Source organism: Sus scrofa, chromosome 1 (genome assembly GCF_000003025.6).
Source record: "Sus scrofa isolate TJ Tabasco breed Duroc chromosome 1, Sscrofa11.1, whole genome shotgun sequence".
NCBI lineage: Eukaryota > Metazoa > Chordata > Mammalia > Artiodactyla > Suidae > Sus > Sus scrofa.
Window position 1 is genome coordinate 99970188 of NC_010443.5, and position 72089 is coordinate 100042276.

At 42.5% G+C, this 72089-nt stretch overlaps 1 protein-coding gene across 4 annotated transcripts; it reads left to right on the plus strand.

The window, feature by feature from the left end:
• SKA1 (spindle and kinetochore associated complex subunit 1) lies at nt 6167-23305 on the plus strand. Of its 4 annotated transcripts, none has more exons than XM_001926548.7 (7): nt 6167-6483; nt 7412-7510; nt 11647-11771; nt 14805-14902; nt 18178-18315; nt 21907-22076; nt 22988-23305. In XM_001926548.7, exons 2-7 carry the CDS (start codon nt 7423-7425, stop codon nt 23134-23136), a joined length of 768 nt encoding a protein of 255 aa, XP_001926583.4. In that variant the 5' UTR covers nt 6167-6483; nt 7412-7422; the 3' UTR covers nt 23137-23305. The 4 variants fall into 4 exon arrangements, with proteins under 4 accessions (XP_001926583.4, XP_005654482.1, XP_003480376.1 ...); XM_005654425.3 differs by having other exon boundaries at nt 6167-6356; XM_003480328.4 differs by having other exon boundaries at nt 6167-6326.

Consider the following 72089-nt stretch of genomic DNA (forward strand, 5'->3'; position numbering starts at 1 on the left):
CTCCCTGTGTCTCTTTATTTCATCTTCCCTTTATATGTGTCTCTGTGTCCAAATCTCTCCCTTTAATCAAGACACCAGTCATAATGGATTTGTGCTCACTCAGTGACCTCAGTTAATTCTATTACATCTGTAGGACCCTGTCTCCAAATTTACATGCTGAGGTAGTGGGGTTAAGACTTCAACACATGAATTGAGGGGTAGGGTGAACAATTCAACCCATGCACTTCTTGGTGTTATGTTTCAGTAGGAGACCAGTCAGCCTCAGATTGGTACCTGCAAATCCCCACCTCCTTGTTTCTTCCCATCTCCCTTTTCTTCCCTCTCAATGTTTTTTTAAAAATAATTAAATGAATTTTATTATATTTATAGTTGTACAATCATCATCACAACCCCATTTTAGAACATTTCCATCCCAAACCTCCAGTTCTCCCCTCCCACTGAATCCCCTTTGGTAACCATAAGAGTTTCAAAGTCTGTTTCTATTCTGAAAATAATTTCATTTTTATCCTTTTGTTTAAGATTCCATATATAAGTGATATCAAATGATGTTTGTCTCTCTGTCTAACTTCACTTAGTGTAATAATTTCTAGGTCCATCCATGTTTCTACAAATGTCATTAGTTAATTCTTTTTTATGGCTGAGTAGTATTCCATTGCAAAAATGTACCACATCTTCTTTATCCACTCCTCTGTTGATGGACATTTAGGTTACTTCCATGTCTTGGCTATTGCATATAGTGCTGTAATGAACATTGGGGTACCCATATTTTTTTGAGTCATGGTTTTCTTCAGATAGATGCCCAGGAGTGGGATTGCTGGATAATGTGGTAGTTCTGTTTTTAGTTTTCTGCCTCTCAATGATTTTTTAACCCTGAGGCACGTTAGGATTATCCAAGGAATTTTTTAAAATTCTAATCATGAACCCTACCCATAAACCAATTGAATCAGAATTGCCAAAGAAAATTTGCAAGGAAACCCAACCTAAAAGAAAGGATCAAGGAAGGCTTCAGATAGACGAGGGTTTACTTGCTGAATTTTGAAGAAAATGAATGGAAATGATAGAGATAGAAAATAAAGAGGATCATAGACAGAAGAACATCATGAGCAAAGAGAGAAGTGACAACAACGTGGGATGTGCTGGCAAAGTGTGCGTGTGTCTTGGCAGAGACCACACACAAGGGCAAGGAGGCATCCCCACCAGCAAGAGGTGCTAGAGCTGAAGCTGAGGAGGCAGGCAGGGGCCAGGTTGAGGGTGTACCTGTGCATCAACTTTATCATTTCAGAAAGGGAACTTTGAGACCTACTGTGATCATTGCGCTCACCCCAACTATCCTGTCCCAGGTTCCCTGATTTGGCTGCCCTTGTGTCAGTTGAATCACCATTTTGATTCTACTTTTGCAAACAATGGCAAGTGTGAGTCGAGTGATAGGAAGAAGAATGGTGTTACCAAATCCGAAGCTGCCATGGATGACGGTGAGTCAGGCTAGAGTAGAAGGGGCAGGGTAACAGCTGGACAAGAGTTCTGGAGCATAATGGATGGTGGGGAGATCTGGACCCAGACAAATAATGGGGTGGATAGTGCAGAAATGCACCGTGTGGAAAGGGGAGGGAAGGCGAACAGCTGGGCCCAGGCATCGAGGTGAAGGACATGGTTTGGCAGCCTGGTATGAGGACCCATGCTGTCTACAAGGGAAGAGGCCAGGGGGAAAGTCTAGGCTAATGAAGGCCCTAGAGGCAGCTTCTATGGGGTGTGGTAACTGGAACTAAGCCACTCAATACAGTGACATCAAAATGTGCATGATTCCTGAGCTGTGGATGGCAGAGGGTTGAGCTTTGCTGCTCTGGGTATCAGCGTGCCACAAGCACATGTGGGCTGGCATGACTGTGCTGTGCCCCGTGAGTACTGCTGGGGAGCCCTCCTCTGCAGCCCAGACTCCAGAGCAACCTCAGCGTCTCTCACACATCAACAGCAACTGTGCTGTTCTTGGGTTTGCTCCCTCTCCCTCAATAGTATTACGATGCATGGTGAGAGATTCCTGACGTAATTTGACCACTGTCTAGATGATCTGGGAAGTTTATCTAGAGATTTCAGGGACACAGTAAATCCTAGGAATGTTCAGGTGATTAAATCTTTGATGTAGAGATTGAAAATCTTGCAGTCGATTTAAGCATCTCTGATATGCATGAGTTATTATTAATTTAGCTTAATATAAGGCTTACACAAGATTTCCAAATACTTGTTGTATAAAATGTACTTCAGGATGTTCAGTTGCATCTATGCAGAGAGAAGTTTTCCAAAACATGGAAATTACTTCGTCATAGGCATTGGACACATAATGACCATTAAGAAAATGAAATTGTAACTTAATTTTCCTAGTTATTGCTAAGTTTTTCATGAACACATTGATAGAAATGATGCCCAAACTGTCTTTTCTGGCTTTCCTGTGATCTGTTACTAGATACTCCATTGGCAGGCTCTTCCACAATTAATTGATTCCAGAAAATTTGGCAAGTTTTCGTCTTTTCTGTTTTAAGATATCGACAATTGACCACTTTGTAAATATCAATATAACACCAATCTTTTTTTTTTTTTTTTTTTTTGTCTTTTTTTTGTCTTTTTTCTAGGGCCACTCCCTCGGCACATGGAGGTTCCCAGGCTAGGGGTCTAATTGGAGCTGTAGCCACCGGCCTACACCACAGCCACAGCAACTTGGGATCCGAGCCAAGTCTGTGACCTACACCACAGCTCACGGCAACACCGGATCATCGGCCCACTGAGCAAGGCCAGGGATCAAACCCGCAACCTCATGGTTCCTAGTCAGATTTGTTAACCACTGTGCCATGACGGGAACTCCGTAACACCAATCTTTTAAGTGTTTTAAATGCTTTGAGAAAAGTATCTATCAAATAAAAGATACAGCTTGTTAACTTATTACAGTACTTGATTTCAAATATTTATGTATAAACATTGACAGCTGTTTTAAGAAATATTTTACCAAATTCACAAAATATGTCAATACATGAATGCCATAATTTGTGCGTCCTGGCTGCTTTTCACTTGCTCCTCAGGAATCCACTCTCCATTGAGCCAGATTTATACTTTTCAAGGGCTCCTGGGCCTTCTGGCTTCAAAATGGATGTGGCCAATGGGAGTAGGAAGATGTAGGTTTGAGGAGAATGGAGGTATTTATTCTCTCGGCTTCCTTCCTGCTCTGACCCTAACCAGAGGCCACAGCTCCTGCCAGGTGGCCCCTCCCACAGAGCTGCATCCCTAGGCTCCCATGACCATAAGTTTTTGAGCTTAGAGATAATAACTGCACCCTGAGGTCATGAACCCTGAGGAAACTCACCATCACGTGTTCCCTTCACAATCAGCCTACACACTGCAGGTAGCCCTTTTATTAAATTCCCCAATTATCCAGTTTGAGTTTTCCTTCTGATTCTTGCTGGAATCTTGAATGATACAGTATGGTTATTCTTTTCCTTGGTGTGAACTAAGCATATGGCAAAAAAAAAAAAAAAAAAAAAGTGCTAAAACACCATGTCTAATTGGAAAAACTGGAGATATTGTGTCTTACAAATCTGCTCTATTAATACCTCTCTTCTTTTTCATTCCTGTCCTGGTCTCTCCCCCTCACTAGGCAGCCAGTTCTCTTATCTTACCTCCTTTTTCTTTTTTCCCACATCACAGCATGTGGAATTTCCCAGGCCAGGGATGGAATCCTAGCCATAGCTGCGATCTATGCTGCAACTGTGGCAACTCTGGATCCTTAAAACCCACTGTGAAAGGCTGGAGACTGAATGTACACCTCTGAAGAGACAACCATAGGGGAAAGGCTGCCTGAGGATGGAAGCAACACAGAAAACACATAACTGAGAGATGGAGATGGCTTTCTTAACAGTGTGTTTGAGTACCTGGGTTCAGCTATAACCAAACACACACACACACACACACACACACACACACACACACACACAATTATACAGTTTTATAAGCCAAATAGTCTTTTTTTTTTTCTTGCTTAAATCAGTTTGGATTGAATTTCTGTCATTGCAACTCAAGGAGTCCTGCCAAGTAAACCAGTTCCAGAAAGAAGTAGCAGTGTGATCCAATTGCTCAATTCATATTTTTTCTCCATTTCCCCACCTCTCCTCTTGTATTCAGTGCCTTTATACTTTCTTCTCCCTACTTATTTTCTCCTGGGAGATAAGCTGATAATGTTTGTCCTGGATGCTGCAGGGTGAATTTCTGTTACATTGTTTTTCATAGAATATTGACATTTTAAGCCTGACATTTAGTCCTACAATGAAAGGCTTTGTGTTGAGATTGAAAGAGATTTAAAAAATGTATCAACCAAATAACAATGTGTAAATCTTGTTTGGATTCTAATTCAAACAAACCAACAGTTTTTAAAATAAACAACTTTAAAAAAGTTTCTATCTTTAGGAGGTAGATATGGGAAGGTTTTTGGATGAAAAGATAAAATGTTTGAGGGTATTCCCTGGTGGCCTAGTGGTTAAGGATCTGGGGTTGCCGCTGCTGTGGCTCAGGTCACTGCAGTGGCACAGATTGGATCCCTGGCCCGGGAACTTCCCCATGCCTTGGGTGAGGCCAAAAAACAAAGAACAACAAAACAAAAAAGAACAGAAAAGAAAAAAGTATGCTGTTTGAGATTTGCTTCAAGATACTCCAGTATGCAAGGGGTGTGATGAGAGGAGGAATAGATGAAACAACATTGTGATAAATTAACAATGGTTAAAGCTGGATGATGAGTTGAGGAGGGGGTTCTTTGGACAATTCTAACACCAAATGTTTGAAATTTTCCATAATAAAAGAGGTTTGTTTGTTTTTGGCAGCCCTGCAACTTATGGAGTTTCCAGGGTTAGGGCCACAACTGCTGCAACTCCAGATCCTTAACCTCCTGTGCCTGGTGCCCTTCAAGGTGCAGGTCCGAAACTAGCGCTTCCAGCGATCCGTTGCGCCACAGGAGAACTCTCATAATAAGAAACGTAAAAACAAGGAGAAATGGCCAAGGGAGCTATTCACCTATGCTCTCTCATTCTCCCTTTCCAAAAGAACTCCTATGTTGTTGAGGATGCAATGTAACTGTCCAGATCCAAAAAAAGTTTAATCATTTTTTTTTCTAGTCTCACTTGCAAATGTGAGTGACCAGTAGAAAGCGGAAAGAAGCCGTTGGGTGTGGTTTCCAAGAAAATTCTTTAAAGTTGCTGTTTCAGGTAGTAAGTGAGCCTGTTTGTTACCATTGCCTCTTAAAGAACTGAGAAAGGGAGTTCCCATCGTGGCGCAGTGGTTAACGAATCCGACTAGGAAGCATGAGGTTGCTGTTCGATCCCTGCCCTTGCTCAGTGGGTTAACCATCCGGCGTTTCCGTGAGCTGTGGTGTAGGTCGCAGACGTGGCTCTGGCGTAGGCTGGCAGCTACAGCTCCGATTAGACCCCTAGCCTGGGAACCTCCATCTGCCTCAGGAGTGGCCCAAGAAAAGACAAAAAACAAAACAAAACAAAAAAAACTGAGAAAGGAACTGGCAATTATCTTGCACCACAAGCAACCATAACGCCAGAATGCGTGATGTCAGGGACCGTGGCGCCTAAAGAAGGAAGGATCCTGGATCCTTGATGATGGTGGAACTGCCACACCAGGCCTGGGATGATTTCCCCTTTTTTTCAACAGGGAGAACTAAACTTTTTTCTCGTTTTAAATTTGCATTCGCCCTTACGGAAGCTGTAAACTCCACGAAGGCAGAGAGTCTCTCTGCCTTATAGCTCACAAACTTGGCTGCTTTTTGGAATTAGCTGGGGTTTTTGTTTGTTTGTTTTTAATATTAAGGTTTGGACCCCACTAACAGAGTGAATTCACTGATTTGGGGTACGGCTTAGGCACTGGAATTTGTAAAAACTGCCCCGGTGATTCTAACTTGCAGCCAATTTGGAGACCCGCTGTTTCAGCTCGCGATTTGATTCCCACAACGACTGACTCCTGGCTGGAGCAAGGTCAGGAGTGGGTGATCAACTGAGATCACCTGCTACCGCACGGAGTAGGAAGGGCAGGCGTCCTAGCTCTGTTTCTCGCCAAAGCGGACTCAGCTGAGCTTTTGCCCGCTTCGCCCCCGCCGCCGCCCAGCTTTGGCCCAGGATAAACACGGAAATGCTTGGCGCGCCTCAGCTCGCTGTCCGAGAGCCCTGAAGTGCGCTTGCGCGACTCCGGGTCCCGGCGGGTAGTTTGAATTTCGCTCCGGGAGTTGAGTCTCGCGATTCTGGACTTCCGGCCGAGACTGGAGTGGTCTACACGCTTCGCGACCGCTGTAGGTGGGCTCTTCGCTGCGGGACCCGCGCTAGGTTGGAGCCTAGAGTTGAAGATCTTGCCCTCGGAAAGCGGGCGGAAGGCATTGTTCGGACGGAGGGGGGGGCGCGCGGGGCCGGACCGGGTTGGGCGGAGGAGCAGAGCTTCACTTTACCTCGCTGGGTGAGCTGGGGGGGATGCTGCAGACTTGTCAGCTATCCTCGGAGTGAGCGGATAGATAGTACCTGATTTCTTTCCTTCCCCTCCCTCGTCTCTTTACCCTAAATAGTAAAGTTCCCACCCCCACAGCATAGCAGAAATGTTTACTTGGACCTGTTTCTTTGAACTTAGAATTCTTTAAGATTTTTATGTATTTTGAGTTTTTACAGAAAACATTAAAAAAAATAAATTACCAATACTTTATATATACATAGTGCATTTGTTCCTCTAAATCCTTAAGGAAATGATGCACGCTTATCGCCTGGACCCCGATTTGTAGGACATTAACTACAGAAGGTTCTAGGACAAGTCAATACTGGACTTTGGTTAGAAACTGAATTTTATAGAATTGAAAGAAATTGCTGTTGGACTTCCCGTGTGGCTCACAACAAAGAAATTGCTGTTGAGTTTTTGTACTTTCTCCCCCCAACCCCCCTTTTTTGGCCGCTCCAGTGTCATATGGAATTTCCTGGGCCAGGGATCCACTCAGCCGCAGCTGGATCCTTAACTCACTGCACCACATCAGGAATTCCTATATTCTTTCCGAGAAGTATCTTACTGGATATTTACCATTCTTGGAGTTTCTCTCTCTCTCTCTCTCTTTTTTTTTTTGGTCTTTTTAGGGCCGTACCCACAGCATATGGAGGTTCCCATGCTAGGGGTCTAATGGGAGCTACAGCTGCCGGGCTTCACCACAGCCCAAGCAACGCGGGATCTTCAACCCACTGAGCAGTGCCAGGGATCATACCTGAACCTCATGGTTCCTAGTCGGATTCGTTTCTACTGCGCCACAAAGGGAACTCCCATTCTTGGATTTTTTTGAAAGTGAACTGAAATTTGTCTGGCTTTTTTTTTTTTTTTTTTTTTTAATAAATATGTTTTTTTTCTTCAGCGGCTTAAAGGATGGCCTTGTCAGATCTGGAACAACTGTGCTCACATATTAATGAAAAAATTGGCAATATTAAAAAAACTCTGTCGTTAAGAAATTGTGGTAAGTAAAACAGATTCCACTGGCTTTGTACATAATAAATGCATTTTGATTATTGTGCCACTTTGAGTGATATACCTGATATGTTAGGTGATTTTAAGTTTCTAATAATGATTTTTAAAACACTCCAGCATTGGTATTGTGAATATTACAGTGGATACTAAAATGCAGGTTCCATTGAACAGTGAATTTTCTATTAATTACATTTATTTACTTAATGCTTTTCTGAGACACACACAAGGCAGAATAGTAAGATTTGAAGGTTCTGTAGCATTTTTCTAGTTCTGGAGGCAAATAGAGCTACTAAAAGGCAAAGAAAATCAAAAGTAGGAAAGACCCACAGAGGTAGAATTAGCCCATAGCCCATCTTACAGCCTGCTTTGGAGGAAACTTAGCAATTTATATCCCTAAGAAATAACTAAATGAAAATGAAATCAGTTTTTTACACATCCAGAAATCTGGAGGTTGTAACCATATCCCAAAATATTTTGAAGAGCTGAAAGTGGATAAGGTCATGGAAGTGCAGAAAAATAGAGGATCCACAAGTTGACGTCATGGCTCGGCAGAGGCAAATCTGACTAGGATCCATGAGGACGCAGGTTCGATCCCTGGCCTTGCTCAGTGGGTTAAGAATCCAGTGTTGCCAAGGGCTATGGTGTAGATAGCAGACATGGCTCAGATCTGGTACTGCTGTGGCTGTGGCATAGGTCGGTGGCTGCAGCTCTGATTTGACCCCTATCCTGGAACCTCCATATGCTGCGGGTACAGCCCTAAAAAGACGAAAAAAAAAAAAAAATAGAGAATACTTGTAAAATCTAGAAAAATAGCATTTACAAAAATGCTATAACCCTACCTAGGAGAGCTAAAGATTTATTGATTCGGTAGTTCCCATTGTGGCTCAGTGGTAATGAGCCTGAATATATCCATGAGAATGCAGGTTCAATCCCTGGCCTTGCTAAGTGGGTTAAGGATCTCATGTTGCTGTGAGCTGTGGTATAGGCTGGCCGCTGCAGCTCTAATTCAACCCCTGGTTGGGGAATTTCTGTATGTGGAGGGTGCGACCCTAAAAAAAAAAAAAGATTTATTGATCAGTGGAATTCCATCTGCTGGGAAGATGCTGTTGAACTTTTATTGTAGTTTGTATTAAGAATTGATAATATTAAAAAATTCCAATATGAAATTATAATGTTGGTATGTCCTTTCAAATTTTAGATGTCCTCCTGAGACTTTGATATTTTCCTTCTCTTGTTGTGAACCACTAATAAAGAGCATCATCTGTTTTACAGTTTGGGGCTGAGGGAGTCAATAAAAAGCCCAAAGGGTGGTGGGTTCATCTTTTCAAGGCACCTGGTGTGTAAATGAGGAAACGGAGGCTTAGAAGTCAGGTGACTTGTCCAGGTTCCCCCAGCTGATGGGTAGTTGGTTGGGACTGTGGTTTTTGTATTCGGATTCCCAGTGTAGAACTTGGCTACTGCTATGCCACTTTGACTGAATAACCTAAATAGGACATTTAGATTTTTAATAAGTAGTCTTGTTTAGATTCTCTTACTGAAGACAAGATTACTGTTCGATAGATATAATTTAGAGATCTATGAAACTATCAAACCCTGAATCCAAATCACCCCATCAAAGCATGAGGCCTGGCAAAGGAATCTAACCTATTAGATTACTGAATACTGGGTAGCCATCATTTGTACTTGGGGAGAATACTTTGTTTCCAAAGCCTGTTTAGGAAAGTGAAGTAATTTGTTTGCCACTTTCACTGCTGTCACATGCTAGATTACTACTATCAAAAGTAGTGAATTAGGAGTTACTGTCATGGCTCAGTGGTTAATGAAACCAACTAGTATCCATGAGGATGTGGGTTTGATCCCTAGCCTTGTTCAGTGGGTTAAGGATCCGGCATTGCCGTGAGCTGTGATCCAAGTTGCAGATGAGGCTCGGATCCTTAGTTGTTGGGGCTGTGGCATAGGCTGGCAGCTACAGCTCTCGATTAGACCCCTAGCCTGGGAACCTCCATGTGCCACAGGTGTGGCCCTAAATAGACAAACGGGAAAAAAAAAAAAAAGGAGTGAATTAGGAGTTCCTGTTGTGGCTCAGTGGTAATGAACCTGACTAGTATCCATGAGGATTTGAGGATGCAGGTTTGATCCCTGGCGTGGCTTAGTGGGCTAAAGATCCAGTGTTGCCGAGGGCTGTGATGTAGGTAGCAGACATGGCTTGGATCTGGCACTGCTGTGGCGTAGGCTGGTGGCTGCAGCTCTGATTCGACCCCTAGCCTGGGAACTCCCATATGCCGTGGGTGCGGCCCTGAAAAAAGATAAAACAAAAGTTTAAAAATAGTGAATTACAGACCTTGAAATATTTATGGTTTCAAAATTAGACAGTTTAGGGGATGCACTAGGGGTATGGGATGGAAACACTATAAAATTTGATTGTAATAAGCTTTGTATGACTATGAATTTAATAAAATTCATTGAGTAATAAAAATTAAAAATGAGATAATAAAATTAAAGTGAATTTAAAAATAGGTAATTAAAAAAAGTGGTGAATTTGCTTAGTTGATTATTCTACTACAAGTCAGCAAACAAAGCTGTAAAACTTTTTTTTTTTTTTTTGGTCTATTTGAGCTGTACCTGTGACATATGGAAGTTCCTAGGCTAGGGGTGGAATTGGAGCTGCAGCTGCTGGCCCACACCACAGCCATGGCAATGCAGGATCCAAGCCGTGTTTTCGATGTACTCCAGAGCTCATGGCAATGCTGGATCCTTAACCAGCTGAGTGAGGCCAGGAATCGAACCTGTGTCCTCATGGATGCTAGTCAGATTCCTTTCTGCTGAGCCACTATGGGAACTTCATGGCTCTAAAATTTAAGTGACTAAATTTTTTGAGATACCAGTATATCTGACTAGTTGTTTCACCCCTGAAATTAGTCTCATTAGAGACAACAGCACTCTCGTTTACTTATTAATTTCTTTTAGTTGTTGGGAACCTACTGTTAGATGCAATTAGCATTGCTTTATTAGATTATGTTGATAAATAACACTTTGCCTTTACTGAATACTTGACTGAGGTTCTCAGTGCTCACCCATCTAGTACTTTGCTGCTTATCTTCTCAGTAACCCTCTGAGGGCAGGTACTGGTGTCTCTGGCTTCAGCCCTGGAGCCTTTAGCTGTTTCACTCTGCTGCATCCATAATCTACAGATGTGGTTAATCTACAGATGTGGTCAGATTATGTTTTCACTTATGTGTATTTTATGACTTGGTTGCTAGTAGTGAAGATGGAAAAAGTTGATTATGGGGATAGTTTTTCTTGGGTGCTTTTTGATTTACCTTTAAAAAAAATTTTTTTTAATACTACTTTTATTTCTAGGGAGGAGGGGACTCTGGTTTTCCCATCCTTGTGGCTGTGAAGCTAGAAAGAGGGGCTGGGAGGTGGAGTTGGGAGTATGGCGCTTGCTACTCTCCCCAACCTCCTATGTACACTTGAGGGCTGGTCCAAAGCATAAGCTTATCTCCCTGGCCAGTGATTAGCATTATTTCAGATTTACACATTGACTGAAGGTACAGCCCATGAAGAGGGGTCCTAACCTCCTCTGGGATTCTCACTTCCAGCATCCTGTGCTTTGAAGTCTCAAAGCCTTGGCTCTTAGCCCACTAAAACCAAATATACTAGGTTACTGAGACTAATAGCCTCCTCCCTCCAGCATTCGTCTGTATCCCTCAGATTATGGCTGCTGCAGTATCAGGTCACACACACTGGCTGGTCTGTGGTTCTCTCTTCATGTTCGACCCCTTGGAGATTTACCTTATTGTCTTAAGAGATCAACTATGTATGGAAAAAGGTGTTTATTTTTTCTAGCATTTCTAGTGTTTTGTTACAGAGGAAGAATTTGCCAGAAATGAAAGATTCCAGAGAGACTTTGTTCTTATCTCTCCTTTCTTTTTCTTTCATACTACTTAGAGTTGAGTTCCTAAGATTATCCATGGGGACAGGTCCTAGGGGCTGAAACAGCAGTTCTTTCTCCACCCTCAGTGTTTCTTTAAGGTAAAGCTCTGTTCCAAGAATTCAGTGGGGTACATATGTGTTTTTTGCTTTTTCACTACACTATATTTTCCATTTTATTTTTGTTAACAGGTCAAGAACCTACCTTGAAGACTATATTAAATAAAATAGGAGATGAGATCATTGTAGTAAATGAACTTCTAAATAAATTGGAATTGGAAATTGAGTATCAAGAACAAACCAACAGTTCACTCCAGGTAATGATTTTCTAGTGAAGAAACAAAATTAAAAGGCAGTTGATAGGAGTTCCCCTGTTGTGGTGCAGTGGAAACGAATCCGACTAGAAACCATGAGGTTGTGTTCCATCCCTGGCCTCGCTCAGTGGGATAAGGATCCGGTGTTGCCATGAGCTGTGGTGTAGGCCTGCAGCTACAGCTCTGATTAGATCCCTAGCCTGGGAACCTCCATATGCTGCAGGTGGGTAAAAAGTCCAAAAAAAAAAGGCAGTCCTTAGAAACTCCCTAATCACCAGGGAATTTTTTTTTTTTTTTTTTTTTTTTTTTGTCTTTTTGCCATTTTCTTGGGTTCCCAGGCTAGGGGTCAAATCAGAGCTGCAGCCACCAGCCTACACCAGAGCCACAGCAATGCAGGATCCAAGCCGCCTCTGCAACCTACACCACAGCTCACGGCAACGCCGGATCGTTAACCCACTGAGCAAGGGCAGGAACTGAACCTGCAACCTCATGGTTCCTAGTCAGATTCGTTAACCACTGCGCCATGACGGGAACTCCTCACCAGGGAATTCTCAAGGATGCTTTAAGTTTATGATGTTCCTAGCTTCATAAGTTATTATTAATGGTATAGAGTGCAATTTGCATTTTATTTTCCCAGTATAAAGGGCTCCAGAGTTCCACAGGTATTTCTGTCTTCATGCTGGTAGCCAATGGACTTGACCTTTTCTAAAAAGGGAGATTTTCTAAGTAATTCTTGGTATGTTTAATTTAAATAAGTGATCTCCTGGGAATGTGGTGTTGGAGGAGTGCCCACCCCAGGGTGAGGAAATGTGGATTCCCACCCTGGCTGCCCGGAGCACCCTCTGCCACCCTGAGAAGGTCATTTTTCCTCTTGAGGTCTCGGAGTCCTCATTTGGAATAAGGGTCCTAGTGAAGCATTTATTGGGTCCCTTCTAGTCTGCATTTCTCTATTTCTATAAAATGTAATGAGAGCCTCCTTGCCTGCCTGCTTGCATCTCTCACAAGCATCCTATCTTAATAAATCAATTTCTTATCTATCAAAAAAATGTAATATAAGGACTCTCAAGTAAAGAAAAACTTGAACCTCATTCACACACACATTTTGTTCTAAAAAAAAAACATTTTACTCTAGTAAAAGTGCTTGTGTACTTCCTGATGGGAGAATACTCAGTCTGTACCATAACTACCTCATGACATTGATATGTTCAATGGGATTGAACAAAGTTACCTCTATGATCCCTTTCAGCCTTGTAATCCTTGATATTGGTAAGAATTTTTCAGCTGTAGGAACTGGCATGATTATGTCTAATTGCTATTAAATGAAATTAGTATCTCTGAACATCCTTCAGCTTTTTTTTTTTTTTTTTTTTTTTTTTTTTAAGGTTTGCACCTGCTGCATAGGGAAGTTCCTGGGCCAGGGGATGAATCGAAGCCGCAGCTGCTGGCCTACACCACAGCCACTGCAATGCCAGATTTGAGCTGCATCTTCGACCTACACCATTGCTCACAGCAACGCCGGATCCTTAACCCCTTGAGTGAGGCCAGAGAAGGAACACAAATCCTCACGGACACTATATTCTGTTCCTAACCCAATGAGCCACAATGGGAACTCCTCATTTCCTCCCTCCCTCCCTGTATTTCTTTCTTGCTGCCATGCCCATGGTGCATGAACTTTCCCAGGCCAGAAACTGAACTTGAGCCACAGAAGTGACCTGAGCCACTGCACTGACAATGCTGGATCCTTAACCCACTATGCCGCAAGGGAACTCCCATTCAACTCTTTAAAAGAAAGGTGTTATACAAATTCAAAACAGAAACCAATAGTGGTTTCACTTTAATGCTGCCCTAGAACGCCCAGGATTAGGTGTGGGTTTACAGAATGTTCAACTCAGGATTAAAGGCTATTTGAAATTTTTGTTTATATTATGATTGGAAATCAGGGAGTTCCTGTTGTGGCCCAGCAGGTTACAAACCCATCTAATATCTGTGAGGATTGGGATTCAATCCCTGGCCTCAGCGGGTTAAGGATCCAGCACTGCCATGAGCTGTGGTGTAGTTTTCAGACGGCTCGGATCCTGTGCTGTGGCTGTGGCATAGGCCAGCACTATAGCTCTGATTTGACCCCTAGCCTGAGAACATCCATATGCTTCAGGTGCTGCCCTGAAAAGAAAAAAGAAAAAAAAAAAAAAAGATGACAGAGATCTAAAGGTACAGAGTATTTTTCTTATTAAATTTGCATGCATTCATAGCCTCAGGTTCTAGGAGAAGTTTAAATAAAGACAACACAAAACGAAAGCAGTTATGATCAAGTAGACATTTTCATTAAGCTAGAATATATGAAAGCCGTTTCAGACAGCATCTCATCCTTGCGCTCCAGGAAAGCATTATCACTCTGGTGCTGGAGAGTGTTTGCTAAGTCAACAAAAGCACTTTACCAGAATGACAGTCATAAATCTTTCATAGACTTTGTAGTTGCTTCCCAATGTTGAAGTATTTTAGAAAGACATAAATGTCAACCCTGCCTGTTATAATGTGATTCTAACAGTTGTTCTCTGAAAAAAATCCAGTAGAGAAAAACAATATATTGCCATCCACAATCAGCTCTGGAAACCAAATATCTCTTTTTTTAATATTGCTGCATTTGCTGCTTTTCAGCCCTTCTACTTTCTGAATACTCAGAATCATTGTGATGGTTCAGTCTCTCATGCTTCTTCTAACATAACACATACAGGCAGGACAGATGATTATTTGTAAGCTTATTTTTATTTTTATTTTTAGGGCTGTACCCACGGCATATGGAGATTCCCAGGCTAGGGGTCCAATCAGAGCTGTAGCTGCCAGCCTATACCATAGCCACAGCAACGTGGGATCCGAGCTACATCTGCAGCCTACACCACAGCTCATGGTAACTCTGGATCCTTCACCCACTGAACAAGGCCAGAGATCAAACCTGCATCCTCGTGGATACTAGTCAGGTTTGTTAATGGCTGGACCACGACAGGAACTCCTTTTTTTTTTTTTTATTTTTAATTTTAGGAACTCTGTGAATCTCTCGAAGAAGATTATAAAGATGTGGAACATCTCAAAGAAAATATTCCTCCCCATTTGCCTCAAGTAACAGTAACCCAGAACGTGTAAGTATGTTTATAATCATTCTTGCTTTCGCATTTATAAAACTGCGAACACTTCAGATGTTTATGCTTTTTCATATACTTGCAATTTTAGTGACAAAAAAATAAAAACCCTGGGTAGTCACTTATGCAAGAAATAATTTTTCCCCCATCTTTACCAGTTTTCTTATCCTGCTGTCTGTGGAGAAAATGCCTCCCCCTCCCCCTTTCTCAGAGGTGAGTCTCCTCTAAGCTCTTTTTCTGCTTTTTCTCATTTCCTTTTTTTTAGAGCAGAGTTTGTCAACCTCGGTTCTATTGACATTCTAGGTCAGATCATTCTTTTTTGTGAAAACAGGATGTTATAGTAGCTTTCCTTATCTCCCCTGACTAAATATCAGTAGCACCCCTGTACCCCCTTCCACTCCACTCCTGCACCCAGGTGTGACCAGGAAAAATGGTCTCAGACATTGCCATTTGAGGGACAAAATTTCCCCTGACCCTTGAGAACCACTGCCTTAGGGAAAAAATAAACTTAATGAGCTTCTGATCTTAAAAACAACCAAAGAAATTTAAAACTAATCTCTGAGATTCCCTGATGGGTCCAGCACCGTCACTGCTGTGATACAGGTTCCATCCCTGGCCTCAGAACTTCCACATGCCACCTGTTAAGCAAAACAAACAAACAAACACTTAGCTCTGTTTTCACTCTCATACTGTTGTCCTATTTCTGTACACTGGCAGTGTATGTTCATACCTGCCCTTTTTCTCCAAGCTCTGAAAACCTAGTTTTTGGCTGTTATTACTACCATATTTATAATTGCTTGAAGACCACAGAGAGGTAAAAAAATTTCTCTTCAGCCCTGATTCTTTTCAGATTTTACTTTGCTGCCCATCTTGTTGTTTTTGAAATTCTGTTATCTGCACTTCCACTGCTTTCTTAGTTGTCGTCTTTCATCCTTGGCTAGGCTGCCTCCTTTTCTCTGCCCTCCAAGTATCTCCTAAAGCTCTGTTTCACTCTTGCTGACTTAACACCACTATTAATGCTCTCAAATGTCCAATTCTAGTCTTGACATAGCATCTAGTTCTGCTGTTTCATTGCTTACTGGGAATCTTATGAGTGAGCTGTTCTCTCTCCACCTTGGTGTGTCCAAGACAAAACTGTCTCCTTGTCACCCACCTGTCACCTAGACAGGAACTCGGCATCTTCAACCTGTCTCACTTCTCGTAGCCTCAGCTGTCCTGCCACTGTGGGGTTTCGGCCCTGCCCTCCCTCTCATTGTCCGGCTCCATGAGATCCTCCATCATCTTTTGTCTTTATGATTTGGGGGCTCCCGTGTTTTATCTTTCCAGTATTTCTCTACTCCCATCTCTCCAGTTCTCTACCATCACAATTGTATTTCTAAAAAGGGGCTCCAAGTGTATGAAAACATTCTATGGCTAACTTAACTTTTTTGGCTTTTAAAATGCATCATATGTGCAGAAGAGTAATTAAAGAAAGTATTATTAGTATAGGAGTTCCTGCTGTGGCACATTGGGTTAAGGGCCTGGTGTTGCCACAGCTGTGGTGCAGGTTACAGCTGCTGTTTGGATCCTGGCCTGGAAACTTCCATATGCATGGGTGTGGCCCCCCCCAAAAATATTAGTGCAAATCAAAGAAGAAAAATAAACATCAGTGCATCCACCAGTCAGATTAAGAAGTAGGACATCACCAGTACTTATGGCATTTCTCTTGTAGACCCTCCATCAAAGGGATAATTATCGTGTCATTTATGGTAATCACAGCTGTGCATATGTGTTCGTCTAAGCAGTAATACTGTCTAGATTCAAAAAACTGAAAAGGGAGTTCCGTTGTGGCGCAGCAGAAACGAATCTGACTAGGAATGATGAGGTTGCAGGTTCGATCCCTGGCCTTACTCAGTGGGTTAAGAATCTGGCATTGCTCAGAGCTCTGGTGTAGGTCACAGACATGGCTCAGATCCCAAGTTGCTGTGGCTGTGGTGTAGGCCATCGGCTACAGCTCTGATTCGACCCCTAGCCTGGGAACCTCCATATGCCAAGGGTGTGGCCCTAAAAATACAAAAAAATAAATAAATAAATAAAAAAGAAAAAAGAAAAACTGAAAGGAAGGCAGTGCTTTGCTGAGTAGGAAAAGAGCCACATTGCTGCTGCTGATTGAAGGTCTCCAGGAGGAGATAAACTCAACATGAGTCCTTGGCATGTCAGGGTACTTTGGAATTTGGGCAGAGTCATACATGAATGCTAGGATCAGAGGTCATTGTAGTAGGATATCTGCCAGGGCTGTTGGGCTGGACTTTGGACACCCAGCAGGTATGTCCCAAGGAGTAGGAGGAATTTTCTTCTAAACTCACTATGGCCTAGCTTCACTTTCAGGGCCAGGTCACAGCAGGGCCTGAAGACAAGCAAGTACAGGTAAGAATCAGCCAGGCTCACCATGGAGTCTCATATTAGTATTCATACAAGGCTGATGGTATCATAACATTGAGTTTCTTCATCTTGACCAGCCACCACCTGGCCTTCTCCTCATCCCACCGACTCAGTAAGGCCTCGTCCTGTGTCTGGTACTCAGCTGTCATCTTGGGATCTCACTTCCCTGACTTTATTGGGATTCCCTTCGCTTGGTCCTGGGTTGAATCTGTTCTTTCCTGTGTCCCATTTCATTTTTGGAACAGTTGAGCCGGTATCACTTGACTTGCTGCTGGCAGCAGGGGTCTGTTTGCCTCCTTGGCAGTTTGTAGACTCCATTTGCTAATGGGTAGGGGCTCTATATTAGGCTTTTCACGAACTCCAGAAATTGGGTCAGATTGATCCAAGGGTGACCCATGCACCTTGCTGGCAACTAAAATGAGTCTTCATCAGGTGGGGACTGACAGTAGCAACCAAGGGGATAAATTACAAAAATAGAAGTATAAGATGATCAGTGTTTCCATGTCCAGAAATAGGGAAGTCAGGAAGAGAATCTGTTAAGAAGTGAAGTTCAAATTTTCCCACTGACTCTTCAAAGTCAATATGTGTAAACTGATGAAGTTGTTTGGCACGTGTACTCCTCGCACCATATTTTTGGTGTGTAAACAGAACTTTATTACTGAATATTTAGGGACTTAATTTTTCTCTCTCGAGATCTTCATGAGTTTTAGGGGTAGGAATCGAAAATAATGTTGGCTATAAAATTATAACAAGATGAATCAGGTTTGATACTGATCATTTTCAGCTGCAAAGCTTTCTGGTATGCTGCACAATTCTGATGTTTACCTGTATATCTGTGAATCTCGGTTCTATAGTGTTAATGGATCAGATCTTGACCCTGAAGAACCAGCCAAGGTTGAGGAATCTGCACCCCCAAAGAAGCCCCCCAAAGAACAAAGAAATATTAAAGAAATGCTATTTATAACTTCTGACGAGTTTAATGGCATTCCTGCGTAAGTATTTAAATTTTAACATTCAGTTATTTATTTATTTATGGTCTTTTTATGGCTGCACCCAAGGCACATGAAAATTAGCAGGCTAGGAGGAGTCAAATCGGAGCTAAAGCTGCTGGCCTACACCACAGCCATAGCAACACCGGGTCCTTAACCCACAGAGTGAGGCCAGGGATCAAATCCGCATCCTCACGGATACTAGTCGGGTTCGTTAACTGCTGAACTACAGCAGGAACTCCACAGTCAGCTTTTTAATAGTAAACGAACATGATTGCTTAAAGTATAAACCTTGATGATGTTAATTATATTATGCTATGTTCCAACACTGATGTTTTCTAAAATAATTTTACATCGTACTGTGAAAATGCAGGAAACCTTTTGTTGAAGATGCTTAAAATTATGTTTTTTATTTAGTTGTAAAGCCTTTTCATAGAGAGATCTAGAGATAGGTCAGTTTTTTGGCGAGTCTTCTCAGGGTCGTTTTGTGATACAGATTTATCCAATTACATTTTAGAAGTAGCCTCGGTTTTGCTATAGTTTTAAGGAAAGTGTTGCATCGTTTTGAGATTAGAACAGAGAGTGTCGTGTTTGGCTTCCAGTTATCCATTAACTTATGCCACATACTTGTTTGGGTCTGTGCTCTATTCCAGGCCCTGGGTCACTGAGGAGAAGAGTACAGGGATGAATATGCCATGGTGCCTCCCCAAGAGAGGACTTCTTTGTTCTTTTCGGATGACATTAAGGGGGAACCAATTGTGGAAATCCATGTTTTTGTTTTTGTTTTTCCCCAGCCATACCTGCGGCCTATGGAATTTCCCAGGCCAGGACTCAAACTGAGCCACAGCTTCGACCTTTGCCATGGCTATGGCAATGCGGGATCCTTAACCCACTACACTGGGCCAGGGAATCGAACCTGAGATGCTGGATCTGTAACCTGCTGTGCCACAGCAGGAACTCCTGTAAATCCATGTTTTTAAACTCATAATTCCAGGGCTTTACTTAATTTCTTGGCTTTATATTGTTAATTTGTATACTTTCTTATTATATAAATAATGCACATTGTTACAAAATGTTTGTTTTCAGAAGAAAACTCACCTGTAATTCCACTGCTAAGGCAAGAGAGAGTATTTCCTTCCATATTTTATTTAATTTCACCTATTTAACAGGTTGTTTCTGATTCTTAATACAATAATGCAGTTATTCTACAAATACAATTGCTTTTGTTTTTTTTTTTTTTTTTTTTGCTTTTAGGGCCACACCTGTAGCATATGGAGGTTCCCAGGCTAGGAGTCTAATCAGAGCTACAGCTGCTTGCTGGCCTACATCACAGCCACAGCAACACCACATCAGAGCTGATCCATGCACAGCTCACAGCAACACTGGATCCTTAACCCCCTGAGCAAGGTCAGGGATCAAACTGCAATCTCATGGTTCCTGGTTGGATTCATTTCCACTGTGCCATGATGGGAATTCCTACAATTGCTTGTTTTTTGGTCATGAGCATTATCCCATCATTAGCTATCATTAACTTGGGTTTTGGTAGTTGTATAATATTTTATCATATGGCTACACTATAAGTTATTTAAGCATGACTTTATTAAATATTTGGGTTGGTTGCATTGTTATGAAAAATGGTACGATGAAATTTCTTTTAGACAACTCTATTTTATAATTTCTTTATTCCTTGAACTGGAGTCTTAGGAGGAGACTCCCTGGGGCAAAGGGCATGATTATTTTACTTGCTTAGGAGTTGTCCATTAGGATTTTGTTGTTGTGTTTTTTTTTTTTTTTTAACTAATACACTTTGTTTGAACACTTTCAAAATTTACAGAAACATTGAACAGATAGTACAGTGTTTTCCTACCTGCAAACAATTTCCCCTATTATTAACATCTTGCATTAGTGTGGTATATTTGCTAGCATTGATAAACCAGTCTAGACACAATTAACTAAATGAATTTAGAAAAGGGAATAATAAAAACAAATAGGTTTTGGTGAATATGAACATTTTGCTTTATATATATATATTTATTTTTATTTTTATTTATTTTTTTGCTTTTTAGGGCTGTACCTGTGACATATGGAAGTTCCCAGGCAAGGGGTCAAATCAGAGCTGCAGCTGCCAGCCTACATCACAGCCACAGCAATGCCAGATCTTTAACCTACTGATCAAGGGCAGGGATCAAACCCATATCCTCATGGATACTAGTCAGGTTCGTAACCTGCCAAGCCACAGCAGGAACTCCCTACTTTATACTATGGAAGTTTCAGTTAGAAAACTGCCCCTTTGAGGAGTTACCTTGGTGGTGTAGCGGGTTAAGGATCCGGCATTGTCATTGCTGTGGCTTGGATTGCTGCTGTGGCATGGGTTTGATCCCTGGCTCTGGAACTTCTGTGTGCTATGGGTGTGGCCAAGAAAAGAAAAGAAAACCGCCTCCTTGAATAGAGGTAATGAATCTGTGATGTATTGAAGGGAAAAATTGAAGCAGATCATTTAAAATTTTGTTTTTGGTATGTGACCCTATCTCCTATTAGATTCTGAGACTCCAGGGACTGGCAGGGTGGGCAGGAAGGGAAGAGTGGGCTGTAAAGTGAAAGAGACAGTGCTCAAAGGGCATTTGAGCTCCAAATGAAGAGCAAGGCAGTCCATCGTCGTCCTCTTTTGGGCAGCTCTGCAGCTTGACTTCCTTTACAACCCCTGCACCATCTGTTCTTTTTTGTCTCAATCAGCATTATCATCTTTGTTGTCATATTTGTCATCCTTCATCTTCCCTCCCTCCTTTTCTTCTTCTTTCTGAATAGATACATTTTTGCAGAAAACTAGAATGGTGTGAGTTGTATAATTTATTAATACTAAATAAATACTACTGTAAATACTACTATTATATATATAATATTACTACTATTTACTAATTTCTTTCTCTTGCTCATAAACATGTTAAAATGTTTTTCCATATTAATCAGTCCTTTTGAGTCAGAGTTTGAGAGCCTATTTTATTTTATTTTTTTCTTGGCCATGACCATGGTATGCAGAAGTTCCCAGGCCAGGGATCACACCTGAGCCACAATAGTGACAACACCAAATCCTTAACCACTAGGTCACCAGGGAACTCTAAGCCAATTTTAGATTGTAACGTTAATTCTGTAGGTGGGAGACAGGTATTTATGCATCCAGATATAACTAAGGGAAAAAAACACTCATCTGCTATGGTCTGTTTAATTTCTCAGCAGTTGAGATGTGTCTGGTTGATAAAATTTTTATAAAGAGTACTAATAACATTGCTACTGTATGAAGTCATCCTATCAAAATGTTTTCTTTTCTTTCTTTCTTTTTTTTTTTTTTTTTGGTTCCCCTGCAGCATATGGAGTTTCCTGGCCAGGGATCAGATCCAAGCTGCAGTTTGTGACCTGTGCCACAACTTCGGCAACGCTGGATCCTTAACCAACTGTGCCAACCAGGGATCTAACTTGCATCCCGGGACATAGGTTTGATCCTGCTGTGCCACAGCAGGAACTCCTGTCAATGTTTTTCAAAGAAAATGATTTTGTATAATGATTCTTTTAAAAAACTAATTACTTTCTTTTTTACAGGTACATGAAATCCCGGTTAACCTATTGTCAAATTAATGATGTTATTAAAGAAATCAACAAGGCAGTAGTTGGTAAATATAAGATCCTCCATCAACCAAAAAAGTCTATGAATTCTGTGGCTAGAAACCTCTATCACAGATTTATCGATGAAGAAACAAAGGAAACCAAAGGTAAAATGAGAGTTGATGTGTACATATGTGTACACGTCAGCTGGTTGCAGTGTAACTAAATTATGAGAAATGAAATTAATTCTAGGAAATTCTAATTCTAGAGAGTTCTCAGCCAGGGGTGATTTCCCCACCAGGGAACATTTGGCCAACTCTGGAGATATTTTTGGTTGTTAACAGTTGGGGCGGGGTGCTACCTGCATCTAGTGACTAGAGACCAGGGATGCTGTTAAATTACCCTTCAGTGCACATGACAACTTCTCGAAAAAGAATTAACTAGCCCCAAATGCCAAGGCTGAGAAACACTGCATCAGCGTCTATCATGGAACTAACTATAAGCAGTATTTTCAGAATTAGAGTAGTAATGATAACAGTTGGCCATACTTATATAGCACTGACTTGGTGCCAGATAATATACTAAAGGCTTTAGTCCTCCTGGCATCCTTATGAATTGTGCACTATTATGACCCCTGTTTCGCAGACTAGGTGAAGAGGGCGTAAGTTACTTGCCTAAGGTTATTCAGTTCAGTGATAAAGCTCCTGTGGGTATCATTCTGTTAACCGCTATACCACGTTGCCTCTTGAAAAGAGAATTGTCCCAAAGGTACCACCAGATAACCAGTGATATAATAATCAGGGATGTATTTTTGGAATGCTACAGTAAACATATGCAACTTCAGCTGAAAGAATATTACTATTAAAAAAATTTTTTATCATAGTTGATTTACAGTGTTCTGTCAATTTCTGCTATACAGCAAAGTGACCTGGTCATAAATATATTCTGCCGGCTGTCACTTTGGTTGGATGATATTAGTAAAAATGATGAATGCCATCCATATTTACAATGTCATGAATTAAAGGCTCATCTTGAAAGTTGTCCTGATAAAAACTAGCACTAATATCTTTATTTTCAGGCCATTATTTTATAGTGGAGGCTGACATAAAGGAGTTCACAGCTTTGAAAGTTGACAAGAGGTTTCATGTGATACTGAATATTTTACGACACTGCCGGAGGCTCTCAGAGGTCCGAGGGGGAGGACTTACCCGATACGTTATAACATGAGGCTCTTGTGAGCTTTTGAACCAGCCAACAGTAGGGTATAGAGGTTATTCCTAGAATTGTCTTATATGTAATTTCTTTATATAATTTCTTTAGCTTTTTCATTTTCTTTTTTGTTTCTTGTAAGAAAATAAAACTTAAAAAAAATAAAGTATGTATATTTTAAAATCCACTTCCTTGCAGTAAATATTTATATTTACTAAAATAACCTTATAGCCAAAACTCGGAAATAACCTAAATGACAATCAACAGATGAATGGATTAAGAAGATGTGATACATATACACAATGGAATACAACACAGCCATAAAAAAGAACGAAATAATGCAACCTGCAGCAACATGGATGGAACTAAATTATCGCACTAATCCAACTTTGCCTATAGATGGAAATATGATTAATAGAATTTAGACACTAATGAACTTTACTTTCAAAGAACCTGGATATCTGTATCTTCTCATCTTGAACCCTTCTTTTTTCTTATCATTATGGCTGCATCTGCAGCATATGGAAGTTCCCAGGGAAGTGATCTAATCAGAGCTGCAGCTGTTGGCCTAGAGCAACAGCAACTCAGGATCTGAGCTGAGTCTGTGACACCACCACTGGCGGCAATGCTGGATCCTTAACCCACTGAGTGAGGCCAGGGATCGAACCCACGTCCTCATGAATATTAGGTTCATTTCCACTGAGCCACAACAGGAACTCCCACGCAAACTTTTTATAATGGCCATTCTGACCAGTATGGGATGGTACATCATTGTAGTTTTGATTTGCGGTGGGAAAAAGTAACTTTAAGGGATCTGACTGCCACTACTGGTGGCAGATTGTATTTTCCAAAGATGGATGGATGGGAGAATTCCATATTCCATCCCATCTGCTCTTTCAGTGTGATGTCAACACTTTTCCATTAAGAGGCAGGATCTTTGTTTTCTGTCTTTGAATCTCGGTGTATCTTTGTAACTACTTCAGCCAATAGAATGGAGAGGAAATGCCACTGACTGATTTACAAGCTGGCTATTAAAGAGGATATGAATTCCATCTGGTCTCTTCCTTCAGATGCTTGCCTTTGGAACCCTGTAACCCAGGTGCCATGGAGAGGTCACATTAACTGCCACCAACTACCAGTCATATGAGCAAATTATTCCAGTACCCAAACTTCAATTGCTCTTGCTGAAGTCCCAGACATCAAGGAGCAAAGACAGGCTGCCCCTGCTGTGCTCTGAGTTCAGGACCTGCAGACATCATTAAAAATAAATGAATATTGTAGTTTAAAGACACTATGTTTTTGCGTAATTCACCATACAACAAGAGATAATGAAAACACTACTCAAACATAGTATCCCCAATAGTGGAACATCTTGACATTACATGCCTCCTAATGTGACACCATAAGAAATAGCACTGCCTGTGAAATACTGTCAAAAAAATTAAATCTGAATCTGTTGAAGACTTCAGCTCTATCATCTAGTTTGTAGGAACAAGCTGAATGTCATCGTTAAGAAACAACCAGACCAATCCAGATATAACTTGGTCTCTTAAAAAACTAGTAACAGAAAAAAGTAAAGGGGTCCTGTTCTAGATTAAGAGACAAAGCATAGTCAAATATAAACCATGGACTTTGATTCCATCTGAAAAAAGATTTAGGGACAATTGTGGAAATTTTAATATAGGTTGTATATTAGAGGTTGTGAAAGAGTTAGTACCAATTTTCTTATGTATGATAATAGTCCTGTGGTTATGTAGGAGAATATCCTCATTTTCTGGAGATTTATTTTGAGGTATGTAGGGATAAAGTAATGTGCTTTAAAATGGCCAAGCAATATGACCAGATACATACATGCATAGAGTATATAGGGCAAAGGGTTAATAAATGTTCCATCTAGCTGATGATTAGAACACCATTCATTGTATTCTTTCTAATTTTATGAGTGTTATTTTTCCTAATAAAAATTTAGAATGTGCACCACGCATATTGATTAGATATTTGCATTTCGTGAAAATAGATCAGAACTTGTGGGCTGGTGACGTGAAGCTGGGAAGGAAGGAAGGGTTGTTAGCCATCATTTATGGGCTTGTCTGTCACTTGGCACTTGTGAAATTCAGGCTGCTGCATCCATGCTTCCCAGCACTGCTCACTGAGCCTGGGCTGGGGTTTGAACTTGATACATTGGATGAAATTTCTTGAATTATGCTCGATGCAAATATCATTATGTTTACACACAAAGCAAGGTATTAGGGCATCTAATTTTTACATGGAGAAATGATACACAGTGTATTACGCTTGATATCTGAAAAATGTGTCACTTGTAAAGAACCATGTTATCAAATAAGCTTGGGCAGAATGTATGCCCTGCAGGTGATGTCCAGATGTTCATTTCTAATGCAGGATTAACTTAATGATGAGCTGATTTGCCTGCCTTTTCTTTTAAACAACTATTTCAATTTCAGACTAATATTTTAAATCTAGGATCAATGCAGCAACTCACAAAACTCAGGTAATTAAAATTCCCTTCCTTCTAATGGGTCAACATGACAAATGTGGGTATTCTAATTACACAAGTTTTCTTGCTAGTGATTGTGAGCTATGCCTCTGCTGCATACGAAAGATTGAAACTCTCATCCTTACTTGTGTCTCAGAAATCAATTTCTTGAGAACACTCTCTTCAACTTTAAAAAATAATTCGAGTTCCCACTATGGCACAGTGGGTTAAGAATCTGATTGCAATGGCTTCATTGGATGCTGAGGCAAGGATTTTGATACCTGGCCCCACACAGTGGGTTAAAGGATTTGCCACTGCTGCAGCTGCGGTGTAGGTTGCAGCTGTGGCTCAGATTCAGTCCCTGGCCTGGGAACTTCCATAGACTCTGGGTGTGGCCATAAATAAATAATTCAGCCACATGGTACATCAAAAAGAAAATTAAAGCATCAGAAACCAGATTCTAGTTCTACCTCTGCTATTTACTCTCTTGGTTCTACCTTCAAAAATTTGATCACTTCTCATAAGCTACTGCCCTGGTCCCAAACCACTCCTGGATTAATTCAAAGCTTCCTAACTGGTCTCTGGGTTTTTTCTTGCCCTCCCCACTTCCATTTTCCACATGAACCAAAGGTAGAGTTGGTCACTCCGCTACTCAGAAACCTTCCATAGTTCCCTGTTTCTTACTGAGTGAAGGCTAAATCCTTACAAAAGCCTGCGAGGTCCTTGGTGGGTCCTTCATCAGCTCAGTGGTACCATCTCCCACTCCTCCATCTCCCAGCTCTGCTCTACACACTTGGGCTGCCACTCTCTCCGGAACAGGTCCAGCATAAGTCCCCTAGACCTTTGCACTGGCTGTTTCCTCTGCCCAGATAGTTCTTCCTTCACCCATGTGACCTTCCCCCTTACCTCCTTTATATCTGCCCAAATGTCGTTTGATCCCTTAGACCCTCTTGGACCACCTTACATTTAAATTTACGGCTCCCGCTGCAACACTTTCTCTCCTTCTTTGCTTTATTTTCATTCCTAGCACATATGTCCCTCTGATGATTTATTTATTTTACTATTTATTTGTCTTTCTCCCCACTGCAATGTAAACTTCCGAAACTAGGTGTTTTATACCTTTTATTTACAATGGTGTCTCCAGCCACTCCTAACTGGGCTTTCCAGCAGAGGGCGCTAAATAAACATCTACTGAATGCACATTAACTGACAAATTTGAGACAGTAGGCAAGTGACTTCACTTTTCCAGCCGCTGGTTTTCTTCTGTATGTATTGAGATGGTTGAACGAAACTTTCTCTCAGGACCTTCTGATTTTAATATTCTATAATTTGAATATCCCCAGTTACTTCTGGAAAATATTCTTATGTTGAAATTAAAGGATATTCTCTCTGGCAGGATTATAACAAATTATTAAAAAAAAAAAAAAACCCTCTGCTGATAATTACCTGGAACTCTCATCTTTTAACCAAAGAATCTGTAAAGTATTAAGCATCAAGAAATACTGATATCTGGGAGTTCCCTGGTGGCCTAGTGGTTAAGGATCCGGCATTGTCACTGCTGTGGCTCAGGTTCCATTCCTGGCCCAGGAACACATGCATATTGCGGGCATGGCCAAAAAATAAATAAAATGAAAGTTGAAATTTACCAAAAAAAATACTGAAATTCTAAGTTATTAAGTAATAAAAATAAGCTTCCATTGACTAAAGGCATTTATGAAAATATTTTTTTCAGCCAAAATCTTTAGTTTTCTAATTAATTTTGCTTACTAGAAATAGTTTTAAGATTTCACAATTTGTAAATGTTATGCTTAATCATAAAACAAACGATGGTGCTATACTGAATAGGGCTATGTTTTGTTTCATAATATTAAATTATTTCTTTTACAAAACATTTCATCTCCTAATAAACCATTGCCATTATTCCATAAATATATCTACTAACACAAGTGGCCTAAAAGAGGGTTACTCAAGATATTGAGGACTCTTCCTGGATGTATTTCAAACAGTGTTACTCAGACTGGTGCCAAGACTACATACATGATTAAAAAGTAGAAATAATTTAATATCATTTGAATTTTGTTCAAGTTAAATTGACTCAAGACAAGTCTCTAAGGAACAGGTAAGAGAAGAAGAAATTATGGTGTTTGGCAAGTTATACCTCAAATTCTTTATTCTGAGAAATTTATAAGAAATTATGGTGTTTGGCAAGTTATACCTCAAATTCTTTATTCTGAGTGCTCTTTTGCCCTGTCATATTGAAAAGTAGTAAATTAGGCAGCTAGGAGGCTACATAGTTTATTTTTTTAAATTGAGATTAAATTTACTTAGAGGGAAATGCACAGATCTTAAAGTTACAGGTCAATGAATATGCATATAACTATGTAACCCTCATCCCTGTCTTTTTTTTTTTTTTTTTTTTTAGGGCTGTACCTGTGGTATATGGAAGTTCCTGGGCTAGGGGTCAAATTGGAGCTGCAGCTGCTGGCCTTCGCCGTGGCCATGGCAACACCAGATCTGTGACCTACACCACAGCTCACGGCAAGGCTGGATCCTTAACCCACTGAACAAGGCCAGAGATCAAACCCACATCCTCACGGATACTAGTCAGTTCTTAACCCACTGAGCCACAGTGGGAACTCCCTGGTCTTTTTCTTAAATTTTTTAAGATAATTATAAGTTCACGCGCAATTGTAAAAAATGTTACAGAGGGAGCCCTGTACCCTTTACTCTTTACCTGAATACTAACATCTTGCACAATCATAGTGCAGTATCATAGCCAGGATGCTGACATTGACACAGTTGAGATATGAAGGATATCCATCACCCCAAGGATCCCTCACATTGTCCCTTTATAGTCACACCTACTCCCTGCCCACCATCACCACTCCCCTTAGCCCCCTGACAACAACTCATCCATTCTCCATTTCCATAATTTTTTCTTTTTTTTTTTTTTTGTCTTTTTTTTTTGGCTATTTCTTTGGGCCGCTCCTGCAGCATATGGAGGTTCCCAGGCTAGGGGTTGAATCAGAGCTGTAGCCACTGGCCTACGCCAGAGCCACAGCAACACGGGATCCTAGCCGCGTCTGCAACCTACACCACAGCTCACGGCAACGCTGGATCGTTAACCCACTAAGCAAGGGCAGGGACCGAACCCGCAACCTCATGGTTCCTAGTCGGATTCATTAACCACTGCGCCACGACGGGAACTCCATTTCCATAATTTTTTCATTTCAAGAATGTTGTATAAATGGAATGACACAGTATGATACCATTTGAGAATGGCTATTTTCATGCAGCATAATTCTCTGGAAATTCAGTCCCAGGTGGTTGTTCCTTTTTTATTGCTGAGTAGTGTGGCCTGGTGTGTAGCTGTACCATAGTTAATCATTCAACCTGCTGAAGTACAGCTGAGTTGTTTCCAGTTTGTGGCTCTCATGAATTCATCTGCTATCAACATTCAAGTACAGGTTTTTGTGGGAACATAAGTCTTCATTTATCTGGGAGTGCAATTCCCAGGAGTTCAATTGCTAGATCCTGAGATAGCTATATGATTAGTTTTTTTGTTTTGTTTTAACTGACAAATTGTTTCCCAAAGCGGCTGTACTCTTTCAAATTTCCCTCTGAGCACTGCTTTTCCTGCATCCCACAAATATTGCTAAACTGTAGTTTCATTTTGCTTCCTTCAAAATAATTCAAAACTTATCAAAATTTCTCTTGAGACTCCTTTTTTACCCATGTGTTATTTAGAAATGTCATTTAATCTCCAAATATTTTGTGATTTTCCAACTATCTTTCTGTTATTGATTTTTACTTTAATTCCACATTGATCTGAGGACATACTTTGTATTATTTCTATTTTATAAGTTTGTTAAGTGTTATTCATGGCCAGGGGATGTGGTCTATCCTGGCGTTTATTCCATGTGAGCTTGAGAAGAATGTATAGTCTGCCTTTGTTGGATGAAGCATTCTTTTTTTTTTTTTGATAGAGTATACTATAAAAGTCAGTTAGATCAGTTGATTGATGGTGCTGTTCAACTCAACTATGTCCTTACTGATTTCTTGCCTGCTGCATCCATTGATTATTGAGAGAGGGGTATTGAAGTCTTTAACTATGACAGTGGCTTTGTCTATTTCTCCTTGCAGTTCCTTTTTTTTTTTGCCTCATGTATTTTACTGCTGTTATTGGGTGTATACACATTAAGGATTGTTATATCTTTGGATTTCCTGTTGTGGCTCAGTGGAAATGAATTCGACTCGTATCCATGAGGATGCGGGTTCGATCCCTGGCCTCGCTCAGTGGATTAAGGATTTGGTGTTGCCATGAGCTGTGATGGAGGTCATAGACGTGGCTCGGATCCTGTGTTGCTGTGGCTGTGGTGTAGGCTGGAAGCTGTAGCTCTGATTCAACCCCTAGCCTGGGAACTTCCATATGCCACAGGTGCGGCCCTAAAAAAACAAAACAACAACAAAAAATTTTATATCTTCTTGGAGAACTGACCCCTTAATCATTAACACCCTTCTTTATCACCAGTAATTTTCCTTATTCTGAAGTTGGATTTGTCTGTAATTAATATAACTTCTCTACCTTTGTTTTGATTATTATTAACAAGGCACATCTCTCTAGTCCTTTACTTTTAATTTATCTGTGTCTTTATAATAAAGTGGGTCTCCTGTAGACAACATATAGTTGAGTCTTGATTTTCTTTTTTTTTTTTTTTTTTTTTTGTCTTTTTGCTATTTCTTGGGCCGCTCCCGCGGCATATGGAGGTTCCCAGGCTAGGGGTTGAATCGGAGCTGTAGCCACTGGCCTACGCCAGAGCCACAGCAACGCCAGACCCGAGCCGCGTCTGCAACCTACACCACAGCTCACGGCAACGCCGGATCTTTAACCCACTGAGCAAGAGCAGGGACCAAACCCCAACCTCATGGTTCCTAGTCGGATTCGTTAACCACTGCGCCACGACGGGAACTCCCTTGATTTTCTTTAATTCATTCTGTCAGTCTCTATCTTTTAATTGGTATATTTAGATAATTCACATTTAAAGTGGTTATTGGCATATTTGGACTAACATCTGCCATACTTGTTACTATTTTCTATTTGTTACGTTTGTCCTTCATTTCTTTTTTAAAAATCTTTCCTTTTTTTCCTAGTTTATCTGATTCTGAGTGTTTTATGATTCCACTTTTCTTCTTGGCTTGTAAATGATACTTCCTTTTGTCTTTTTACGGCTGCACCCACAGCATATGAAGGTTCCCAGGCCAGGGATTGAATCAAAGCCACAGCCACAGCAACACCAGATCCAAGCAGTGTCTGCAACCTACACCACAGCTCACAGAAACGCCAGATCCTTAACCCACTGAGCAAGGCCAGGGATCAAACCTGCAACCTCATGGCTCCTAGTCGGATTCGTTAACCACTGAACCACAATGGGAACTCCTCCCTTTTTTTTTTTTTTTTTAATCCCCATGTACCATACATATTTCACTCCAGTCTCTTCTTGTTTGCTTGGTTTCTGAGAAGTCCAGTGTAATTCTTATCCTTGTCCCTCTGTAAGTAAGGTTTTTTTTTTTTTTTTTTTTTTTTTCCCTGCCTCCTTCCAAGAATTTCTCATTTTCTTTGGTTTTCTCTGTGTGTGTGTGTTTTTTCTCTCTCTTTTTTACAGCCACACCTGCGGCATGTGGGAGCTCCTAGCCTATGTCACAGCCACAGCAACATAGGATCCAAGCCGCATCTGTGACCACCCAGCTTGCAGCAACACCAGATCCCCAAACCCACAGAGCCAGGCCAGGGATCAAACCTGCATCCTCGCAGGGACAATGTTGGGTTCTTAACCTGCTGAGTCAAAACAAGAACTCTGATTTTCTGCTATTTGAATGTAATATGCCTGGGTGTCGATTTTGGAATATTTTACCCTGCTCAATGGTCTCTGAGATTCTTGGATCCTGTGGTTTGGTATCTGTTGTTAATTTTGGAAAATCCTGATGCATTATTCCTTCAAATAGTTCTTCTCCTTTCTTTCTTCCCCATCTGGTATCCCACCATGTGTATGTTCCCCATCTGTTTACTCATCGGTCCTGGGACCCAGGTTGCTTTCTCCTAAGGCCCTTCTTTCCATGGAGAGCCAGCAATGTTTAGTAAACCCGTCTCACTCAGGAGGATTCAATATCCAACTTTGTTTCCCCTTCATGGGCAGCAGCTGATAGCTTTACTCAGCTTTTGCATCCTTTCAGCTGTTGCTTTGCACGTGCTTCTCACAGACTCTCCTTCCCTCAGCACATGGCAAGGGTTTGAGTGAAATGTATGAGTAGACTTTCCCTGCTGCGGCTCCTCCATTTCCAAGATTTCACCCTGCTCTTCCTAGCCACTCTGGCATTCCTACCATCCTTCCTCTAATACCGCAAACCAAGGTAAGTTTGCAGCTTTCTTTCTTTTTTCTTTTTTTAGGGCTGCATCCTTGGCATGTGGAGGTTCCCAGGCTAGGGGTCAAATTGGAGCTACAGCTGCCGGCCTACACCACAGCCATGCTGGATCCGAGCTGCGTCAGCAACCTACACCACAGCTCATGGCAACACCGGATCCTTAACCCACTGAGTGAGGCCAGGGATCGAACCTGCGTCCTTATGGATACTAGTCATGTTCATTTCTGCTGAACCACGATGGGAATTCCGGTTGCATCAGAATAATACCTTTAGGGAGAAACCTCTCTGAATGTGGGAATTACCTAGTGTAATTCACATTTTCTTCAAGAAGCATATTCCTTCCAGTTCTGTCTGCTTTTGGTCATTTTCTAGAGCCTTCAAATAGTTTTTTTTTTTTTTGCAAATACTTTGAATAGAGTTTACTATTGTTATCTGTAGGAGAATTAGTTCATTTTATTTTTCCATTACCAGAACTGGAACCTAGGAAGCTATCTCTAGACTTTTTTTGATGAGAACAGCAAGGTAACCCCATTACCCCTTATTTCCCTGGAGCACTAGTGATAAAAAATGTCATGCACCTGCTCTGTGCTCTGAAGAGTTCATAAATATTTTCCTACTGGGAGGAAAGAGAAATGAGAGCCACAATTTTCTGTTTAGACATTTGTATAGATCTAGGAATTTCTTTCAGCAGGACACACGTATACATAGACTTAATCCTGGCTGTTTGTTCGGCTTGGAAGAACAGTAAGAGAATTGTGCTTCTCTTTATACTTTTATTATCAAAGCGAATAATTGAGAAAAGCACTCTTCATCTCTCTCTTCTCTGGTCTGACCCGTTAATAGAGGCAGCTGTCAGCATTAATAAGCTTGAAGTAATGATTCACTTCTGGTAATCCTTTCCAAGTTAGAGATGATGATAGATCCTACTGTCATTTGTTCCTGAAATGGGAACACCCAAGCCTGGGGGTTGTGTGTGGGCAAGGCATGGAGGTGGGTGGTTCTCTTCTATTCCGAGGGTCTGCTGGGAGTTGGGGTTGGATTTAGAGAGGCGTGTTCCCAAATACCTTTGCCCTTTGTGAGTGTGAACCTGACTTCAGTCTTGGGGGAGGCGTGAGGTGGATATTGACTCTTTCTGCTGCCTTGAGCTGCTCTGAGTTGGAAGAGACTCTGTGCCATGTGACCTGTCATAGTCCCTGGTTCTGGAGCCCAGAGTGCCCTGTCGAGATCAGAAAACAGCAGTGTTCTGACCCCACAGGGTGGGAATTCATGTGTGTGAGATGTGATTTTCTGCTTGTGTATACCACTGGGGCAGAGACACAATGATAAAAGCAATCCTGCTTTTAAAATATTTGTGGAGTTCCTGCTGTGGCATGCAGGGTTAAGGAGCTCCTGCTGTGGCATGCAGGGTTGTGGGTTAAGGATCCAGCACTGCTGCAGCTGTGCTTTGATTCGAGCCCTTGGCCCAGGAACTTCCATATGTCACAGGTAGGGCCGAAAAAAAGTTTATTTGCAATATTAAGAGATTGGGCCCTAAGAACCTTGGAGGGGTATAATGTTTCTTTTTATAAAAGGTTAAATCTCATGTTATTTTGACAGAGCCTCCTCTAGGAGGCTATAATCTTAGATGGTGAAATGTCTATTCCTTGCCATAAGGGATTGTGTGGGATTATTTGATAAGGATGGAAAGAGACTACCCAGTTTCTTTTCCTTTCTTTTGTCTTTTTATGGCCGCACCCACAGCATATGGAGGTTCCCAGTCTAGAGGTCTAATCAGAGCTACAGCTGCCGGCCTACACCACAGCCACAGCAACATCAGATCTGAGCCGTGTCTGCAACCTACACCACAGCTCACGGCAACGCCTGATCCTTAACCCACTGAGCGAGGCCAGGGATCGAACCGGCAACCTCGTGGTTCCTAGTCAGACTCATTGCCACTTGGCCACGACGGAAACACCCCAGTTTCTTAGTTACTATTTCCTTATCTGACTGAACCTCCTAGTTTGGCCACCTCTGAATGACCTTTTCTATCTCCCCTTTGGCTCATCCTGCATCTGTTCCTAAATTCAACCTTATTCTTGTTCTGGCTACATGTGGTCTGAGACATGCTCCCTCACACCCTTTCAGCCCGCTTGGCTTCCGTGGAAGATCCTGGGGGACCTTTAACACCATGGTCCTCCATCTTTTTTCCACTCTGGGAAACAAGATAGGTCTCTTTCTCCAGTTGACCAAAGTTTATTGAATATCCACTTTGACTTAGCTGTGTTAGAACTGGGGATCAATGGATCAGTAAAATAAAATTAAAAAAAAAATAAGAGGTTTTGCTTCCAGGAAGTTTATATTCTAGAAGGGATTACAGCCAAGTAAAAAATACTAGTGCAATGCATGCTTTGGTGTGCGTGTACAGGATATTGTAGGGACATACAGAAACACCTAACATAAATAAGGGATCGATGAAGGGTTCTGGGGAAGTGATATCTAGGCCAAGGCCTGAGGGTGCTTAGATGAGGGCTCCAAGCAGAAGCATCAGTCTCTAACATCCCCATGATGACTCACGCCCAGGAAAGATCCGGGATTATGCCCAACCTCCAGCTACGTCTCTACCCACCCTTGACTCTCCTGCTTACAAGAATATGTAGGAGTTCCTGTGGAAACTGACAGCATTAATGGCCTGAACCTAGGCCAAACCAAGACTGGGATTTGAACCCACAGTTTTAAATTAGAATCCTGGTGTCTGGACTTACTGAGGTTCAGGTTCTTTATGCCTCCGTGCAGAAGGAATTCAGTGAGAGACAAAGTGATAAGCAAGAAATAGATTTATTAAGATAAGACGCCTGCGAGAAGTGCAAGGGGGCAGGCAAAGGAGGCTCTGCCTGAGGATCAGGTGGGCTACAGTTTTATCATCCAAGGAGAGTGGGGGTGGGAAAAAACTCCCCTCTTCCTTTCCTAGGTTTAGCCCTTCCTTGGTATCCAGCATTCAAATCAGCAGAAGGGCGGTCTTTAAACTCCTTCCCTGGGGCTGAACCTGAATGCAGGCCTCATCCCATCCCCCACCCAACCACCTGAGACAATTCTTGCACCTCCACTAGTCAAGCAAACCTGCCTTGTTCTGATGGCTTTATTGAGCAATTATTAACTTACGGTGATCTCCCAAAGTCCCCTAGGTTTCCCTCCCTATCTATGGTCCCTTATTGGGATTTCTACAGCTACCTGTGTCTACTCCATCACTATCACTGCCATGGCACAGTGGGTTAAGCATCTGACTACAACAGCTTAGTCATTGCCGGGGTTTGTGTTCAATCCCTGGCCCCACTGCACCTGCAGCGTAGGTCACAGCTGAGGCTCAGATTCAACCCTTGGCCTGGGATCTCCATGTGCCACATACTGTGGGTTGGGCCAAAAAATAAAAGAGTATATAGACTGTAAAGTGAGCAGTAAAGTCATTGTGAGGATAAATATGAATCCACTCTTTTTTTTTAAAAAAAGTCGTAAGTTATTTCCAAATTGTCTACCAACCAAGAGTCTAGGTATGAGCCATAGTTAAGAAATGAATACCAGACATGGTTTAATGTACCAGATGTGGTGCCTTACACATAGCATTTAAAAAAAAAAAGTCATTAGAAAATGCTCTCCCTCCCAAAGGTAACCAGCGTTAAAAGTGGGGTTACATTCTTCTAGTCTGTTTTCTTTCCAGCTGCATATTGTTACAGGTATAAAAGAGGCTCGCGCAATATATGTATAACCGATTATTTTAACTTAATAGCTCATAAAAATTTTCCCATGCTATAGATACTATTCTATAACAACATTTAAATAGCTGCATGCTTTCTCATATGATGTATTTATTTAATTAGTTCGTTATTGTTTGGCATTTGGGGACATCCAGATTTTTTATAAACAGCATTACAGTATCTCAAAAAAGTCTTCAAGCTACATAGATAATTCTTTCTAGCTTTAGAACTTCTCTAAAGTGGGTTCTTCCTTAAGCTGAATTTGAGGTTGGAGTAAGTGATACAAAAAGAAGAGTTTTTTTCCTGGTTATTTGAGAAAAATTGGTTATGAAAGCAGCAAGAGTAGGAAGAGGCATTACGGTTTTCTTTTTTATACATCTAGATAAGGTTTTCAATATATGTTTCCATGATATTTGTTGATATTATTTTTTATTTTGATATTTGTTGATATTATTTTATCATTTGTTGATATTATTTACCAAGTTTCTATAGAACTTTGAAAAATAAAATAAAAAGCCATGGATATTAGGTTTAGCCATATAGTTAAAATCAGAATGTTTTCTTAAAATCTTTACTATCAAAAACAGAAGAAGGTAATTAAAGGAAACTTTTCATAATTGGTAGTTGAATTCGGTAGAAAATTAATACTTCATATAATTCAGGGGGAGGGGAAACTTGAATTCCTTTCAAGTTCAAGTTAGTTATTTAAAGCTACAATAAACTTATTACTGCTTTCCTTATCATGCTGTCAATGATAACTCGAGTTTGTAGATGGAGACTTCTCTGTTGAGTCATAGGGATTTATGAATCCTTTAAAATGTTAAAGAAGCTGAAGTATCATTATCTTGTTAATGTCCATCTGATTTTGAATTTCTCTTGTCTCTATTTCCCTAAGAATCAATATGGTTTATGCCACCTTGAGATCCTCAGTATTTAGATGAAAGAAAATTTCTTGCAACACAGGTATTTGATCATCTAGAAACATTCACCAAGAAGCCATATAAACATACTTAATCTGGAAGGAGGTGCTAAACCTTTTGTAATTCCATCCAGGTCCAGAGTTTTTCTTGCTGGAGTTAATAGGACTGTTTGGCAGTCATAGCTGGCTTAGAACAGGTTGGTTCCGGGCCAGCCTCTGCTTTCCTCTCTGACTTAACTTTCCAGACTTGCCTCTCTCTCTCTCTGCCATCTCATCTCACCTCCAGATATGGTGAGCCTCCTCTGTATGCCATTCAGACTTAGCATGGAGGCTGCCTCCCCATCCCCTGAAGGCTGGGCTGGTTATCAGCGATTTGTGTTCCCACAGGACATCTTCCCACTTACCTCACTGTTGTCACTGCCCCAGGGAGCAGGTGGCCAAGGATCCAACCTGGGTTACCAGTGGGAAGCAGGACCACACGGGCTGAGGCTCTAGGTCCCTAGCACGTGCTCCATTGTCCAATCAGACTTTGAGTACAAAACACAAGAAAATCAAATATAAAAATCATTAAGAACTTCAGAATGGTGATGGGGGAGGGAGTAGGCATTAAACCCCAAGAAGGAGGCCTTTCTAGGGAGAGGGGTGGGGGTCTGTCGTAAACCCGTAAGGTTGGCCCTGAACACATAGATTCATTTCATCTTCCTTTTACGGATATGGAAAACACCGAACTGACAGGCAGAGTTAGCAGCCAGATATCATGGAGCTGGGATTTGAACTTGGGTGATTTATCCCTGTAGTTTCCGCTCTTAACTCTTAGCTGGACCACCTCCGGTGGTATGTCAGTCAAGGCCAGGCTTCATACTCTGGGAGGTTGGAAGCACAGGGAAAGAAGCCATTTCTTTCTTTTCTTTCTTTCTTCTTCTTCTTCTTTTTTTTCTTTCTTTAGGGCCTCACCCGTGCCACATGGAAGTTCTCAGGCTAGGGGTCAAGTTGGAGCTGTGCCACTGGCCTACATCACAGCCACAGCAACGTGGGATCGGAGCTGCGTCTGCGACCTACACCAGAGCTCACGGCAACAATGGATCCTTAACCCACTGAGTGAGGCCGGGGATCAAACCCAAGTCCTTGTGAATACTGGTTGGGTTTGTTAACTGCTGAGCCACAACAGTAACTCCCAAAGAAGACATTTCTTTGTGCTTTTCCTGCGTCTTTGCAGCTTAGGTGGTGAATCTCAGGTACCTGGGTCCCTAGGCTCTGCTGAAGACATCTCACCTACTCTCTTATTTTATTTTTTTCTTTTTAGGGCTGCACCTGGCCACATGGAAGTTCCTGGGCTTGGGATGGAATAAAGGTACAGCCGCCGGCCTGTGCCACAGCCACAGCAACACCAGATCTGAGCTACATCTGCACCCTATGCTGCAGCTTGTGGCAATGCCAGATCCTCAGCCCACTGACTGAGGCCAGGGATCAAACCCACATCCTCACAGACACTATGTCAAGTTCTTAACCCACGGAGCCACAATGGGAACTCCTCTCCTGCTCTTTACATTGGATGATGCCAACAGTAAAAGTAGCATGTCATCTATCAGCATTGTGTTCATTTTAAAGAAGCTTCTCTCATGTGTAATGTTTATTAAATATTAACTCTGCTGTTTTGTATTTTAAATTGCACCTGTATTGCCCTCCATTGGCTGTGAACATTTAAAAAAGGAATGGAATAGTGAGTGGAATAGCAGCCATGTCATCATAAAAGCATGAATCATGCCACTACCGTTTACTGCTGGTGCATAAACACACAGGTCCGCAGTGACCAGATGGGTGATGTCCTGGGAATGTGGGCTTGGCCAACACGAAAGTGGACAGCACTTGTCCTGTCTAAAGATAGAGGCTTCCAGTGAATTCTAGTCTCTGGTTGCCCAGTCTCCAGTGGTTAAAGAGAAGCCCCAGATTCAGCTATGTATGTAAAAGTTCCCAATTTTTAAGTGCAGGCAATTAACTTAAAAAAAAAAAATCTCTGTGTAGGCCATAACACTTTGGTGAGGTAGATTTCGGCTACAATAATCAATACCTGCTCATTTGTGACCTTTGGTTTATTGGTGCTTATTGCCAGCTTGGCACTGTGCTAAGCCTTTTGTACAGGTTCCCACTTCAGTCTACAATATGACCCCAGGATGCATTAGCTCCCCTTTACATAGATGACTATCAGGCGCAAAGAAGTGACATAAATTGCACAAGGTCACATGGCTGGGATTTGAATCTAGCCCTTGCTAACTTAAAACCCATAGTTTTTAACTCCTATGTTCATGGGTACTGGTCGTGGATACTAGTCAGGTTCGTAACCCATTGAGCCACAGCAGGAACTTCATATATATATATTTTTTTTTTTTTTTTTTTTTTTTTTTTTGTCTTTTTGCCTTTTCTAGCGGTGCTTCCCACGGCATATGGAGGTTCCCAGGCTAGTGGTCTAATGCGAGCTGTAGCCGCTGGCCTATGGTAGAGCCACAGCAACATGGGATCTGAGCCACGTCTGCCGTCTACACCACAGCTCATGGCAATGCCGGATCCTTAACCCACTGAGTGAGGCCAGGGATCGAACCTGAAACCTCATGGTTCCTAGTCGGATTTGTTAACCACTGAGCCACGAAGGGAACTCCTATATTTTTTTCTTAATGGAATGGATCTTATATACCATGGCTCAGTGGGTTACAAACTTGACTAGTATCCATAGATGTGGGTTTGATCCCTGGCCTTGATTAATGGGATAAGGATCCAGCATTGCTTTGAGCTGTGGTGTAGTTTGCAGTTTCGGCTCAGATCTCGAGTTGCTGCGCCTGTGGTGTAGGCCGGCAGCTGCAGCTCAGATTCAACCCCTGGGCTGGGAACTTCCATATGCTGCAGACTGGCCCTAAAACACACACACACACACACACACAAAGAAGAAATATATATTGAGATGCTAACATATGCCAGAGACTTATTCTTGGTGACAAAAATACAGCAGTGAATACTGCCCTTATTGGAATGTGTGTTTGTGTGAATCTAATGAAATCGAGAATGAAAAGGGGCAAGGATTTGCTCTGAGTGACAAGATTCCCTGGTTTCCACCATTTTAGGGCCTGGTTCCATGCTGGCCTCTCAGTTTATTCCACCAGTTTGGTATGTTCTCCCCCTTATGCTAGCATCCAGATTTCTCTGTGCTTCTGTCCAGTCTGGTCTACTACTTTGCTTCCCACTGTTCAGCTCAGAATTTATTCTGAGCTCATCTCTGCCCTGCACATATGGCCTGACAACAGAGCAATGTGGCCTTCAACTTGGCCTTGGGGACATGTCTCTCAATCCCAGGCCCTTCCCCAACCTCCTTTCCTAGACATGACCCAGGCAGGGGTGTCACATAAAATGTCTTGCTTTTTAAACTGAGGGACACTTGTACCATAAAAAAGGGAGATTTCATCCCAGCCCGCTATTGTTCTGTCTAGAAAGTCGTACATACTCTGGCATGCGAAGTTTTGGAAATTTATTTCACTTGTAATTTTTGCTGTTGTTGTAAGTCAGGTTTATTGAGATAAAAATTAAATATGATAAAATTCTCCCTTTAAAGATGTGTACTTCTTTGAATTTTGACGCAGTCATGTAACCTCCACCATAATCAAGATAGAATACACTTCTATCACCCTGAAAAATTTCCTCCTGCCCCTTTGCAGTCAATCTCCCTCCCTCTTCCCCAGTCCCTAGATATCACTCATCTGTTTTCTGTACCTGAAGTTTTGTCTTGTCCATGTCATGCAAATGGAATCAGACACTTTGTGGCCTTTTCATTGTTGAATAGTATTTCTAGCTGTTCTTTAAGACAAATGTTTTCTCAGTGGCAACATTAGCTTTGAAATACTAATGAAAACCAATGGGAAGTAATGACTCCTGGTAGAAATTTTTGTCTTACAAACCACTTTCAAGAGCAGGCCAATGTTATTACATGAAGCATACCTGATTTCAAAAGCATATATTAGTTTATGCATATAATTCATTGACATAAGAGATCATGCCTAGCCAAATGAGTAACTGTCTTGGAGATGGGGGAGGGGGTGAGAATCCTTGGGAAATTTTGCTAAACTACTTCTGTCACATAGAGAACTACAGATATAAATATTTCAATGACATACATACTGCTAGCATTTAATCAGTGCTGCTTGCTGAAGTAGCAAGACCAAGGACTGTTGGGTGTGCATAGAAAATTCGTGTTTCTGGGGCACCTTCATGCACAGATGGATTGGAATTATCTGAGTCAGTGGGCCATAGTTTAGTGAAGAAGGGAGAGAAATCATTTCAGGTAGGGTGAACAGTATGCGCAAAGGCCCTGTGGCATTGTGCTATATCACTGTTAGCCTAAACTCAGGACTGATATTCAGCTGTTTGCGCTAGTGAGACCTTCAAGATGGGCAGTATTCATTTTGATTGATGAGAGCAAGGGCCTTACCAATTGTTAAAGATTTTTAAGTTATCTCCACTGAATGCCCTTAGGCTAGCTAGCCTCAGGCAGCTAGGCTGTTGTACATTTGGGCCCAACTAGAAACATGAGCCAGAGGAAAGACACTTGAGCCCAGACACTCTTGTTCATATTACATATAAGGCTGAGAGCCACTCCATACTAAGCCACTTGGTACCGTTGCTGAAACTCGGTCTCTGTCCACCGGTGCTGAATAGAGATGCAGAGACAGTGTTGGGTGAAGGATTAAAAAATAGCTTTATTGCTTTGCCAGGCGAAGGAGGCTCACAGCCGGCTAATGCCCTACAGACTACATTGGGAGAGAATAGGAGGTGGTTTTATATTTTTGGAGTGACAGATAGGGCCACAGATAAGGATCAGGGTAGATGCAAGCTTTCATTGTTTTTCAGAGCTGGTATTAAGTGGTCCCAGAACTGGTTCTGGTGGTCCTTCTTTCCAGAATGAACCCATTATTAACATTGTCCATTTGTTGGGTTTAGTGCTGCAGAACAACTCAAAAGATATTATTATCTATGTTCCTTTTTTTTTTTTTTTGTCTTTTTAGGGCCGCACCGAGCATATGGAGGTTCCCAGGCTAGGGGTCGAATCATAGCTGTAGTCGCCGGCCTATGCCACAGCCACAGCAATGCCAGATCGGAGCCGTGTCTGTGACCTACACCAGAGCCGTGTCTGTGACCTACACCACAGCTCCCAGCAGTGCTGGATCCGTAAGCCACTGAGTGAGGCCAGGGATTGAACTGGCATCCTCATGGATGCTAGTCAGATTCATTTCCACTGAGCCATGATGGGAACTCCCATCTATATTCTTTGAGAAGGGACCAGGACCCTGCCCCAAGGCTGCACTGTTGTCTCTTTACTCCTCCTCCCTAGTTTCTGTATACCCTCCCTTCCCTGATTAGCAACAGTTTTGAACTCCGTGAAGATCCAGGAGGATGAATGAAGCCTAAAAAGTTGTTTTTCCTAAAAAGCAATGGGGGACCTAGGCTTTTGTGCCCAGGAGCCCCACAGTGCCTGCTGGGTTTCAGTACTAAGACTTCCTAGAGAGGCCAGGTCTGCATAGCTTGACAGTAATAAGTCCCTAGAGTCCTTTTCCTGAAGCCACCTAGAAAACAAGCTGGAGCAAACCAACTTATGAAAGTGCCTAGCATAAAGCAGGTGGTCACTAAGTATTTGTTGATCTGTTGGCAAAGGACATAACATCTCTGTTATTTACTTTTTTTTCCCCTGAAGTTGTGTCTTTGATGAATAACAGTTTTACTAAAATAGCTTAGGTTTGGTTTAAAAGAATTCCATTCTGATTTCCAATAGTTAGAGACTATCAATCTAACTCTGATTTTGCAACTGAGAAAGTAATTTAGATAAAGGACCCAGCTAGAAAGTGGATGCACCTGTGATATAACTCAAGTTTACAAATTCAGCTTACTCTCCTGTTTTAATAAAAAGAAATCCTCCTCCACCCCATCCTCAACACCCCCCCACCCCCACCCCTATCACCCAGCCTTACAACACACAAGTGTTTTGTGTTCTTGGAAGCAAAGAGATTAAATTGCTGTTTTCAGGTCTCAGTTCAGGAAGGTCCTGGTTGTTTGGCCTACAGCTGCAAATAAAATCACAGATGAAGTGGATATAAAAAGAAAAACTCATACACCTCATAAAACTTCAGGACTGCATCTCAGAGAGGCTGATAGCCAACAGTTTTATGATGCTATCTTTGAGGCAGGCCCTCAATCTACTGCCAGGAGCTCCCTGGACCTATAAGTAGTGGGGAAAGACCCTGATGCTGCTCAATGATTTTTCCCAGATAAAGAAACTGAATTAAGATTCACCTAGGTGAGTTCCCGTCATGGCTCAGTGGTTATCAAACTAGACTAGGATCCATGAAGATGTGGGTTTGATCCCCGGCCTTCCTCAATGGGTCAAGAATCCAGTGTTGCCCTGAGCTTCGGTGTAGGTTGCAGATGTGGCTTTGACCTGGCCTTACTGCAGCTGTGGTGTAGGCCAGCAGCTGCAGCTCTGATTAGACCCCTAGCCTGGGAACTTCCATATGCTGCAGGTGCGGCCCTTAAAAAAAAAAAAAAAATTCATCTAGATGAGTGTTATCTTAGTGCTGCTAGATTGTCCTTTACTGCATAAATGACTTCCTTTTATTATATTTTCCTCCTACACTGGTAGGAAGAATAATTTACCTAGTGTTACAGGTCTGCTTTTTCTGACCAAAAAAAAAAAAAGGGTGGCTGCTCTCATTTCATCAGGAGGAGAGAAGACTTCACTACAATAAACAGCTGGATTCCTTGCTGAGCAGTTTTGCAGCCTAATTAGGGTGAGTTACATAAAATGTAATTTGGACTGAGCAGCCTTCTTGCAAAGGTAACTTAGACCCTTTGCCTTATCTTCGCCTTCAAAATGAAACAGAATGAAGAAGTAGCAATTAATGGATTAAAAAAATAGCTTTTTGCCCTTTTTGAATTAATGAAAGAGTAAGTGAATGAATAAAATTTAGCTATTAAAGACCTTCTGAATGGAAAGCATCTCGCCCTGATGTCTTTGATGAGCCTGGGTCAGGTCCTGTAACTGGTGGCTTTGTGTTTGCTAAGGGCCAAAGTGAATAACAAAGTGGTTAAGGGCCTTGTTTTGGGGGTCTGACATTTAAACAGGCCTTGCAGGTGCTGGAAGAATCTCTAGAAGAACAATAGCATTCAGGCAGGGAGTCTTTCTCATTGTCAAAGAAATGCCATGGCAACCTCTCCTCGAAGCTGTGTGTGGGCGGATGGGACTGTGCCAAATGCAAGTTCACTCTATGGGTGCTCCTGTGTTTCACATGCCTCACCCTCCCTTGAAAATCCTCATGTCACTATGTATAATCAGTCACATATGCTTATATCAGCTCCCTCGGAGCAGCTTCTAATTGGTACTTCAAGCTAGGAACAAGGAGTGAAACTGAATAAATTTATCAGTGAGGGGGACGGGAAAGTCTGCACACAAGCCTACGCTGTATGAATGAATCTAAGAACAGAAAAGCATTTCTTAGCTTTGAGAGCTCTTACAGGCATGGAACTCATGTGGAGGAATCAAGAACAGTTGTCACTATAACAAGCTGGGATTCTGAGGGTGATTTGATTCCTTCCACAGGTAGAACAAAATCGAAAAGTCCTTTTCAGTTTAGTGATATAGGTTTTTTGTTTTTTTGCTTTTGGCTGTGGAATTCCCTGGGCCAGGTATCAAACCCATACCCCAGCAGCAACCAGAGTTGCTACAGTGAAAACACTGGATCCTTAACCCAATGTACCACAAGGGAATTGCTAGAGATGTAGGTGGTTTTTTTTGCTTGTTTGTTAGCCTTTTTTAGGGCTGCACCTATAGCATATGGAAGTTCCCAGGTTAGGGGTTGAATCAGAGGTACAGCTGCCAGCTGACACCAGAGCGGCAGCCATAGCCACAGCCAAGCCAGATCTGAGCCACATCTATTTCTCTATGCAAGAACCTCTGATGTCTGCTTTGCATATGTGCTCATTTTATTCTTCATGTTAATGCTTTGAATGGTTGGAGAAACATCTTTGATTTCTTTCTTTCTTTCAGTTATTCATTCCACACATATCTATTGGGTGCTTATTACATGCTGAGTGCAGGACTAGTCCCTGGAAATATGTTGACCCAAACAGAAATAGTCCTTCCTCTCAGGGAGTGTATATGCTAGAGGGAACATGCATATTAACCAAATCACCATGCAAAGGTGATCGTGGGAAGGACAGGTCAGTGATACTATGAGAATATTTAGCGGTGAATCAGAGAAGTCTTCCTTAATAAGTATAATTGTCTGAGTTCCTAAAACTGAATAGGAAATAACTGAAGTGAGAAGAAAGCCATTGCAGACAGATGGAGGAAAATGTGCAAAAGTCCGGTGGCAGAAAGAAGTATAGTCATATGAGGGAATAAATGATAGCAAATCTGTTACTCAGGGTTCTTTTTTTCCCCCCATTTTTAAAAGTTCATTGAAGTATAGTTGATGTACAAGGTTGTGATCACTTCTGCTGTACCACAAAGTGATTCAGTTTTACTTGGACACACAACCATTCTCTTTCAGATTCTTTTCCCACATAGATTAACACAGAATATTGGCTAGCGTTCTCTGTGCTATACAGCAGGTCCCTGTTGGCCAATCATTCCATATACCTCTGTGTGCATATAACAATCCCAAACCCCAAGTCCATCCCTCCTTCCCCCCCAACCTGTCCCCTTTGGTAACCATAACTTTATCAAAGTCTGTGAGTCTGTTTCTGTTCTGAAAATAAGTTCATCTGTGCGGGTTCTTTTATTAACATTTCTTTTTAAAAATTTATTAATTTATTGGGGTATACTTGCTTTATAATATATGTTTCAGGTATACTATAATATATGTTTCAGGTATACTATATAGTGATTCACATTTTTTAAAGGTTATACTTCACTTATATTGACTATATTCCCTATACTGTACAATACGTCCTTGTAGCTTATTTATTTTATACATAGCAGTTTGTGCTTCTGAATCCCTCACCCCTACATTACATTGCCCTTCCCCCCTTTCCTCTCCCTACTGGTAACCACTAGTTTGTTCTTCTTTTTTTTTTGACTGTGCTTTCGGCATATGAAGGTTCCTAGGCTAGGGGTTGAATTGGAGCTATAGCTGCTGGCCTATGCCAGAGCCACAGCAACGCAGGATCCAAGCCACGTCTGCAACCTACACCACAGCTCACGGCAATGCTAGATCCTTAACCCACTGAGCGAGGCCAGGGATCGAATCCACAACCTCATGGTTCCTAGTCAGATTTCTTTCCACTGTGCAATGACGGGAACTCCTAGTTTGTTCTTTATATCTGTGAGTCTGTTTCTTTTTTGTTATATTCACAAGTTTATTGTGTTTTTTAGGTTCCACATATAACTGATATCATACACTTTTTATCTTTCTCTGTATGGCTTATTTCACTAAGTATAATACCCTCCAAGTCCATCCTTATTGCGAAAGGCAAAATTTCATTCTCTTTATGGCTACATAGTATTTCATTGCATGTACCACATCTTTATCCATTCATCTGTTGTATGGACATTTAGATTGTGGCCATATCTTGGCTATTGTAAATAATAGCTGCTATGAACGTTGGAATGTACATATCTTTTCAAATCAGTGTCTTTGTTTTCTTCTGATATACACCTGGGAGTGGACTTATAGTAGTTCTATTTTTAGTTTTTTGAGAAACCTCCATACTGTTTTCCACAGTGGCTGCACCAATTTACATTCCCACCAATAGTGTACAAGTGATCCCTTTTCTCTACATCCTTACCGATATTTGTTATTTGTCATCTTTTTGATAATAGCTATTCTGATAGGTGTGAGATGATATTATGATTTTGATTTGCATTTCTTTGATTAGCCATGTTGAACATCTTTTCATGTGCCTATTGTCTCTCTGTATGTCTTCTTTGGAAAAATGTCTATCCAGGTCTTCTGCCTATTTTTCTGATCTGTTGTTGTTGTTTTTGATATTGATTTCTATGAGCTGTGTATATATTTTGGATATTAACCCCTTATTGGTCATATCATTTGCAAATATTTTCTCCAGTTCTGTAAGTTACCTTTTCACTTTGTTGACAGTTTCCTCTGCTGTACAAAAGCTTTTAAACTTAATTGGGTCCCATACTCAGAGTTCTCAATTGAAAATAATAGAGATCAATTCTGGCCAGTTTTTGATAGAAGGAATTTATTAAATGATTGGATAGCTTACAGAATATCCTAGAGTGCTATAAAAATAAGGCTAGTAAAAATGTCCAAAATGATTCTGTGGCGCCTGTGCCATGAAGATACCACTTATACTGGTTATCACTGATACCATCAATACTGGACCCTGGGAGTTCCCATCATGGCTCAGCAGAAATGAATCTGACTATTATTGATGAGGACTCAGGTTCGACCCCTGGCCTCACTCACTCAGTGGGTTAAGAATCCAGTGTTGCCACGAGTTTGGTGTAGTTTGCAGATGTGGCTCAGATCTGGCGTTGCTGTGGCTGTGGTGCAGGCCGGCAGCTACAGCTCCGATTCAGCCCCTAGCCTGGGAAATTCCATATGCCATGTGTGCAGCCCTAAAAAGACCAAAAAAAAAAAAAAAAAAAAAACCTCTGAGACCTGGACTTTGTTGCAATCACTGGAAATGGTTCATAGCTATTTCTATTGACACCACCTTCACAAGAATAAATTCCTGCTTTTTTGGCATAAGTTGTTGAGTAATATCCCATCTAGTGTGTCTAATTGGCCCAGCCTAGTTTTCATACCCCAGCCACAAAGCAGGCTTGAAAGCAAAGTAGACAATGAGATACACAGCTTCAAGTTCTCCCTGTTAGGAGGAATTTCCTTCTGCATTGACTTTAAAGCCCATTATATCATTTCCACTGGTGCCTACATAAACTACAGAGTGTTCTGAAAACTCAAACTCTCTAGAACAATCCCCATTAGTTGAGGGAGGGGTGTCACAGTGATGGATATAGCCCCTTGGAGTGTGAACTTCCTCATGACACTTATGTGTGAATTTAAGACCTGTTCAAATATACTATGCTGTATATCAGTTATCAGTTGCATAGCAAACTACACTAAAACATGGCAGTTTAAAACAACAAACATGTATCATCATACATAGTTTTTGAGGATCAGGAATCTGGGATCATCTTAGCTGGGTGGTTCTGGCTCAGAGTTTCTCATAAAGCTGTAATCAAGGTGTCATTTGGGGTTGCAGTCATCTGAAGGCTTGACTGGGGCTGGAGAACACACTTCCATGGTGGCTGCCTCACACAGCAGAGGTCAGGGTCTCAGTTCCTCCCCAGCTGCTGGCAGGAGGCTTCATTTGCATGCCATATGGACTTCTTAATGGGCTGCTTGAATGTCTTCATGATATGGCAGCTAAGTTGTCCCAGAACTAGTGATCCAAGAGAGGAAACAAGGCATCAACATTATGTCTCTATAAGCTGGCTTCAGAAGTTACATTCTATCACTTCTGCTGTATTCTGGCGGCCAGACAGACCAACCTTGACACCATGTGGGAGAGGATTACACAAGACACGCATACCAGAGGTGGACTCATTGGGATCAGACCAGAGGTGGAACACTTGGGGCGAGACTAAGTACTACATAATACTACTTCTTGTAGATGGACTGCTACCAGGGCACATGTGAATTTATTGCTTGGTGTTTCAGAAATCCTCCATTAGGAGGAGAAACTCACACTCTCTGTTTTTGTTTTTTTTGTTTGTTTGTTTTTTGCTTTTTAGGGCCACACTTGTGGCATCTGGAAGTTCCCAGGCTAGGGATCAAGTCAGAGCTACAGTTGCCAGCCTAGGCCACAGCTACTAGTCAGGCTTATTTCTGCTGAGCCATGACAGGTTTGGGAACTCTGAGAAACTCACATTCTATGTCACATGGTGACTAAGTAGTCAGTCACTACCAGTGTCTAGCAGCCATCCAGGAACTGTTTCTCATGTTTCTCAAAAGAAGAATTTCCTCTTTAAAGAAGGGGTGGTTTAACTTCAAAACCCTTCAGAACTGTGGCTGAAATTGTCCACTTGAGGCTGGGATCAGGCAGATGCTGGCTGAGACATTGCCTGAGATTGCACCTTGGCTGGTTTCTTTCCCTTTCCTATCATGCTTCCTCTGTCCTTACCAGTTTCTTTGGGGAGTACTTCCTTCACAAGTAGCTTGCATAGAAATCCTCATTTCAAGGTGTGCTTCCAAAGAACTTGACCTAACACAGCAGTCATAAAAGTTGTGGTGGGTCAGGACTTTGTTCATCAGACTTAGATTTTGTTTCTTTGTTTGTTTTTTTGTTATATTGATCAAGAAGGAACTAAATGGAATGGCCACTCAATTCAGTTCTAAATGTTAGGGGCTACATGGGAGCTCATTTTTGTCAGTGGCTAGTTTGTGCAGTTCTAGTAGTGACTGATTCATGCTTTTTTCTAAGTGTAGCACACATTCCATTGCATTCAACCCATTTTCCCAGTCATCATGGTCTGGTTTCTCAATATCCTGAAAGAAGATTTCACCACCTCCTTGGTTCTGCAGCTTCATCAATTCCTGAGCATGTTCCCTTTCCTCAGGAGATTGGTGAAAAAGTATTTGGCAAAGTTCTTCAAAGCTACATCATTGCAGTCAAATTAGTATGATATGGACAGGCAGAGGTAGGAAGCATAGAGCTCGAGGTTGGTCTGGCTGTTGATGGCCACCTCCAAGTCCCGTTGGGAGTTCTGGTGCACCTTCATCTGGAGAATCTTCTCATAGATTTGTATTCAGTAGAATCCCATGTACATATACAAGAATATTCATCTTAGCATCATTCATAGTAGTAAGCGTGTCATAATCACCTTTTGCAAATGGGTTGTGATTTATTTTCAGTTGCATAATCTCCCACTGTGAGAGTTACCCTGGGCTCCATAGAGGTGATGAGAGTTGGGGCCTGGGGCCCTGGGCATCTTCAGTCTTTAGCAGTGAGTCCGAGGAGGCTGGGCAGAGCTGGGTTGGAGGACTCCTGCTCGGGACCAGGAGGAGACGTCCGGATCCCTAGAGGGGGATTTGGGCAATCGACATTTCAATGTCCCTTTATGCCACAGCTGGGACATGGACCTGGAGGGGGCCTCAGCTTTGGGTATGAGTGAGCCCAGTGGCCTTCTTTGCCACATTTGAAGCAGGGCCCAGATGGCTTCTTGTCTTTGTTGACTGATGAAAGTTTGGAGCCATATTGGGCAGTGGCTAAAAGGTGGTATTTGGCCTGATCTTATTGGGCCCTCTCTAACTTTGCCTGCTCTTCCCAGTTATTGAAAATCTTAAAGGCCAAATTAAAAAGGTCTTATTGAGGGGTTTGAGGAGAAGGAGCCAAGACACTTTTTGATTTGAGATAGATTGGAAAGGGAGAATGGGACATGAACCCAGGCAATGCCTTCTGTTCCAGCTACTTCCCTTAAAGGGAGAAGGGGAGCAAGAGAAAGGAGCAGGGTCCTGTTGTGAAGCTTCCTGCTTTAAGGTCGTTTGGGACTGGGTATGGGGAGGGAATTTAGGGAAGTTGGGGTAGGTCCTTGAGACCCTCAGGGTAGAGGGTGGAGCCGAGGCTTTGAGCGAGTTCCTGGAACAGGTATAGGAGGGGAGTCGGGTTGAGAGAGATCATAAGGTGGAGGCTGTGGAACTGGAATTGGATCTGGAGCAGCTGCAATGGGATTAGGAGTGGTGGGGGTGGGCTGTGGTCAGAAGTGTCAAAGGAGAAGAGAAAGGAAAACCTGAACAGTGGTCAGGAGATGTTGTATTAGGAGGGGGTGGTCCAGAGTGGGCTAAGAGTATTTAAGAGGTAGAACAAGATTTATAGAGAGAGGGGCTAGAGCGAAGAGGGAAGAAAGCCTGAACATAGGGAATTTCTCACCACTTTCCGTTGCAACGGCAAAGTTATCTAGGTCCCCTAAGGTACTGATACTGGAAAGATGACACTGGAATCTGGGTTCTTATTCACGGCAGTGGAAGAATGAACTCCGCGAACACACAGGCAGCAAGCAAGCAAAATCTTTATTAAAGAAAAGCAAATAGCTTCCAGGACAGCTGGGGGAGGGGGGGAGAAGAACCCCCTTTTTCTATTGTCCTTTAGAGGTTTTTATTCCTTAAAGATGGGGAGGTGACAACATGGGGTCCAGAAAGATGTGATTTTCTCCCATTGGCCTTGCTCAATTACCTGTATCAGTCCTTGTCCAACAGGGCGTTTAGAGTTGGAAATGTCCCCAAAGTTTTATGGTTTCTTTGTCCTTTTCTTTCCTTAGATTAAGTCACTATTCCTCTCATTCCCTTTTTATCAATTGAGGAGTGGGCTAGAGATTCGCACTTCCTATAGTAAACAAAGCCTGTAGGGAGTGTGCATTTCCTATAATAAAACAAGGCCTGAGAAGGTGTTATTCCCTGGAGCCCTTAAACCACAAAGGTTAATCAATATCCATATCAAAAGAATGTATAGGAGCCCATGCTCCTACACTAACTACCTGAGTTAGAATTCTGTCTCAGTATTGTAGACAAGAGTTCCGTTTTCTGGCCATTGGGACCCATTATCAAGTCTGTATTGGGGCCAGAGAGTGTTACAGTAATAAATCAGTCTTTTTTGGTATGATCTCCCCTCAGAGACCTAGGGCTTGTAGGTTTCAGAGGAGGCATCCTAGAGGAGTTGATTTTGAAGGTTGGGATTGAGAATTTCCCATTGTGGCAGAACAGGGAATGTAGACAAGGTGAACAAAAAAGCGAGGAGAAAGGTCCAAGAGAAAATGCATCCCTGTTTTCAAGGCCTTCTCAGAGGGAGGATTGTCTGCCTTGAAATGGGCATCCCCTATTTCAAGGGCAGAGCAGGTGGGCACAAGGCCGAGGGCCCAAACACCATGGGGGATCCTCCCCACCTAGCGCTAGGACTTGACAACAAGATGAGAGAAAGAGAGGATCCGGTGGGACGGGGTTTCACTCACCTTTGCAATCGGTGGACAAAATGTGAGCTGGTGTGTGGCTGTCCATCCAGCAAGGCAAGTGGAGAGTCCTGGAGGCTCGTTTGTCTCTGTTTCCTGGGAGGTTTGGGAAGCGGAGTCTACCAGGAGAAGATTTGGATGTAAACCCTGCCAAGCCATGGGGCGAGACTTCCTCTCCCTGGGTTTGGCACCAGAATGAAAAGAGATTGCGGAGAAAAAGAGAATGAGGCAGGTGTTCAGGCAAAGAGAAGAAAATTTATTGGAAGGGAAAGGGAGAGGGTGACTGACCTTTGAGAAGCAGACCCCACCCTTCTGGCGGGTCTTTCTTATACTCTAAGGAGGGGGAATTGGATTCACTGAAGCAGGGGAGGGGAGTTTATCTTTTGCCTGCAGCTGGACTCTGTTAGTCATGTAGTCATCAGAAAGTTGGAGGTGTCTCACAGTAGGGGTGGTCTTGGGAAAGTCGGCACCAGTGGTGAAGATAGGATGTCACTTGAGCAAGGTGGTCAGTGCTGTGGATCAGCGTAAAGGGCCATTTTAACAATGAGCCCCCATGTAGGCCCTAACACTAAAGAGCTCATGATCAGTGACCATTGCTAAAGGTCCCCATGGGTCAGACTATTCTGTTGCTTCAGTCTCACATCCTATTGAGTGACCTTATCTCCATCTTGTCTCTGGAAGCTAAATGCTGCTTCTAGATTTTATCTACCCCTGGAATCCCAATGTTGTCATTGAAATCAGGGTCTCCCACCAGCATCCTCAGCCTGTAGAGAATAGGCCCTACCATTACTTTTGAGGATAATGACAACATTTTCACCAATGTAATTCTCAAGACCTTAACAAAGGAAGTAGATTCTGGGTTCCCTTGGGGTACATAGGAAATGCGTGAGTGAGATGGCCATGATAACTCTGATAGGGATGGAGTAGTCACAGGCAATTGTAGAAGTCCCGATAAAGGACCATATTTAAAGAGGGAAACAGAGGGCATTGGGAGATCACTGTAAGTTAATAAATTGCTCAAGAAAACTATCGGCACAAAGCAGGCTTGCTTCATTAGTGGAGCCTTGAGAATTGCCTCATGTTGTTGGGTGGCGGATGGGATTAAGCCTGCATTCAGATTCAGACCAAGGGCAAGAGTTCGAGGACCACCCTTCTGGGATTTGAATACACACCTTACTGGATACCAAGGAGGAGCTAGTACTCCCAGAAAGGAAGAGGTGGTCTTTTCCAACCCCAACTTCCCTTGGATGATAAAAACTGTAGCCCACCAGATCCTCAGATCCTCAGGCAGAGCTTCTGTGCCTGCCCACTTGCATCTCTGACGAGCATCCTATCTTAATAAATCTATTTCTTGCCCATCACTTTGTCTCTCACTGAATTCCTTCTGCGTGGAGACATGAAGAAGCTGAACTTCAGTGAGTCCAGACACAGGGTGAGTGATTCTAATTTAAAACCATGGGTTCAAGTCCCAATCTGGGTTTAGGCTGGGTTTGAATCCTGGCATGTGGGTTCAAGTCCCAATCTGTGTTCTGGCTAGGTTCAGGCTGTTAATGCTGTCAGTTTCAACTCCACCTCAAAACTCCTGTATTCCAAGGCACTGGATCCTTTCCCTGTGTCCTTACAGCTCAAAGTGCATGAGGACAGGCTCCTACTTGGAGCCTGTTAGTAATCCAGGATCTTGGACTCTTTCCCAGACCTTACAGAGTCAGAATTTTAACAGGACCTCCATGCTCTTCATGTGTACATTAAAGCTTGAGAAGCGCAGACCTGCAGTTATGCCAGCAAACTTCTGGCATCTCAGCATCTTGCAGTTAGGCCACCCCTGAGCTCAAGTATCAGTCACCTAATTGAAAACACTACGAAAATCCCTTCCACCTGCTCAACCTGGCATATTGAATTCAGAGTTTCGGGTACATACAAATACCAGCAAATTCAGCCTGCTCTAACATTATGTATCTCTCTCCATTGTCTAGACCCCTATTTTGCTAGTTTTTGAAAATAAAAATTAGCACTATCCTACATATAATTTTGGTGTGTTCACTCCTTCTGGGTTTGTCTTTACATCCCAGGGTTTGCAGGTACCGGAAACTGGAATCTAGTCAAAAGCCTGGAAACAAAAAGGTGTGGCAGAACTAAATCTTAAGGACTCCCTTAACAAGGTACCCACCTCAGCTGCAATCTTTGGGGGTGCTCAAGCAAGGAAAGAGTAATCTCATCAGAAGGGAAGGAAAGGCTCCTTCTGCTGGGTTTGATGCTTCTGAGGCATTCAAATCCTCCTATTATATCCATTTCATCTGACCCACCATTTCCTGATTAATGTGCACTTTCTTACATAAGAATGAGTGAGTCCATAAATTAAACCAATGCTGTTATTCAACAGCCCATAGCCATAGGTCATGTGATCTGATATCTGCCAACGAGGGATGAGAGAAGATCAGCTATTGGGCTTTGGAAGTTTGTCCTTACTCCTAAGAGAGCACCAAAGGGAAAGATGGTTTCTGTTCTTCCTCTGGAAATCTGAGTCTAGATGTGTTACCTGGCACTGCTGTGGATCACCTGTGATCAGCCTGAGCATGTAGACATCCCTGAGAGTGACAGAGAAAAGAGAGATGCCAGGAACCTGGGGCCTGAGAGACAGTGCTGAATCTTTGAGTCCATGAACCCTGGGGGCTGTTTTACTTCTGTGCTGCCTGTTATGTGAGATGACAGTTGTCCACAAACTTTTTAGCTTATTTGAGTTGGGATATTTGTTACTGTGGCTAGAGTCTGGGCAGAGGAGGACAAGAGTGCCTATTTAAACCAGATCAGCTAATAAGAGAAGGCCCAGGATTTAAGTTGGTCTGAAGGCAAAGCCCATGCTCTAGGACTGTGGCCCTACCCACAGAAGGGACATCTGGATTCTCGTTAGTCATCTCTTGATAGATTTAGGGCAGACGATGGCAAGGGCCAGATAGTAAAGATTTTTAGGCATTGTGGGCCATGTGGTCTCCGTCTCAAGTACTCAACCCTGCCATTGTAGCAAAGGCGGCGTAGGCAATATGCAAATGAGTGCCTGTGGATGTGTGGACAATACATCTTTGTTTACCGAAACTAGCAGTGGGCCTATAAGCTTGTAGTTTGCCCATCCTTTTTTTTTTCTTTCTTTTTTTATGGCCTCACTCATAGCGTATGGATATTCCAAGCTAGGGTTCGAATCAAAGCTACAGTGGCCGGCCTACACCATAGCCATGGCAATACCAGATCCAAGCTGCATCTGCAACCCATGCCATTGCTTGCAGCAATGCCAGATCCTTAACCCACTGAGCAAGGCCAGGGATTGAACTCGCATTCTCACAGAGATTATGTTGGGTCCTTAACCCACTGAGCTACAGAGGAAACTCCTGCCCATCCTTGTACATGGAGTAAAAGGTTGAAAAATTCTGGAATCAGATCCTATGTTTTAATTGCCAGTGTCATTATATGAAACATTGACTGAATCTAATTTAAGTGCAGCAAAATGAGAAATTTGAACACATAGCCAAGTCCTGTATTGCATTTTCCCGAAGTTCGTATCTACAATTGTCAATTGCAGGATTTGGATCATCATAATGTGAGTTAAATTCTAAATACCGAGTGAGTAAGCACGGTTTGCAAATGAAGGGTTATGACCAAGTGCCCGAAAGGATTTGCAGAGACAGCTGGGGAGGCTGAGTGGATGTGGTGCCTGTCTGAGAATTCTGGGAGGTGAGGTTGTCTTTCTCATCTGTTGCTTCCTCCCCATCCCCCAAAGGCAGCAACTTGAATGGACACTAATTAGAGTGCTTATTGCACAGGGCACTGTAGGTGTGGTTTAGAAGTGGAGGTAGGGAAGTCTGTTAGAAGTGTGTGGACCAAAAATGTCACCAGGCCGTATCAGTAAACTAAGGATGCTGCAGTAATCAAGCCATCAGCCACTGCAGCATCCTGACTGTCCACCCTGAGGGGGTTCAGGATGGAGAAAAACAGGATACTGGCCCTAGATAGTTAAGCTGCATATCAAAGGAATGATTTCAATAAGCCCAGACTTTTGCCTTATCCCATACAAAGCAGAGTGCTAAATTCATTAACTCGAGTGATCTTTTGATGTTCCTACCACCTGCTTGTTGCAAAAACTCCTGTGTATCCTAGCTCCTCCCTTACGTCTTTGGAGCCCCCTCAGAGCCATCTGAGAAGCTGCCTCCTAGGCTTAAATCCTCAGCAGGTCCACCAAATTAAATGTAATTCTCTACATTTAGGTTGTGCATTTTTTCAGTCGCCAGTGGGGGTCCCTCCCATGTCTTTTCCACAGAGCATGTTTGAATAATCCTAGATAACCAGAGCTTTTGTCTTATTCTACAGTGACTATCAGTGAATTAAATGGTCTTTGCTGGGAGCCTGTAAGGTGTTTGATCTGTGGTAAGAGGAACATTTGTCCTCCTCTTTGATTTCTCTCCTTGGGCTTACAACAGTAATCAAAGGGTGCATCAAGGAGAGTCTGGACCAGAGTGTTGGCCGGAGCCGGGGAAAGAGTGGAAACTCTCTGAACAAATAAAGAACAGAGCTTAATGATCTTGCTGAGGAGAGCAAAATGAAAATACTTCTATTTTCTGGACAGTGGACATTTTAAGATTGATTCTCCACAGAGCAGAATATTGAATATTTCAAGAGTGCCACTTCTCTACTTGCTTTGAAGGCCAGCTTTGGCCTTGGCTCAGACAGTGCATTTTGTGCCTGGCTGGTGCTCTGTAGCCTGGGGAATGTTTGAGGTCCTGGCTCCTGCTCCAGGCTGGTTTCCTTCTGAGTTGGCTCATCTGGTTTTTTACCACTGGGGAGAAGCCCTCTGGGGCTGCCAGCCTGAGTAGAGGGGACCGGAGACAGTGAAGTCCTTTCTGTTTCCCTGCATGCTGGCGGAGGGCCTCATCAGGGCAGGTTAATTTCAGCCATGGGGTCCTCCACTTGTGGCTCAGGAGAGAGGATCACAAAGTGAAAGTGACAAGCATTCATTGCCTTTGCTTGGAGACGAGATTTCAAAAGACAGAACAATTAGCTGCACGTCACAGGTGTTGGCTAAGCAAGGCTACAACCTAGGAATAGCCACAAAGCTCAGGGCCAGGCCGGATGCCCAGAGTAGCCACTTTCAAAGGAGATTCTTAGACAGAAAGTCATAACTTATTCATGCTTCATAAATACACACAGGGATTCAGGTCCCTTAAACACAGTATGCCACTTCACTTCAATTAACAGCAAAGTGGTGCCATTTGCAGCACAAATTCTGCCAGCAGCTGGTGTAGAGCTCCTGAGAGGAGGCGGCTAGCTGTCAAGCCCATAGTTCCAGGGACCAAACTGAGTAGACGAAACACTGATTTAGCCACAAGAAAGACATTTTGGACCGTTTATGGGTTTTTCTTAATTTGGGGTAATTTGTAGTGATAAACCAGAAAGTCTTAGTATTGGAGCTTTGCTTGGTAGCTAAGAAGAGGCATAAATTAGAAATAGCAAACCTACCAGAGAAGATGAAGAAGCAGCAGAGTCATTATCTCACGAATGACTGTTCTGTCTGACCAGAATGAAGAGCTGGCTGTCAAGACGAACCTTTTCCCGAGGCCTCAATTTTTCATTTCAGCATTCCATACAACGATAGGCATTTAGATAGAACAAAACATCAACATTAAAACATAGAATGCTCTAGCACACCTGACAACCAAGTAGGTCTTTTTTTGATAAAGTTCTTGCAAGTCCTTGTTGGCACAGCACACTTCAAATTCTCCAGGGAGATAGCCTGGGGACAACACTTTATCCTGATATTTATCGACTAGAATCATAAGTCTGGAAGGCCCTTTTGGAAATCACTTAGCAACCTATGGAAGTTCCTGGGCTAGGGGTCAAATTGGAGCTACAGCTGCTGGCCTACGCCATAGCCACAGCAACAAGGGATCCGAGCTATGTCTGTGACCTACATAGCAGCTCAGGATGACACCGGATCCTTAACCCACTGAGCGAGGCCAGGGATCGATCCCACATCCTCATGGATACTAGTCAGGTTCTTAACCCCTTGAGCCATAATGGGAACTACAGCTCAGTGATTCTTAACTGGAGTAGGGTTACCCCATTCTTCCCTACCCTCCCCCAGCCCCCAGCCACAGGGCATCCATCTGGAAATGCTTGGAGGAAATGCATTTTGGTTTTCATAATGACTGGGGGTGGGCAGTTAGAGCTCTGGAATTCAGGGACCTTAAACCTCCTGCCACAGTGAGCAGTTCTACCCAGGAAGAATCATCCCAACTAGAAATTCATCAGGAGTGTGCACTTTAGACCAACTGCCACATTTTACAGATGAGGAAGCTGAGGCTCCAGGATAGGAATTCTCTTGTCCAAGATCATAGGGATTAGTCCAGGGCCCAAGATTCCTGATGCCTGTTTCAGAGTATCCTTCATCAAGTTTCCAGTGACCACATGGCATACAATTAAAATTAGGACATGTCTAACTAGGAAGAGAGCACCATAGGATAGCAGGATAGCATTCTAGACCAGAATCACCCTGGAAAGAGACTCACAGCTCTGCATAAAGCTGACATAGATGTTCTCATTGTGGTTCCATGGGTTAAGAGCCTGATGTAGTCTTCATGAGGATGTGGGTTCGATCCCTGGCCTCACCCAGTGGGTTAAGGATATGGTGTTGCCTCAAGCTGAAGCATAGCTCACAGAAGTGGCTCGGATCTGGCATTGCTGTGGCTATGGTGTAGGCCTCAGCTGCATCTCCGACTCTACCTCTAGCCTGGGAACTGCCATATGCCATAGGTGCAACCATGAAAAGAAGAAAAAAAATTGATATAGTTGCCTGTTAAGATCTACTCTTAAGAGGGCAGTCCTGGAGTTCCCTCTGTGGCACAGTGGGTTAAAGATCTGGCCTTGCCTCCGCCGAAGCTCAGGTCACTGCTCAGATGCAGGGTGGATCTCTGGCCCAGGAACTTTTATTTAAAAAAAGAGAGAGAGAGCAGTCTTGGTGAGCAGGGCTAATGGCAGAGAGCCTCCTTTATCACCAGGAGGAGATACTATAACTGGCCTAGATGCTATGGTGGCAGTAGACCCTGAACTCCAGAGGAAGAGCCCCCTGCTTATTTCTGGGGGTAAAACTTGCTGGGCTCCACCCAAAAAAAGAATGCATAAAATGCATAAAGCAGCTGGTTCATCTAAAATAGAGCATGGGCATCAGACTTTTTTTTTTTTTTTTTTTTTTTTTTTTTTTAAGGATTGCACCACACATGTGGCATATGGTAGTTCCTGGGCTATGGGTTGAATTGGAGCTGCAGCTGCAGGCCCATGCCACAGCCATAGCAATGCAGGATCCCAGCCATATCTGCAACCCACCGAGCAAGGCCAGGGATTGAACTTGCATCCTCATGGATACTGGTTGGATTTTTTTTTTGGTTTTTTTTGGTCTTTTTTTAGGGCTGTACCCATGGCATATGGAAGTTCCCAGGCTAGGATTTGAATCTGAGCTATAGCCGCTGGCCTACACCACAGGCACAGCAATGCCAGATCTGAGCCACTGTCTGTGACCAACACCACAGTTCACAGCAACTCCAGATCCTTAACTCACTGAGCGAGGCCAGGGATCAAACCCATGTCCTCATGGATACTAGTTGGCTTCTTTACCACTGAGCCATGATGGGAATTCCCACTGTTGGATTCTTCCTGCTGAGCCAGAACAGGAACTCCTCCATGCATTTTTATTAAAACGGACACAAATAAAGACAAAAAAATAAAGCACTGAGGTGGGGTGATGTCAGTTTTTTTCAGATAAGCCAGAGAAGAAAAGTTGTTTCCTGAGTCTGCAGTTTTTTTCTTGGTCCCTTCAGCTTGAAACGCTTGATCTGCCTTGAATCCCCCATTTTCTGTACCTTCCATGCACTCATCATGTTCTGTTCCTCCTTTGTAATAGTCTTGCACATTTAGTTGCTCCTGTTAATAGACAGCAAGCTCTTTGAGCGCAGGGACAGGGTCACCATAGGCGCTCATGATGCCTCACACAGTTAAGTACATGGTAGGCTTTTCATAAATACTTGTTGCTAAAACAAGTGCAGGCCAACTGACTCAACTACTGAGTTTTTTTCCCTTCTGCTGCTGCTATGCTGAGGCACAGGGACCATACCATTCTCCTTTCCTCCTCTGAGGTGTTGAATAAGTCAGGGGTCAGACAATGGGGTTTGAATCCTGCCTCTACACATATGGTATGACCTTGAGAAGTTACTCAAGGCCACTTCATTGAGCTTCAGGATCCACATCTGTCCAATGGGCATAATAATAGTACTTACCTCATAACACTGTTTTGAAATTTCAGTATGGGATATGTGGGTCATTCATCACCAATAACCTATTCTCTGGACGCCAATGGGGTGCCCAGTAATTCCATTCAATTCTGACACTAACAGCCTCTGATTTAAGAGTGCAGTCCCATAAGACCGCCTCCCACTCAAACACCATTTGTAAGTCCCAGGGCATCTGTACTTCTGACCAACTGGCTGTAAATGAGGGGTTCCCACAACACACTCCTTAGGTCCAGTAATTTCCTAGAATGGCTGACGGAACTCAGGAAATCCTTATGTTTATTAGTTTATTTTAAAAGAAGCAGTGAAGAAATGGCCAAATGGAAGAGATGCCTAGGGCTGAGTACTGGATGAGGTGGGGGTGGTGGCGGGGGTTTCTGTGCCTTCTCTGGATATACACCACCCTGCCAGCATCTCCATGTAGTCACCAACCAGGAAGCTCTCTGAATCTTGTTTAAGAGTTTTTCTAGAGCTCAGTCTCCAGCCCCCTCCCCCTTCTCAGAGATCAGAGAGTGGGGCTGAGATTTCCTACTCTCAGATAGCCTCATCATTCTGGTGACCAGCACCATCCTGAGGTTAGGTAGTGGCTCTAACCTCAGACCCCTCATTAGCATAAACTCAGGTGTGATGAAAGGGCTTCCTTATGAAGAACAATAACACGCCTATCAGGAGTTCCCTGGTGGCTCAATGGGTTAATGATCCAGTGGTATCACAGTTGTGGCACAGGTTCAGTCCCTGGCCCTGGAACTTCATGCCATGGGTGGAGCCAAAAAAAAAAAAAAAAAAAAAAGACTCCTATCAGGAATTCCCAAGGGTTTTAGAACCTCTGTGCCAGGCACTGGAGAGAAATCTATTTCTCATTATACCACAGTCATACTTAGCCTAGTGCCTGGTGTGTCATCAGCCCTCAGTAAATGTTACTTCTCACCATCAATATCACATTTACCTTCCTGAGTTGAGCTCTCCCTCTTTCGAGTGAGAAGATTCCTAGGATGCAGGTTGAAGATATAAATTACAGTTTCTAGTTAAATCAGGAACGCAGTCAGAAAAATACAAGGGTCAGTATTACAGAGACTTGACATTCAGAATCTGTTAATTTCAAACAGAATGTCTGCCTGAAAGGCCACACTCAGGGCAAAAGACCATATGGCAGCTTGGTTGGTGGCATCCGGCAGAGTACTGAAAAATTACACTTTGGCCCCATTGTTTTTAACTTAAATGATCTGGAAGGGGGTACAAGTCTTGCATCATATCCACCCAGAAGTGTGCCAAACATTAAAAACAGCTCAGAAATAAGAAGTTGAAAAATACCAGTCTGTAAGGTGGAAAATAAAATATGATGTGATGAAGGATGTTGACAGTGCCAATCCATGTTAATCCACATAGCCTTCTGGTCCCTGGTTTGATAGAAATCCTTTTCAGGCAGGCTAGAGTTTAAATGGAAATGGAAAAAGGCTCAGTGCACTCTCTCAAGTGATCGTTACCAACAAGGCTCTCATAAGCTCAGAAGAAACTGGTGAGGATTTGTGGAAGTAACTTTGCACAGAACTTTTGATGGCTGTAGGAGTCCTTAGGAATTATGTTGTTGAAAACCATTATTTTACAAGAAAAGAAATGGAAGCCTATGAAGGTGATGTGACTTGCCCACATCCTACACAGTAAGTAAGTGACAAAATTCAGCTCCACCAGCTTTTACCCAGGCCTCCCTTCATTGTACCATTTTAAGAAACTGGGTAGTGCTTGGTGATGGTTTCTTCTACCTCTCCGTTTTTTCTACTTCCAGTCTTAAGAGGAGATTTTTCAAATGCGTATAATGCATGTGCTCATTATATTCCCTGAACTTTTACATAATAAAGTGAGCTTCCATTATGGGAAATAATGTCATGTTTTCTCCTAGAATCTTCCCTATGCAGCCTTCAGGGTAGGCTTTTACTTATAAAGGTAGATGTTTTCATCACTAAAGAAGATCTTGGGACATTCCCATCATGGCTCAATGGTTAATGAACCCAACTAGTATCCGTGAAGATGCAGGTTTAATACCTGGCCTTGTTCAGTGGGTTAAGGATCCAGTGTTTCTGTGAGCTGTGGTGTATCTCACAGACATGGCTTGGATCCCGTATTGCTGTGTGTGGTGTAGGCAGGTGGCTACAGCTCCAATTGGATGCCTAGCCTGAAACCTCCATATGCTGTGGGTGTGGCCCTAAAAAAAAAAAAGAAGACCTTGGGTTTATATGTCCTGTCAAAGCCTCTGGACCTTTGGGCGCCCTTCCTCCCTCTGAAGGGACATGCTGGGCTTGAGGGCAGGGCATCAGACTGGCCCTACCCTTCTATGATGCTGGGTAGTTGCTGTTACCCCTTTGGGCCTGTTTCTCCCTTTGCAAAGAGAGAGTTGGTCAAGCCTAAGGCCAAGGACCAGTCCAGTGTCATAGCTGTTTTTACACATTTACTTTCTTTAGAAGCCAGGCTCTGCTCTTGCCAACTGACAAAATTGGCAGGTGTCAAATGGATTGTGTAGCTGAATGAAATGTGGAATTAATGCACTTTCCCATTAATCAATTATACAAGATTCAGAGTCCTATTTCCCCTAAAAGCTAATTACTTCAGTGGTGATTTCTCCCCTTCCATTAAATATGTCAGAGGTTAAGCTGGAAAGAAATCACGTAGGTTTATACATCAGTGAAAAGGTTCACTCATACGTGAAGATGGAGAACAACTTGAAACAGATTGAATGCTAATAAGTCAGTAGCCTGCTCTTTCTTACTCTGCAGAAAAGAAAACACACATAACACTTGTTTATTGAGGTTGGAAGAAAGAACACTGTCAAGAGGCTTTTTTGGAGGAAATGCTGCTGGTCCATTTGCATCCCTGAAATTAAGCTCTGTCTTTATTTATGGTAATATTATTAAAAACAATGATAATAGTTTGAAATTTAGGTCCAAATGCTTTTCAAGTGTCAAGGTCTATCATCATCATCATTACCTAGTGTCCATCTCTGTGTCCCATGAGATGATGTCTTAGTCCATTTGGGTCCCATAATAAAATATCATAGATTGGGTGGCTTATGAACAGCAGGAATTAATTTCTCATAGTTCTGGAGGCTAGAAGCCTGAGATCAGGGTGAGGGCTTGTGGGTGCAGACTTCTTGCTGTATTCTCACATGGTGGAGAGGGCTAGGGAGCGCTGTGGGGTCTTTACTAAAAGAACACTAATCCTATTCATGAATTCTCTACCCTCATGACATAAGCACCTTCCAAAGGCCTCAACTCCTACTGCCCTTACATTGGGCATTAAGATTTCAACATACGAATTTGGATGAGGAGACAGACATTCTAGCAGATGGTGACAATATTGTGCTTTTAACCTAGTCTTGAGTTCAAGGCCAGAGTGGTAAATAGTACAAGCTGTTTGTGGCAATGAAATGGACTCTTGGTGTGAAAATTTAAGTCCATGGATTAGTTCCGAGAACTTCTTCCCTCCATAAGGCAGCTGAGGACACTTGGTGAGGTCAGATCCAAGAGGTCACTTCTCTCAGAAACCTACTGCCTCCATCCACTGAGCTGGAGTCTCACTGCCTGGGATCCTGTGGACTCACGTGGGATGCTCTACTTTCCTGTCCCCAGTCATCTGGAACTTCCTCACATTCTAAAATGGATAAGGAGAGTCCCTAGGATCTGAGAGAAGGGGATCAACTCCAGGGAGCATCCTTTCTTAACAGATCTTTGGTGGGAGGTTTCCAGGATTGTATTTAGTTGGGGAACTGCTGGGATCATTTATTAAAGTGTGTATTCTAAAATTCTCCAAGTGGTGGGAGTTGGCTCGATCAGAGAGTATTATAGCGGAATACCAACAACATCATAGAAGCCAATTATTGAATGCTTACTAAGTGCTTAGAACTATGTTAAGCATTTCATAGTCTTTCTTCCTTGATTCTTACAACAATCCAGTGAGGTGGATATTATCCTTCTTTTATAGGTGAGGAACTTGAAACTCAGAGGGGGGAAATAATTTGCTCAAGGCCATACAAAGTGAAGGACAAAGCTAAGATAGAAATTAGTCTGTCTCACTCTGAAGTTACTTGGCCACTACTTTCTGCTGCTTCCAAGTGTTCTAATTTAGAGATTCAAGACCAATCCTTGGAAAGCAGTAGGAAAGACTCATAGGCACAAACTCTATCTCCCCTTAATCTGGCCAGCTAACTGATTAGCCTCAGGCAGGCTATTTGAGCAAGGTAGTGCAGGTCGAAAGTGGTGGCCCACATGACTAAATGTCTAAATATTTTAAAGTTATAAATCCAGTTACCAAACTGCTAAATAAAATGTTATTTATTTATTATTATTATTGTTATTTTTTTGTCTTTTTGCCATTTCTTGGGCCGCTCCTGCGGCATATGGAGGTTCCCAGGCTAGGGGTCTAATCGGAGCTGTAGGTGCTGGCCTACACCAGAGCCCCAGCAATGCAGGATCTGAGCTGCGTCTGCAACTTTCACCACAGCTCACGGCAACGCCGGATCCTTAACCCACTGAGCAAGGCCAGGGATGGAACCCACAACCTCATGGTTCCTAGTCAGATTCGTTAACCACTGCGCCACGACAGGAACTCCTATTTATTTATTTATTTATGAAGTATAGTTAATATTTACAATATTCATTTCAGGTGTACAACATATTGGTTCAATATTTTTGAAGATTGTATTACATTTAAAGTTATTACAAAGTAATGGCTATATTTTCCTCTGCTGTGTAATATATCCTGTTGCTTATCTATTTTATATATAATAGTTTATATCTTTTTATCCCCTACCCCTGTCTTATCCCTTCCCACCGGTAACCATTAATTTGATCTCTATATCTGTGAGTCTGTTTCTGTTTTATTGCATTTGTTCCATTTTTTCGACTCCATGTATAACATGGAATATTTGTTTTTGACTTATTTCACTAAGTGTCATAGTTTCTAAGTCCATCCACATTGTTACACCTTCTTTATCCATTCAACTGTTGATGAGCACTTAGGTTGCTTCCATACCTTGGAAATTGTACATAATGCTGCTGTGAACATTGGGAGTGGAGTGGAATTGCTGGATCATATGATAGTCCTATTTTTAGTTTTTTAAGGAAACTCCACACTGTCCTTCATAGTAGATACACAAATTTATATCCCACCAACAGTGCACAAGTGTTCCTTTTTCTCCACATCTTCATAATATTTGTTATTCATAGTCTTTTTGATGATAGCCATTCTGACAGGTATGAGTTGATATTTCATTCTGGTTTTGATTTGCATTTCTCTCATGACTGGCAGTATTGAGTATTTTTTCTTATGCCTGTTGGCCATCTATACGTCGTTTTTGGAAAAATGTCTATTTAAATATCATACCCATTTTAAAAATTGGGCTCTTTGTTTTTTTGATATCGAGTTGTATGAGGTGTTTGTTTATTTTGAATGTTAACCCCTTATTGGTCAAATCATTTGTATATGTTTTCTCTCAGTCGGTAAGTTGTATTTTTGTTTTATTGATGGTTCTCTTTGCTGTGCAAAAGCTTTTAAGTTTAATTAGGTTCCATTTGTTTATTTTCTGCTTTTATTTATTTTGCCTTAGGAGATAGACCCAAACAAATATTGCTACAATTTATGTCCAAAACATTTTGTTTCTGCCTTGACAAATATATGTTCATAATCCTGAAACTGAATAATACATGTGTGGTATAATAAAAACTATTTGGTTTTTGTTCCCAGTTCCTGGCATAGAGCCCCTGAAAGCATTGGAATTTACTGTCTTTTGTTTGTTAATGAGCTGGCTCCAGAGATGAGGGGTAGAGGGGTACTAGGTACTTTAGGATAGGGACTGGTCACCAGGTCATAAAGACCACACCGTAATTAGAGAATGGAAACTTTTAGCCTCATCCCCTGACTTCCAGGGAGTGGAAGGGAACTGGAACTTGGAGTTCAGTTACTAGTGGCCAATGATTCAATCAGTTATGGGACTGAGCCCTTAACTTGTGAGGTCTGTACTAATTCAGGATAGTTAGTGACAGGATGGAATGGAATCTGGTTGTTCTTGGAGACTTGGAGAATTGGTTCTTGGTGTTGGGAAAAAACCACACACATTTTGTGTCAGAAGTGGTGTCAGAAAAGAGTTCCCACTGTGGTGCAGTGGGTTAATGATCCAGCTTCTCTCTGTGGCGTTGCTGGTCTGACCCCTGGCCCAGAACAGTGGGTTAAGGATCTGGCATTGCTGCGGCTATGGTGTAGGTTGCAGTTGTGGTTCAGATTCAATCTCTGGCCTGGGAATTTCTATATACCAGGGTGTGGCCAAAGAAGGAAAAAAAATAAATAAATGACAGATTAAAATTTTTTTAAAAAGAAGTGGTATCAGAAAACATCCCACAATGTATAAAGCTTTATCTTTTAATGACTAAGTCAAGTTATTAGACACACAATTTTGATTGCAATGTGCAATGTGGGTCCTTGGAAGCATGGGCCTAAGGCTGGGGTCCCTCTTGTCCTTGTCCAAGGGTGGTACTGGCCTCAAGGGATGTCAGGAATGGTCTAGCATAAATCTAACTCTTTGACTGGAAAACATGACTCAAACAGCACCCTCTTTACAAAGGACAATTTGCTGTGAGTTTGGGGTGATGAATTTAAATGAGGCCACAATAAAACTTAAAATTGAACTCTGTGATTTTACCTTATTTTTGCTATAATAATTCAGTTTTTAAATTACCATTTAACATGAAATTACTTACCCCTAAATTCATGCAGAACGATTGACTTTTCTTGTCTGTGTATTTTAACTCTATTAGGCAATACAGGTTTGAGCTTTCAAGACTTAACAGAAATTTGGTTTTATCTTTGGAGAAATGTGTTTGTCGCTTTACACCCTTGCAGAAACACTCCTGTGCCACTTGAAAAGAACACTTCTCCAAAAGGAAGTAGGAATTCTGATTTCAAACATTTCAGGTCAAAGAAAAAGATTAAAAATCTCTGATAGCCATAGAGCTTTTCCTAGTAAGATAAAAATGGAAATGAAATAGAAAAACAGGAAAAAGACAAGAATTAACAATTCCCCAGAAAGTATAAATGATCAACACGTGTTATGAAAAGAAACTCAACCTTACTTATAATTTAAAAAATCAAAGCAATGGATGTTATTTGTGGTTTGTTTTTTTTTTTTTTTTTTTTTTTTTTTTTTACCTATCAGATCAGAGGGGAGGGGAAAGATTGATAATGCAAGAAAATAGACTTTCTCAACCTGCAGGGCGAAGTGTCACTTGGGGCAAGCGGACAGTGTAGTGTTATCTGTTATAATTGGAAATGGTCAAAAACATTGACTTGGCAACTAACTTCTAGGAATTTATCTGAAAGAAACATACCACTGTCCAAACATGTATAAATAAGTATACTCCTTATGATAGTGTTTATTAGAGGACAAAATTGCACATTTAGGAGTCCCCAAGTCCACCCTCTGATCTAATACCAACTGTATGTTTAAGCGGCTCAAAGACCACTTTCAGTTTCAATAATGTGCTGGAAGGATCTGCAAAACTCAGCAAAGCCATTGCACTAACAGTTATATTTATCATAGCATAGGAACACAGATTAAAATCAGCCCGGGGGTGGGGGGTGCAGTTCCCATCCTTGCTCTGTGGAAATGAATCTGACTAGTATCCATGAGGACACAAGTTCAATCCCTGGCCTCACTTAGTGTGTTAAGGATCTGGCGTTGTAAGCTGTGGTGTAGGTCGCATACACGGCTCAGATCCCGAATTACTGTGGCTGTGGTGAGGCCGGCAGCTGTAGTTCTGATTCGACCCCTAGCCTGGGAAACTACACATGCCATGGGTGCAGCCCTATAAAGACAAAAAAAAAAAAGAAAAAGAAAAAGAAAAGAAAAAGAAAAAAAAAAATCAGCCAAGGGAAAAAGCATATGGGGCACATGGGGCAGCTTCCAGAAGACACCAAGCACAGTTTCCAGATGCTTCCTCCTGACATATCAGTGGCATTGTGCAGAAAACACCAATTTCTCCCAGCAGCAGTGTGTGACAATATGCATGGCCTACTGCCAACCAAGGAAGTTTGCCTGAGCCTTCGTGTCCAGAGATTTTACTGGGGCTTTGTCACCTCGACCAGGGTGACCACCTGTCTGGCTGACTTTAGTCTTCAGACCCTCCAGAGGTCAAGCTGATACTGAGAACCCCCAACTATCAATCACAGTTAGACAGAAGATGTCTAACAGGGCCCATGCCACACTAGGGAACTTAGATGTTATTCTGTAGATGGAGATTTATTAAAGTCTCTTAACAAAGGGGCTATGAGAAAAAGATGTGTGCCATAGACAGAACATTCTGGCGCATGGGTAATGAAGAATTGGGGTGGAATAAACCTGGACGCTGGGAGGCTATTGTACTTACCTAGGTTAAAGACACAAGCAGACTCAATGCTTGTTAATTTCTGCCCCTGGTAGCACTGCTCTCTACTGAGGCCCAGCCTCACATGCAAATCTGAACTGGCCGCCATTATATTAAGGTACTCAGCTCCACCAATGAGTGAGGTCTGAAATTGGTCTAGTTACCAAGAGCGTAGTGTATGGGGTTATGTAAGGTGATCCCAGAAAGCCCAAACCTTCCTTTGGGTGCTTTTTTTTTTTCTTTGCTTTGTCTCTGTGATTGTACTCACCTCTATTTCAAGGCATGTGTTCCAGGTGCCTAAAGGTGAGCTCTCCGCTGTGTGACCAGCTGCCTGGAGTTGGCACACTCACTCTGGCATCAAGGCTAGAACGTCCTTCCTCATCTTCACTTCTGGACATGATTCTAATCCTCACAGAACCATGAATTCTGTCATTCACCCAACTCCACACTCCCAGCACTGTCCAGAGGAGAACAGCTAATATATGTTCTCTCCCCTTCCCTGGGCCTGTGCAGGCAGTGCCAGTAAGCCCATAAATCTTTCCCATGGTTGTGGATGAAGCTTCAAGATCTTTTTCTACATAGTACTCCATGCAGCCACTCAAGCTGTGGCATTGGCCATTGAGATGAAAGCCATTTGTCATTCTTGGTGGAGGGCCTGCCCTTTGGATGTCAGTGTACTATCCAGGATGAATTCCACTTCACCATCATCTTCTGGTTTGAGTTATTGGCATGTCTGGGACCACATCTGTCTTTGACGCACATTCTCCTGGCTTCTCTCTTCAACTTGGGTGTCTTGAGGCCAAGTCTACCTGAGCCACAACAATTCCAAGATAAGAATTATGGAGACAGGCCATGCTCCTGGGAATTTGGAAATCTTTGGAGGACCAATAAAACTTTTGATCAGCCAATATGTAGAGAAGACCCACCTTCTTCACAGCACTGGGTGCAATCCTCTGCACCCATGTGATACTGGCTGGAGACATATGATAGGGTACCTAGAACCATGTCATGAAGCCAAGCATCATGAGCTAAATGTGCAAAGGATGACAAGGGCCAGAGGAATTGAAAACACACAGGAGCAGATATTTTCGGAGACAGCATACAGGGCTCTCTCTACGCCTGATTCATCACTTAGTCCCTGGTACTGGTCCCACAAGTGCCAGATGATGGGGAGGCAAAGCCAGGTGCTGTGGAATGAGCAGGCAAGAGGAGGTGGTGCCCTGCCAGCTTTGCTGGGCCCACGGGGTTTTGGTAATGCCTCCTGGCACTGGCAGAGGTTGCAGGAGGCAGGCAGGAGTGGGCGAGCAGAGGGAACGCCAGTCACCAGGAACATTCACGCAGTTCCCTGTCATTATCTGAACTAAACTCATCTACACCCACAGAGCCCCGAAATCCCTGGGGAGGCAGCAGGCAGAGGAGCCATTTCTGGGTGGAGGAGGCTGGCACATGCCCTGTGAGGTTTCTCAGTGGCTTCACAGAAGCTGGTGCATGTAGGCTTAGAACAATGGAGAAGGACGAGGGGCTGGGGCATCAGGAGCAGGGGGCCCTTCTTCATATACATGGACTATTTCCAACCATGGACTCTTTTTGGGTTGGGATCTGAACAGATATGCATCATTCTCTTACTACTTCCTAGGAGTTGCCCAATGCCTTGCCTCCATGGGGCCTTGAGACAGGAGCAGGCTTGGCTTTTCATGGAGTCCAGGAATCCTAAGGATTTTCCCCTGGCCAGTATGGACCAAGATCATTTTGGAAAGAAAGACAAAGATGCAAAGAGCCTGAAGTGAATCATATCATGTACAATTCTACCTCCTCACAATATTTATATCTAGTGGTTAATCAGGCAAATAGGAACCGAAGGAAAGATGGGCTGAAGAAGACATGCTAAGAAGTGGAAAGAGGCAATCCCACCTCTTCACCTGGGGCATCCCCTCCTTCCCCCCAAGGGGGCTCCTTGGTGCAAAGCTTGGAAGATGGTTTCTCATAGACCCCAGCAGGAAGGGCAGGTAAGAATCACAGCATAGGAGATACACTAAACAGTAGCCAATATTCAATTCAAGAATCACTTATTTCATTACACACAATTAGCACACAATACAGGTTAGTCAGAGTAGAGAGAGGGCAGTAATGGACCACTTCAAGAAGTCCAGGAAGGAGGTGTCTCAGCCTGAGCGGTGGTCCAGCGACGAGTTTCACATCCAGTATGAGTGGAAAGTCCCCTTCTGCTCCGAAGGGCTCTCACAGCTCTCAGCAGTGTGGAGTGGGGTCCTCCAGCAAAGAGCCTTCAAGTCATTCAGCTCAGGGAGGGGGTCTTGGCTCTGTCAGTTGTTCCTTCTGTTCCAGTGACATACGTGGACCATCACATTTCTTAACGAACACTCAATTTATTCATCTAAGACATTCGAAGTTCTACAGCAGATATTTCAAAACAACTAATATGGAAGTTCACATTGGCTTCTGGGACTCCACTTTGAATGGTTTACCAAGCCTTAACATAGCTTAAATCCTGTAAGTTTCCCATAAGATGAGTGGGGATCATAATGCCAATGAGGTCACATCATAACAAGAAAACTTAGGGAGAGTGCAGAATATCCTCAGAGGAGGTAACTACAGAATACCAGGAGAGCCACACCCACCTCCTGGAGCAAACCTATTAGAAGGCTTGTGTCCTTTGACTACCTCCCCAACTGCCACTGCAATCATTTCCACGGCCTTCGATCAGGGTGGAGGGGGTATCTTGTCTGGGGCACCTTCTAAGCACCTGGCAAACCAGCCCTTTCTTCTCCACCACTGTTGCCTGCCCTGATGGAGGCCATGGCCTTCTTCTACCTGCACTGCCCCTTGCTTGGGCTTCCTGATTGTAATCTTGCCCCATAAACAAAGAACCTGGATTTTATATTTCCCCTCTGCAAGGACAAGCTGTTAGAATGACAAAGCTGTTTGTGTCACTGTCCTGTTTAAGTCCCAAAATCTAGACTGCAGTTTCCAACCCTGGCAATGACCTGGCAGCACAGTTCCAGACACTCCTGGGACATTCCTCCTCACTCCTGCCACACTGCCCTTCACTCTGTTCCTCAAGGGCACCTAGCCTTTGGGATTTTGCACAGGCTAATACCATGGGCTGGAATGTTCTTTCTCCTGGTCTCAGCATAGCCACTGCTCCTCCCCACCCTGAAATGAAATCTTTCCCGACTGCCTTATCCACTCTGTACCATTGAACCTAAGATACCATCGATTGTGAGACACACCATTAGTGCTCAGAAAGTAAAAACACCCCTCATTATCATCTAAGATTGTGTCTATGATAAGGTGCATCTTGATTTCAGAAATATCAAAATGTTAAATTAAAAAAAACATGTCTAGAATCAATGAAATATAGCCAGTAGGTTTTTACTGTTATTCTTTACCATTTTGCCTTTTTCACTCTCTCGCAGCACATATCCAAAATTTTAATAATATGTTTTATTATAGTTGTATTATTCATCTAAGATCTGGCTGTTTACTGGAAGTCCTATGATATCTGCCTTGTCATGACGTCTAACCAGCAGCCACCATAGTTCCTCGTCCACAGCAGACACTTCATAAATGGCTACTGATTCTGTGAATGAGAGGAAAGAGCACTGGCCCAGACACTGAGATGGGGACTCTAATCTGGCTCATTCCTTAACCAAACAGGGGAC

What these genes read in the sequence shown, in the direction of transcription:
- SKA1 (XM_001926548.7), top strand. Translation starts at nt 7,423, where the DNA reads ATGGCCTTGTCAGATCTGGAACAACTGTGCTCACATATTAATGAAAAA. An exon ending in AAACCAACAGTTCACTCCAG is followed by an intron (nt 11,772 to 14,804) that starts GTAATGATTTTC and finishes TTTTAATTTTAG; the next exon opens with GAACTCTGTGAATCTCTCGA. An exon ending in GAGTTTAATGGCATTCCTGC is followed by an intron (nt 18,316 to 21,906) that starts GTAAGTATTTAA and finishes TCTTTTTTACAG; the next exon opens with GTACATGAAATCCCGGTTAA.